Source organism: Diprion similis, chromosome 14 (assembly GCF_021155765.1).
Source record: "Diprion similis isolate iyDipSimi1 chromosome 14, iyDipSimi1.1, whole genome shotgun sequence".
In the NCBI taxonomy this organism is placed as follows: domain Eukaryota; kingdom Metazoa; phylum Arthropoda; class Insecta; order Hymenoptera; family Diprionidae; genus Diprion; species Diprion similis.
The window spans coordinates 12,415,756-12,481,332 of NC_060118.1; the positions used below are offsets into that span (position 1 = coordinate 12,415,756).

The following is a 65,577-nucleotide window of genomic DNA, read 5'->3' on the forward strand; positions in this document are numbered from 1 at the left end:
TTCTACGGGAAATGGTACGTTATTCGCACATCTGTATATGTATATATATATATATAAACATTAGGGTAATTAGTAAATTTAAATGCATTTAACTTCAACCGGTAATTTGCTCTCGCTATTTTATCGTTTATATGGAATATTTGAAAGAATAAATTTACGTGATAAAATGTGCGATTTATTTCTTTTTCGTTTACAAATAATTGTGTGGTAGAAATGATTTTCAATCATTTCAAAATCGCTAACAAATAAATAAATGAATAAATACGGCTTTTTTCGTTCCTCTTTCACTCTGATCAACTTGATCAATGTCGAGAATGCTTTGTTATAATATCATAAAAACAGTTATATTATAGACAAAAGAATTGTTACGTTTGAGTTTTAGATTCATTCGTTATATAGGGAAAAAATGGTCAAGTAGTGGGTAAGTCAGATTTCGGAGTGAAAAGGAGAAAACAGTATTCCCGTGATCGCAATGCTTGCGAATTGTTAATATTACCTAAACGGTTAGATGAGAATGTTCTCACATAATTTTTAAATAGGGCCGATCGGATATCGCCGAGTATGTATAACGCAGCTAATATAACGCGTTACTAACGCCAGAAGGGCGTGTCGTAAAAAAAAAAAAAAAAAAAAATTTTCTTCTTCCAATCAACTTAAAAATCTGTGGAAGAAATGAGATTTTTTTTTTTTTTTTTTTCCACAACCTTAAATTCAAAACTAAAAAATGCGTATAATGTATAAATCTATTTTTTTTTTCATTGTTCACCGTCAAAATATCTTTCAAGATGACGAAAAAAAAAAAAAAAAATCTGCAAAAGTTTGAACTATTAATATATTAATATTAAGAGGTTGAACTATTACAGAATTTTCTTTTTGTGATCTTGAACGATATTTCCGTGGTGACTTACGTAAAAAAAAAATGGTAATTTTTTTGTCTCCTTCTGCGTTATTATGAACAATAAACTTAAAATGAAAATTTCAATTATGGACGAAAAGTTTGGGGCGGAATTTATTATTCCGAAAAAAGTCGGGAACTTATTGGATTGATCTTGACGATGCTTGCGGGGATGATAAATTTTTAAATAATTTTTTTAATCTGACGGAAAAACTATCGTTATATATGGTATTCCATAATATTATTGTATATCTAATACGGATGATCGGATGATTCGTTCGAATAGCAAATCCCCGTGTGCTGTTATGGTATTACATGCATTATATAGGTGATAATAATCGTCGTCATTTTATCGATAATTATCGAGAGGATTTGTGTGAAAAACGCAATTTAACTTCGTTGAAAAGGGTGATGGGGAGACCAACTGGTTATAGATAAAAAGTGACGAATCGGCAAGTGCCAAAATATTTTGCCGTATTATGCAGGGAATGAACCGGTGAAATGTGAATTTAAAAGTTCAATTTTAAACGAATTCGAACCTTTGTAATATATCTATGTCTCAAAGGAGCTTTACTTTTTTTTCCCCTTATTGATTATACTACATACCATGTATCACGAGTACAATTGCGGGAAAAAAAAAAAAAAAAAACTAACTAACTAACTAACAAAACGAAAAACAGAAAAGAAAAAAAAGGCCATAAGTAAAGTATAGAAAAACACGAAGATAATTCCGGTAGGCCGAATCTTGACGATATGTTGAAACTCGAACAGCATATTATTTTCTTTATTATAGTTTAAGTATATGGTATATATATAATAGTTAAGATTCGGTCAGTTATTATATGCGCAGCACGTTTTGCCGTGACTATATTTCTCTATCAATATATTTATAATAATAATAATAATAACAACAATAATAATAATAATAACAATAACAAAATTATTAATAATAATAACAAGAATAATAATGAAGCTAATTCTAATAACTGATCATCGAAAATTTCTCCGTCAATTCTGAAATATTTATCAATATATTGGATAAAATCGTTATGTATGTATATGTATAGTACTTACGTATAATGATTACATGTAATTCGCTGCAATTCTTGTTATACACAACTTCGAAAGAAAATCGAGATAGAAAAGTGCGGGGCGGGGGGGGGGGGAGAGTAAGGCGTTTATCGATATTTTCACGTGTCTATAGTGAAATAATTAAATTACATTAATTACATAATTGCTGCAATCTTCTAACGTATCTTATAATAATAAATTAATTTTTAATAAGCAAAAGGAAAAAAAAAAAAAAAAAAATGAATGAATGAACGAACGAACGAACGAAAGCTATTTCAAATAAATTTAATCCAACACGTATAAAATAATATTCTATGTGTGTAAATTTTCACGTTTTTCATACGTTATTCTTATATTACAGGATATTTTATTTTATTTTTTCACTTGTAATCCTTCAGTTAATACTTTTCTGTGAAAATTTATTTGAAATTTCTCTTAGAATTCGAATTAAGCTATACTTTTGTCAGACGAAATTCGAGGCTGCCGACATAATTTATACCTACGTTTAAATCGGGAATATCGTTTGCCCTGAGAATTTCTAAAACTGGAAACAATTGGGGCGAATTATAATAGTAAATATTACCGGTTCTTTATGACACAAAAACAAAAAACAAAAAAAAAAAAAAAAAAAAAAAACAAGAAACAAATAATAATAATAATAATAATACTAATAATAATCGCAAAAATGAGAATTCAGAAGAAAGCTATCTCGGTGACCTCGAATTTTATACATTCATACAGAATATCGTAAACCATCCGTTACCTTATATACATATATGTATATATATATATATATAGTCACGACAATATCCGGGGGGTGGAAAATTCTATCCGGGTAATTATTGGAATTTTTGTTCGAGTCCTGCAGGGAGGGTATCTGGTGTGTTGTTGTATCTGACTGTACGTCGTCGCACTAGGCGGACTTCGCGAACGCTTAAAAGTGCACTGGGACAAGGTGACGTCTTTTTAATCCAGTGAAATTCTGTATCTAACATGTATCCGGGGTATAACGTGTATCACACACCTACAAGTATATTGTTATTGTAGTTATATGTATAGTAGGTATATGTACGCGCAAATGCCTTTCCCTTTCTCGCGCGGTTTCTATATTATACGTGGTGATATGAGATAAACTGTACTGTATAGTATATAGGTATGTAGGTATGTGCATTTAATACAAGTCGAAGATCCAGACGGAAGTAGAAAATTAATCATCCTTCATGGATCCGTAATAATATAGTGAGATATATGCACTGTTATTATATTGATACTCAGATTTAACTGCGGTCGTGTTTTTCTTTTTATTTATTTATTAATTTTCTTCTTTTTTTTTTTTTTCGTTTCTCACTTTTCCCAACTTCTCTCGATTTCTTTATTCGAAATTCATTCTCTTACCACGTTTAAACAACACGTTTTAGGTACTGTAATATATTATATATAATTCAGCACGAGAGAAAGAGATAGAGAGAGAAAGAGAGAGAGACGCCTTGAACCTGAAACTATACGTATGTATATATATATAACGTACGTGTACCCCTATACCTATATGCATATATTTATATACCTATACTGACGGCACACAAGCGTTTACCGAATGCTTTTACCGTTACCACCTGTTTCACACTCATCTCATCCCGCTTACGGCCGAACATCACGTATAGAAGGCTTTTTTAACTTTTCAATCCGTCTTGTTATAAAACAGACTTTGAGTATATATATACATATATGTATTTACTTCCACTTGTGAGAAACGCAATTTTTACTTGTATTAAAATTCTTCGAGGGGGGGTCGTGAAATCTTTGACTTTGACTCTTGGACACGTGATGAGACAGAGAGAGAGAGAGAGAGAGAGAAAATGTAATGAGCAAAAATGCGAGTACTGTTCTTTCATCTTTATAATTCACCAAAGACAATCGGCGCACGCGACATACACTGCAATATCAATCGTATCTAGAGTTCGCGTAATTTTGATGCGAGCTGAGTTTCGCCCCGAGAGCACATGGCCTCTTTCTTTCCCGCAGCCCGATACCTGTAGAATGATAAAGTTGTTCCTCCTCCTCATATACCTTTAGCTTGGTTTTCTCGATGCCATGCCACCACTGCTTCTGCAGCAAAGATACCTTCCAGCATGTCTTTCTCTTCTCGGTGAGAGATTGCGAAGCAAAAAATTCGCTTTCACGAAAGTCATGCTTGCCCATGGATTATGCGCGTACCAAACTCATGGTGCGTGTATGTGTGTGTGTGTCTATGTGTATATGTACGGTGCCCCCAAGGGTTTTTCATTTTCCCATGATTAAACGTATCTCGGTGTACCGACTTGAAAGCCCTGCATCGTTAACTCTCTAGACGCTCTCTGCTCGTCAACGACGAAAGGAAGCGTTTACAAGTAAAGTAAAACAGCGGTACATAATTTTTTAGATTGAATATAAGATTTCATATCCAATGAATTTATATTTAACCCCCCCCCCCATTAATGAGAGTAGTTATTTCTAGGACAGCCAGGATGATGCTTGACCCAGTGCGGTACGTGCGTGCAATCTGCGGAAATTACCACCAGACTTGAATGAATAGGTCGCGTGTCTAGTGTCTTCAAACTGATTCCCACCTCCTCGGATGAAGAATCCGACAAATGCAAGTATAATTCTCCTCGACCTCTTACGTAAAAGAATATATCACGGGGGAAGCCGGGCTGCGGTAATGATTATGTACGTAGTACTGGGAAAAGGCCTCGATAAGCCTATTGTTGAAAAACCACAAGTGAAGTCGAAGACGCGCGTTCCTCGTCTTTATCTGTCGTCCCTCTGCTCTGCCAACCCAGATTTCCTTCCGCGAAGTTGTTGGTCAACTAGGCTATCTGCGGTACGCTTTACCGTTAATAACGCAGCTCCAGTACGCGTTACTTTTGCTGCAATTACAAAAAGCAGACCCTTGTTCGAAGACTTTTCCCTTCGCTAGATCAACGAGGAATTTCAAAATCCGGACGAGGCTGAGTGGGTACCAATATGGCGCCGGAGAACGCGGTCAGCTGATTAGTTTTTCATCGTTTTCGGCTCTTTGTTCCCGCATCGAGACATATAAAGCCTCGTGCAGGTTGTCAGGCTTCTAAATGATCGCGTCGGATCGATTGGGACGAAAACATGATACCAAAATTGACGTTTATTATCAAATACGACTTTCTTCTGGAGCGCGATCATTTCTTGATTTCGGTTAGGCAAACTTGTTCCAAAGTATGCATGACGAGATGATGAGTACCAATATGGCGCCGGAGAACGTGATCAGCTAATTAGTTTTTCATCGTTTTCGGCTCTTTGTTCCCGCATCGAGACATATAAAACCTCGTGCAGACTTGTCAGGGTTCTAAATGATCGCGTCGGATCGATTGGGACGAAAACATGAAACCAAAATTGAAGTTTATTATCAAATACGACTTTCTTCTGGAGCGCGATCATTTCTTGATTTCGGACAAACGAAGTACGCGCGGACGAGATTCGTCAAAGGATTTACGTTTCTCCCGGTAGAATCAGCAATGAGAAGATAATAATAATAATAATGATTGAAATAAGAAGAACGCGCGTCCGAATTATAGCATAGCTGCAGGTAGATTGCGAAGAAACTCGGGGCTGGTTTTACGCCTGGGGGCCACAACCGGAGACACAGCGACGCGTCGGGAGTGAGAAGCCTATAGAAAGGCAGCAGCAGGTTCCCAGTTATCCGTGGCGCGTCGTCCAGAATGCACGCGATGAGGATACCACGAATATTCTGGCTTGTCGCCGCATGATAAAAATGTACCGGGCGTGTTATTATTATTCTTCTTCTTTTTATTGTTAGTTTGCCAGTATTTTTCGAGTATAACAATATATCCAATATTTTACCGCAACAAGTCGGAGCCTGAAACTGTAAAATAAAAACTTCCAGACTCGCGTTCGTAATGCATATGTATAAAAATTATCGATACACGGATTAATTAAAAATACAAGTTTTTTTTTTTTTTCTTTTTTTTTTTCTTTTTTGTTTTTAAATCCCATTTTTATCACCTGGACGAAACGCGGCGTGAAAAAATTTCTCCCGATCTGATTTTCACGGGATATGTCGTATGGACCAGTCCGCACCACCAACCGATCAACGGTTTTTTGGTTTTGGGTAATATTTTACCTTCGGTTTACACTCTCGACTCTCGTCTTTTTTTCGTGCAGGATCCTTCGACACGAATTTGTGTCTGATCGTATAACTTATTCGATAAATTATAATCAGTCACAGAGTTAAATTCGCGCGATTTAAGTTTGTTTACCTGCTCTATACACGCATGTATAACACAGTTTGGGTGAATTTCGCGGTCAGCTGGTTCGCTTGTATTATACTGTGCTATACTACATCACTGCGGTAAACCATCTTCTATCATCGTTGGCAATGTAGCAAGAAGAGAACAAGAGACAGAGCAGAGATTATTCGTGTCCGGGAGTGTTTTCGAATTATTTTTGACTTTTCTATCGGAGGACTATCATCAAATTTACATCGGCTGGAATCGAGGACCTACGTTGTAGATATTGTCTGGAAACGTGATGGACATGCTTTCGAAGAGTTGGATAATTATACGGAATACATAAGCTACAAGGTAAGCGGTAAAAATTTCTTATGCTTTAGGCGGAAAGTATGTAAATTTTCATTATATGTTACACGCGTACAGTTACAAATCTTTCGGTAAATATTAGTTACAGCTTTGACGATGATGCGAGTACAGTTCGAATCTATTAAAATTCATGTATCCGAATGAATATATTCTCATGGAATTGTAAGAAACAAAAGATTTATACCCCCGTTGCATCCTGGGAACAGATCAATTGTTTTATTAAGCGGCAATTTGGTGGCGCCAAATTTGAATCGCTCTTGAACGTTGACCATTCATCGCTCATCCTTGAGATAATTAATACAACCTTCCATATCGGTATTTTTCTCACCGACTATAATCTCGCGGCGATCGTTTAACCGTGAAGTTACTGCTTAAAACCGAACCTGCAGTCAGATCTCGTAGGCAAGACCAGGTCTATACGGTAAACTCGTGTAGACCTACATATTTCGAATGCCCGTGTGTACCTAGTCTGATGGATAAAAGATGCGTGGAATGAGAGGGCCGGCCTAGATTCATCGAGCTGGAAGATGTAACAAGGTCTCGCAGTTTATTCGCACCACGCGTTTGTGTACACATCATAAGTATGCCTACCTGTAAATCGTATTACATACCTACATAGTATGTAGGGTGGTCCATTTTTGAACTTTATTTTTTTTCTCAAGGTACAACCCGAAAAATTTGCGACAAATACTGAACAAAAATAATTGTCATAAAACCTGGAAGAAGTAGGAAAATATTTAAAGCTTCGCTACCAATTGTTGTAATATTTTTTATTTATTTTTATGTGTGTTTCGCCTGTCAAATTTCGTTGATCGTTAATCTTTACAACATCTTTATAAATATAAACTCATTAATATCGGTAATTATGTGTATAATCATAGGTAGATAGAATAATAGAAAACTTTCTCCGTTGTTATGTTGCAAAATTAATTGCATTCGATACGGTTCGGGGAATTCCGCACTTTTTTTTTATAAGGCAATTGTTTATTATTACGCCGTCGTAATAATACTGCAGTGGACTGTTATGTCAAAAGAACTGACAAGATTGATCGGAGTATTTGCTTATTTTTCTTTTCATCGAATCACTACTTATAGTAGTTACTATCGTGTGAAATTTTTATACAAAATTCCACGATGCAAAACCAGTTTTTAACACACGTGCGCCGCTTCAGATACTTGACAAATTATACAGGCTACGCTACCGACTGAACCTCCAGAATTAATCGGGGGCTTTTTGAAGTTCTATGGAACTCCGATAGTCTACGGTTTTCCTATACGTTTTTATTCTTTAACAGGCATTTCGTGTTTCACATGCTTTATTATCACCACCGGCGTAGATATAATTAAAGACTATAACAATAAATATTAGAAATTAATTTTCCCACTGTTTCAATAATTAACTTTATTCGTTTCTCTGGTTACGAAATTACACAAGCATCATCGATTGCGTGAGAAAACATAACAGTAAGTAGTTTATGGAGAACGCATATATGTATACATATATATACCATTATAATACCTGCAAGCATAATTATTATTCTGTTTTCTATATTTTTATGTTAGTGTGTTTATGTATTTACCTATGTGTAATGTATTTACCAACGTTATACACATGCATGTGCAACGCTGTGGCGACCCTTCAGGTGTGACGTCTAGCCATCATATGTACACCGTTCTTTATCTCTCAAAGCTATTTGCGTAACATTTTCCCTATTGTCAGCTTGGACAACGGTCGGCTACTCGTTTCGTCGTGGAAATAAAGAGAGAAAAAAAAAAACAAAAAACAAAACAAGAGACAGAAGGATAAAAAAGGGAAATAAAACCTCGTATATATACCGGATGCGGCTTTTCATAGTTAGCCACACAAGCCTCAATGTGCAGTATCGAGTTAAACGCTGCACGTAACATCAGCTACCACTTCCGAAAACTATGTTATATACATTTAAAAGAAATTTGGAGAAGTTTTTTATAATTTGTTTTTATTTTCTTTTGGTTCGTTTTTTCGTCTTCTGGCCAACTCACAACCGCACGCGTTAAGATTTTTCATTAATCCTGGAATTTTATCGTGCTTGTAACAAATTCGCCGGCCGGCTCTGACGAGAAGAAAAATGGGAGCGCCTTCGGTAGTCTAAATAAAGCAACCGAGCCATGAAATGCTCATCGATTATCCCCGTTCAATTATACCCGCCAGATTTGGGCCTCGCATTTGTATCCACCACCTCCTTATTATACCTCTGCCGTGCAACTACCTACTTCCAAGTCTGGGGTTTCAGTATTACACATGTGCAGGTACACCGTCTCTCCTCTGACTGTAAAACAGGTTCTGAATGTGTCGAAACACGCGGGTCCTGCCGATCATTCCATATCTAATGTGTAGGTGGATCTCTGCGCGTAGGTATAACAATTCTACTTTTCGACTAGAATGATGTTACGCGGTGTATATATATATATATATATTTTATTTTATTTTATTTTTTTTTACGAGCTCTTCAAAAATTTATTTTGTTTTAAGCCTCGTGTGAGACCGGAACTCACCGGCGACTCATCCGGTTTGAATCTCTCAAAGATTCTAACCGAAATTTCTCGATAACTGTACAAGTTCGAAAGCTGTTTTTGGTTTCATTTTTTAGAGAGTCAAATTTTTTTATAAAAAAGGTCAACACTACTATATACACCTAAATACGAACGTTTGAAGTTGAGTGCATATATATTGGGAAATACCCTCATGACGACGTGAGAGTCTGGTTGTCGGCGCTACTTTATCACCACATAACCTAACTTTTTTATTTTAATGGAGGCAAACATATATGTATATATCGAAGACAAGTGAATCCCAAGTTTTGAAATTTGGAAAATTATTTCTCACTGTCTTATCCACGGGGTGTGTCTGTTGAATCTTTTTCTTTTTCCTATCTCCTATAGTGCTTTTTTACTTTACATTTACTTTATATTTTTTGCAACTCGTTGCAAATTCTCTCACGTCTTACGTCGCTTCAAGTCGTCGTCGTAGCTATATATTTATATATTATACACAAGATCAAAGCGCAGAGTGCGTGTGATAAATATTGTACACGTGTATTGTTACGTGCCTGCATACGTCGGGAGACGAGATGAGTACGCGGCCTTTCGGGAGTAACTCGAGGAAGATAGCTGGTGTATATAAGCTGTTTTAACGTTGAAGTGATGTTAGGAATGCGCGCGTGGACGGCAGAAACCACCGCCGGCGACGGGGACCGTTACTTGCACTTGTACGGGCACCGATCTCCTCAGAAGAGAGCTAACTATCTACCGTCATCGTCGTCGTCATCATCATCATCATCATCATCAACCTGCGGATACCTGCGCGGAATGGACCAAACCCTGGCCGAATATTGGGAATGTTACTTTGCAATGCGTCATCTGGTGGAAAAAAATGAAACTAATACAACCAGGCTAACAACTGAGCATTGACCGTGTTTTTTCGCATGTGGATGGTAGAACAGGTATATCATTGATTAGGTTTCATTAATTTATATCACGTGAGTAATTTGATGCCTGAAAAATTGCGATTTGCCTCCATTAAAATCAAGAAGATAGGTTATGTGGTGATACAATGGCGCCGACAACCAAGCTCTGACGATTACTTTGAAAACATCTTTTAAATCGGATTTTAAAAACTCAAGATCCAGGATCCAATACGGTGGACGAAAATTTCAAACTCGATCGAATCCGGAGAAAAAACTCTGTCCAGAAGTTTTTGGGGTCGCTGATTACGAATCTGATATCAGATTTTGAAAATTCAATACTGTGAGTTCAATTAGTCACTCCACAAACCCCTGCACAACGTTTTCGGCCGGATTCAATGATATTTGAAATTTTCGATCGCCATATTAGATCCACCATTTTGAATTTTCAAAATCCGATTCCATATTCGTAATATATCAGTAACCCCGTAACCACAGAATACTATCTCATTATAAAACTTGACTCAGCACAATAATGTATAACCTAAAAGGTTAAGTGAGAACTAATAATGAATGAAACCCCAGTCGACCAAGATGCAGTATAAACCTAACGTGATTTAGTAGAATTTAGATATTATACCAAACTCTCAACGTCCTGCACCGCAAATTCTCCGCGGCTTGCAGATCTCGCCGATTTGCTAATGCGATATTCTACTTTCTATTTCCTACATTCTTCGCCGAGTCGGGGTCGCAGGTCGAGGGTCTCTTGTGGCCCTGTTGTGCAGTTGCTGATATATCAATCGGATTCCAGAGAGAGAGAGAAAGAGAGAGAGAGAAACGTAGAAAAGAATTGCGAACTCTGTACCCGCATATCATACGTGTGTCTATAATATACATATATACATTACAATTACGATATACTTTCTCCCGATCATCGGGGTGTTTAGAAATCTCTACATGTATGCATATTATTATTATTATTATTATTATTATTATTATTATTATTATTATTATTATTATTATTATTATTATTGTGGTCGTCGACGTCGTTGTTATTATTCTTGTTGTCGTCGTTGCCGGTATTATATCGGGTGTGAAGAGAAGAAAAATTTCGCTCGATGGAGGAGGAAATTAAATTGGTATGTCGTAGACAAATATGTGGATATCTTTGATCGTTGAAGAGACATGACACACTGCACGTGGATATTTTCGGTTGAAACGGGTAGGCGGGATAAAAGTTACGTGGAGTTTCTTACCGGTTGACAGTCTTGCTTTGGTCGATTATGTATTTGGTAATTTAACGACGTTATTTGCATATCCTGATAGAGAGAGAGAGAGAGAGAGAGAGAGAGATAGAGGTGAAGAAGCTACGGAGCAATCTTAATGTGATCACGCAGGAAAGAGAGAGAGAGAAAGGGAGATATGATTTCGGTTGGGATTTCATCACATCAAGTTTATCAACGACGAAATATTTCTACTATACATCGATAACTTGTTGAATAAACTTTAAACTTGTGTAATTTCAGGGTTGGGCTACTTGCCACTCGGCATACCTTTGAAGAGGAAGAGGAGCAGATGGAATAATGAACGGATCGAATTGAGACGCGACGTGGATGTCGAGTGAAAAAAAACAAACAAAAACAGTTTTGTCGTTGAAGGGAAGAAAAAAAAAATTAGAGAAAATAAATAAATAAAATTAAAGAAGAAGGATAGAGGTGGAGAAATATGGAGGTTCTGAAGAACGGACACGAGGAATTCGTCACCGTTGTTAGCGTGGGCAACGCGGATGCCACGGAATTGGACAATTTCGTGACTGTCTTGTCCATTGGAAACGGGACGGAGAAGATCGACGGGGTGAAAAAACGGTCCGAAAATGAGAACAGCATTCAAGTCGAGGATGATCGCGAGCAAAGGAACGACGCCATTGGACCCGACGCTCACCCCGAGGAGGAGGTCGACGTCTTTAGACTCCCGGGGGAACGGCTCGGGTTCGGATTGAAATTCGAGGGCGGTAACAAGACCTCGGAGAAGGTCAGGAAGCTTTTCGTTCAGAGTTGCGCTTCCGAGAGTCCCGCAAGCCGTGCGGTATGCTCCTGGGGAACTCTTGGCGAAGGAGACGAGGTGAGGATAAACTTTTTTTTTTTTATTTTTAAAAATTTTAAGGCACTTGGAAGATGGAAAACAGACAACATTCAGGGTGCTTTGAAATGGGGTCATGGAATATTGAACATCGAATTGTTAGGGGATTTTTAATTTGGTCATGGGGAGAAGTGAAGGTATCAGTTTTCCACCATGAGAACCATTTGTGGCCACTCTGAATACGCAACGTTATAGAATACTTTCAATATTGTGACAGTTCCGTAAATCAATCGTCCTGATTCTTTCATCCTTCAAACACCTTGTCTCTAAATATTCGCGGCATCCGGATCGACGCTGACAGGAATAAAACGACACTGTTCAAAACTCGGCTAATGGGTTTAGAGATAGGAACACCAGATGGGTGTTTGTATATGTACGTAGGTACTACATACATGATGTATTAGGTCGAGTGAGATGTTGCTTGGTATAAGAAAAAGTTGATGGTACATGGGCGCAGGAAAAAGATGTCGAGATTGAAACGAAACTAGGCGAAACACTATAACCGAACAACGCCTTCAATTCGATGATCGGTTTTAATGCCAGCGCGTGTTTTTACATGGATGTATATGTATAGGTATAATGATGTAGCTTTCACGATATGTAGGTATGTAGGTAGGTAGGTACTACCTACATACCTAACTACAATAATACCTTCATCTATATCCGGGGTACTTATCTCTCGCGGTATGTGGCCCCTGGAATTCCAGATCGAATAAAACCAGCCACCGATTTACCGCACCGATCAATTCTTTTCTCTTCTTTACTCTTCTTTTTTTACACTTCTCTCTTCGTTTCAGTACATTTTATTTTATACTATACTTTTTCTTTTCGAGAGAGATGAATGGATATAGACAGATGTCGCGAATATATTTTGCAGGAAGGAAGTATTTTCTATTATTATTCAAAGATTATACTTATATACAGGATATAAAAAAAAATTAAGAAAACTCAAAAACACGCAAATATATGGTTTTTTCCATATAAGTATTCTCCTTTAATCTTGATTTCTTGTCTTTTTTTTTATTTTGATTTCGAATCTTTTCTACATTTATAACCGGTTTATAGCGTCGATATATTTTTTGGTTTCTACAATGACTGTGATTGATATGATTATAGACTTGCAGCGCATTTTAGTACACGTAATTATATATCTTGACGATTTCTTCTCTACAGTAATGAAAATTCATCTGTTTGAAGTTTCGATTTATTTCAGAAGTAAAACTTTCGATTATAAATATATACATATTATATGCCAAATGTATACATACGATCATACCTCGAGGCAGAGAAAATTACGAACCAATAATACAATACAGCTGCGTGATTCGAATTTTTAATTATTCCTATTTTATTTTGTTTCTTTGTTCGTTGTTATTGTTTGTTTTTTTTTTGCTCTGATATGAAATCGATAAATCGAGGCACTTTATCTTTCTATAATATATCACACCCGTGTATCATGTAGGTATAATTCTCGGTCAGAGAATAAAAGAAAGGCAATCTTTGATTAATCCATTAAATAAAAAAAAAAAAAAAAAAAATCGTTTTGAAAATTGACGAATAGCCATTCACTGATACATTTTTGCGTTTTTCCGAACCGCAGGTGCTGAGCATCGACGGAGTACCTGTGATCGAAATGACGCGTTTGGACTGCGTCCGAAGGTTGAAGGAGTCTCAGCTGGTGATAAAACTCCTGGTGCGTTACAGGGGCGCTTTGAGGCCCGAGGTTGTTAGCGCGGAGCGTAAATCATCCCCGGAGAAGACGAGGGTCGGGAAGATTCCACCGGAACTTCCCGCCGCGCCACCTCCGGTTCCGCCCAGGAAGTTGAGGCAGCCTCGAGGACCCGCCGACGGAGACGCTAATCCGAGTCCCGTGCGGAAGCCCATCACCACCTGGGAGAGTCCGAAATCTGTCGCATCTTCGTCATCCTCGACGTCGAATTCTGCGGAGGATCAATCTCCCCTCAGGAGTCAAGGAGGATCGTCTTCCAGCAAGTCGACTTCATTCGAAAGCTGCAATTCCGCCGGCTCGTCTAAGTCGAACTCGAAGAATTCAAGCCCCAATAAAAATTCTGCAACAACGAACAACGTTAAAACTCAATCTCCAGATATGAACAAGTCTAGACTTCAGGTATTGTTTGAATGGGGATTATTTTTCCTTTCTTTCTTTTCTTTCTTTTTGTTTTTATCTATAGTTGTTTTTCCATTTTATCTTCTTAAAAACAATTTCTACAGTATAATTCTGAGTACGAAGTATGAATCGAAGTTGCTTCAGAGTATTGATCATTATCTGCGGGATTGAATGATGCATTGGAATTCTTTTCTGCACGTCCATTTATCGGTTCGATAACATTTTATCAAGTCATATTCGCGCGTTAATTCATACGGTGATTGAAAATAAGTTGAGATTTGTAAACTCGTTGGCGAAGGTTATAATTTGCAAAAAACAAACTACAAATTCACATTCGGACGCGTAGTTTAGGGTGGCTCACTTTTTAACTTTTTTATTTTCTCTTTTCTTTTCAAAGTTCTAGTCGAAAAATTTCTTACAAATATTGAACAAGAAAAAAAAAAAAAAAAAAATTGTCGCAAAATCTGGAGAAGGTAGGAAAATATTTAATGATGACTACCAATTATTGTATTATATTTTTTATTTATTTTTATATGTACAATAATTGGTAGCGAGCTCTAAACATTTTTCTACTTCCTCGAGGTTTTACGGACAATTTTTTTTTTTCAGGATCCGTCACAAATTTTTCGGGTGGCACTTTTAAAAGAAAAAATAAATTCTAAAACGCGCCACCCTTGTCTGGCTATTCATACGAGAAATAACACTACGTTCAAAGAATTCAGCTGTTTTTAAACTCCTGATTTCCTCCCTCAGGAACCTGCCGAAGCTTTGGCTTACCTGGACGCGTGTTCCAACGACGGTTGCAGCAGTACTCAAGGCAGTACGTCGGACGACACGGGAAGTTCGATGTCGACGGTTATCGATCGGTTCTCATCCTCGGATCGTTTCTCGATAAAGTCGACAACCTCGACGGCATCAACGGCCTCAACGGCCTCGGAACACCTTCAAACCACCCTCCAGTTTGTCGACAAGGGAATCATCATGCCCGCGAATCAACCGCAGAACATGACCGAGACTCCGATGGAGATATCAGCAGCTGAGAAGGTCGACCTGGTCCGTCTCCTCGCGCCCTTTGACCACCTGGAAAGGGAGTTCGGCTCGAATCCTTCAAGCAGCGAATACCTCCTGGCTCGGCTGGCCAATTCGGAAGCTGCCACCTTCGTCGAGTCCCTCGGGGATACGGGCCACGGTGTAGTCGAGAGGGTGACGGCCGTCATAGCGCCTAACACCGTCCTCATCGAGGAGACGATCACCCTCCAGCCGCCCCTCAGCTTCCAGGATGCGCCGCTCAGCTACGGGCACGAGACGCGACCAGGACTCGTTTACTGCACGGATCTCGCAGCCGATTCGACGACCCACTTCAGGCCCATCAAGGACGACGCCCTTGTCGTCGACTGCGTCAACGGCAATGTCGACCAGGTCCAACGGGACGATCAGGGTCCGCCTCTTCCCGCCCGGAACAACCACGTCAACCGGGTCAGCGTGAATCGGGACACGTCCGAGGAACCTGCTCCTGCTCTTCCCCCGAAACCCATGCCCAGAAGGGATGTTAAGGCGAAGAGAAAACGACCGCCTCCTCCGCCCCCGCCGCCGAGACGCGATCTTCATCCGCCTCCGGAGAACAAGAAGGAATTTGAAGAGAACTCGGGGGCTCCTGAGTCGGGGGATGTTGGGGAGAAGGAGGAAACGTCGAGTCCAGGACTCGGCGAGAGGGAGGCACGGGATGTGAGGATGAAGAACGAGAGGAATCTCGAGATTTCCGGTACCAATAAGATCATGGAAATTATTGAGATGAAGAAGGCCAAGGCTATGGCCGACGGGATCAAGGTGAAGAATTTCGAATCGGAACCCGGCGAGGAGAGGGATGTGGAAGTGATTCTGGCCGAGGAGGACGACAAGGGCGACGAGGAGCCCGAGACCCTTGTTGACGGGCACGAGGAGCACGAAAAGATCACTTACTGGTCCCTAGACGAGGTCGGCAAAGAGCTGAAGAACTCTGAAGTCGCTGATGAAATCCTCGGGGAGGCCGAGGTCGTCTGCAACGATGACGAGGATTCGACCGACGATAGTGACGGAGACAGTTACTACTGGCAGAGTAATTTGGCGACGATTGGTGAAGAGGAGGAAACTAATTCGTTGGAATTCACTAACGCGTAAGTGGACGATGACGAATTTATAAATTTGCCTAATTTACACGTAGTACTTGAAAAAGGAGACGCAGCGAGTAGGTACAGATTCCTACTACCGACATTTATCGACATCTTACCCAGACACAAACCCTTTTCCGCGATGTTGACCTTCGGGTCGGTACAGTAGGGGATTGATCGCGGTGACGTCATCGCGGAGAAGGGTTTGAATCTGGATAAGATGTCGGTAAGTATCGGTAGTAGGAATCTATATCCAGAACCGACCTCGTATTACTACTCCAGCGTTTTTAAACCCTGTTTTAAATCCTCAGCAACCGGAACCTCGAGTGCAACGAAGAGGATTCGACTCATCTGCGAAAAGGCGAGAATCAAAGTTCAAAAAAGGTGAATTGCGTCCTACAGGATCAGCAGCCGAAGACCGATTCCGCGGCGAAAGGTGAGTTAGATTTTTTACTTCTTTAAAAGTCTTGGGGATGATTTACCAAGTCACCCGGTGGATTTTTGAGCGTGTATCGTGAGTTGGATTCGTATATACCAATAATGTATCGTATTTATTCGAAGCAATTCGCACTCCCGTTTCGTTTCTTTATATGGCATCCGGTATGCACTTCTCATACCTTCTCTCGTCAAGGATATATGTTTCCGAGTGCTCTGTGGCATGGATATAATCGACCTCGTCTTCACTAGATCGATATTGCGATCATTATACCTATACAACACGCACGCGCGTTGCAACTGGGTCGAGATCACGCTTTTGGTAAACCGATTCTTGTTTCTTTTTTCCTTCTCGAAATTCGAGTACCTTATATCTACAATAAATTATGATAATCTGTGGTATTTAGTGGGTGTTGTTTGCAAATCGCGTATTATTCATGAATGCGCATTATTGTTATTATTATTATTATTATGCTTATAGTTGCACGCGTAATTTTAACAGCCGGATTATGATCTTACGGACAGGATATAATGAACGGTTCAACAGTCGCTGGTTCTTGAACCAATCTTATTGAATATGTTAACCTTTTTATCCTTGGACCAACAAATCGCTGTACATTAGTCTTCTTTTTTCATCTTTTGCTGTTTTCTCTTTCATTGCTTTTTTTCTTTTTCGTTAAAACATCGCGTAATGGCATCGCACGATGCCCATGCTTTTATACGTTTAACGAAATAATGTATTCAGGCACAGCAACGAATGCGAAAGAATTTGAAAGCGTAGGTGCTTTTTTCGACTTGTAAAAAAATTAAAAAAAAAAAAAGAAAAAAAAACACATTCTCTATAATGACCCGAGAATCGCAAGTCTGTTTCTTATATGTATATATCAAGTCTGTATTTGAGATTCAATCTTGAATAGGCACCGCACGACGAATCAATTCACAATTCGTTAAAGCAAAGTGTAAAAATTGAATCCCACAATCATTGATGATCGAGCGGAGCGAATTTACGAGTGCATAAGAACGTTTTTTTGTTTTTTTTTGTTTTTTTTTTGTTGTTTTTTTTCCTCTCTTCTCTTGACTTCATTGACGTTTCGAAGTGTATATTATACCGGGTATTATGACTGCAGATAGCTAGATGTCTCCTTTATTCTTACCTCTTCTCGTGGTCGTTGACTCTATTTTATTTTATTTCATTTCAACCCCGTATAGTATTATACATGGGAGAATAAAGTGTCTTGTATAACTAAGCAGCGATAGAAATGTTTTCTCCGCATACCTTTATACATCTACACATACCTACATGCTGCACTATATAGCTGCTATACGGCGCGCACATTATAACAGGTATACCTACCCACTGTACCATGTAATAACAGCATATAACTTATATACTCGTAACTATTAATATGCTTCATACTAAGAAGGTATGTATAATAGGTATAAATAGGTACAAATATATACAACAAACTCATACGAAATGGATCTTTGATAAAAAAAAAGATCCTATTGTTCTGATACCTAGTCGAGCTTTGAACCATTGCAAGCTCGCATCATGCTCCGTGCTCGCAGGTTGTGTGATTAATTGATTCGCAAACAGGACTGGTTGACCTTATATGTTTGTCGCCGAAGACGGAATTCTTCCAGCTATATGTGTAACATTTCGTTTTTTTTTTTTTTTATCCACGTTTTCTTTCTACCGGGTTTGTTTCTCACTCGTTTATCCTCGACGAATTCGTCATTACGAAATTATCGTGAGCTCTGTACAGCGAATTCTTTCGAATACTTTCACTTCTTCTTGGTATTCTCTGTTAACTGTTTTAAAAATTTTCCTTTTTTTGGTTCTATTCACCGAGATTACTGAGACGCTGTAACGGTTTTTGACAGATCGCTAAACCTTCCGCTAAATCATCCCCATTTTCATACTGAACACCCGTTATAGGCGTGGGTGGCTTGCTCTTCGGCCTCCAGTTACAATGGTAGCCACAACAAGATGGTGCTGGTCCAGCCTCCTGCACCGAGGATCTTTCTGTTGCTGACCGCGCTCAAGGTCTCCTAAGACCAGAGTCTCTCTCTCCTCTTTCCGTCCAGTTTATTACCGATCGGTTCACCACCGAACCTCTCATGCCGATTGACATAATAATGTACGCGCGCTTGTACGAGCTGCACGGTTTTTGAGGACTCGAGTATTTCTTGTGAAACAGCTCGAAAACAATACGCCTTATATTTTCGTATGCCTTTTGCGTCGGTAGAAACGTTCCAAAATAGCACTGAAAACGAAACTTTTTGGTTCGATCGGACGTAAAAAGAGTTTTGAATTTGGCGCCGCTCCTGAACGTCGGCTACTCTGCATACACAAGTGACGTGCGAGTAAACCTGCAGGCTTCTCAAAACCTTTTTACCGCGTATCTGCGCGCGTTCAATTTCCCCGGCGTAATTGCGGCAAAAACAAGCGCAACTGCGCTAACGAGCTATACATACCTATACATACACGTATCATATTATACGTTGAAACATATATCGTGTGATCGATGGTTTTCGTAACGTTTTGGCTTTCGATCGAGCTCCTTGAAATGTCAGATTGAAAAGTTGGTTCCTCCGTATGATTATTAAATCGCGAAGATGCGGTACGTAATAAATTCGAAAGTTTCGGTTCGAGAATAGCGGATTTTTCACTCGCATGCCTAAACAATATTGCTATACCGACTGAGCACTTTGTCCTTCTGCCTCAAGACACTCGAGTTTTTAACGACGAATACCACGTGATTTTGAATAATCGAACGCAGATTTGGCGCGGGGTTTTTCAAAGCGTCAATTCGAATCGCACGATTGCGGCACACACCTTGCGATCTATGAACCTCAGGGGCTATGTGGCCAGCCTATACATATATTGCTGCAGTTGGCGTTTTAAAGGCGAACCGACCAAGTCTACATAGCTATATATATACATCCTATTCCACGAACTATGCTGAATTGTTAAAGGCACACAACCTTGAAGACACCTTGAACGGAGAGCCAGGCTGCGCGTTTAACGCGTGGCGGCGTTTTACCTCCTCGTTTCTTCCACAACCGGCAACATCACCACCACCACAACCACTAGCAGCATCGCTGCCTTTGTTCCAAATGTTGGAAATATTTTTCTACGCGATGTAAAATATCACTTAAATTTACGCGCAAACGTCGTTTGGTATTTTTCTTCATTATATTCGTCTTTTTTATCCTCCTTCTCCACTACCTCTCTTTGTTTTTATTCGTATTCTTCTTTCGTCGAAACGATATTATTGCACGCGCAAATAGGATTGAAAGAACGAATCGCAAAAATATACATACATGTATGTATATATATATATAGAATAAAAGAATTGAAACAAGAAGGAAAAAAACAAAAAACAAAAACAAAACATATATACATATATACACCATATACAGAAATTAAAGTACGCGTATGAGATACGGTCGTATAGCCTGTGACGTAACTCCCTTGACGTATATGCACGTATAACGTATGATACCTATATATACATACATATCATGTACGCGGAATAATTGTGTGCTCTTAATTGTTGGCGTTCGCTTTATTTTCGAAATTTCCTCTCACTCCTCGGCCTCCTCGTGCTCCTCAACCGTCGTCGTCTCAATTCAATCTCTTGAGGAATTTATGCGAGAATAATATAATACTTTAACGTTACACACGACTAGCGTTAGGAATTGAACAAGACTCGAGCATCTTTGTTCAAGTGGGTATATACGTTATTTGCGCAAAGTATTATACGTCTATGTATACTGCGTCTTATGTTCTTAATTGCAATAAATCAAAGCCTCTAGTCTCCGCTAATAAAATGCTGTATTATAACTGTTATTAACGGTGATACGTGATATTCAATTGCGCGATTATTATACGTATTGTCCGTATAAATACACACGTGCAGGCTCGTGGACGGAATTTGATTTTTCTCTCGTTCTTTCTGTTATTGTTTTGTTTTCTTTTTCTTTCACATTTTTTACTATTATTCATTCAATCCGCTAGCCACGTGTGCAGAGTGTAATATATATACCTACACGTCCGCGAAATTTAATCAAAGTCAATGAAAAGTGTCAGCCGCCAGCGAAACGTCTCTTAGCTAGACGCAATCCGCGATTCGCAATTCGCGATTCGTTCAATTAGGTTTATTAATATATTTAACATTGCGCTATATACGTTAAATAGCGACGAAAATGAGGAGGAAGAAATAATCTCGTACACCTTGCTGTACACTGTATTATTCAGTGCAAGAATTATATCTGCTTCACGTCTTTCCGGAAAAAGCACACATGTCACATTACTCAGTATACATACGATATGTATATGTATACATTGTAGACAGAATACATATATAGGTATATGAAACAACGCAACGCGACCAATATTTGCGCAATAAAAGTATAGACAGAGCAAAAAGGAGAAAAGAAGACTAAACGGAAAGAGTTGCGAGACATTCCGATGCGAAGAAAAATATTGCAAATATAATATGATGGAAAAAACACAAATCGGCCATATTCGCGGAGCGTCGTTCGATGCGAACGTGTAGGTATGACATACCTACATTATCGCTTTTAGTCATATTTCTTTTATACAGTTTTTGTACATTTGGAGAACTTTTCAATATATTTCTTTGCGAATTTTTTATAGTACACTAACAGGTTTTCAATACCCGAGAGTAAATTATTGTTGTTAGAAACAAATTGATTGAAAAAAATGGTGACAATTGAAGGAATAAACCATTTCCGAGAAGGTTAACCCTCTACACATATACATGTTTCATTGTCACTGATTATGCATCTGAAAACGGATTTAACGAATTCAAGATGGCGGATATAATATGGCAGACAAGAATTTCAAACTCGATCGAATCTGGGAAAAAAACTCTGTCCACGAGTTTTTGGGGTTGCTGATTACAAATCTGAAACCGGATTTCGAAAATTCAGTAATGAAATTTGAAATTTTCGTGCACGATGTCAGACCCACCATCTTGAATTTTGAAAATCTAACCTCAAATTCGTAATCAGCGAGCCCAAAAATCGTTACAAAAGTTGACTCATTGTCAGCACAATAACGCATGACTCAAAGGGATGTTGCACGGGTGTAACAAATAAATCGAAACTTGTGGAACATTCGTCTCTGCGGATCGGCGGCTTATATGTATACGTCACGTGTGTGTGTGTCATTGAACGATCGGTATCGAAACTCTGTCGCATGTTGATGCGGAATAGCGGTATATAATACGCTTTTTGCAGTTAATGCTAATTCCTCGGGACAAACAGCCCGCGCCGCGCGATTCCCGCTTCCCGCCCCCCAATTTTTTCAATTTCCCTTTTTTTCTTTTACTCTTCTTTTTTCCTTGCATCACAGCGATACATCACCCAACGTGCAGCAGTGATAGTTACACGAAATCGAGACGAAGAAACGTGGTCGCCATTTTATTATAACCTATAATAAGAAGGACGAGGAAACTCTCGACTTCCGTCACTGTTGCATTTTTATTCTTAATTCACATCTTTCGCGTATACTCTCATCTATTTCTGTAAAACTTAGCCCTGCGGTATCGGTATCGGTGTCCCAGCAATACCAAGGCGAGAGTTTTGTACATACAACACGCATATTGTAGGTGGGTAACGACTCTTTGCCCAGGTGCCATGATCCCCTGCAGCAGCAGCAGCAGCAGCAGCAGCAGCAGCAGCAACAGCAGCATGGAAGCATGGCACAGCAGAAGAGCGGAGTCAGACGGGGTCACAGTCGATTTGAGTCGTGGAATGTGCCGGTTGCCAGAGTTCCACGATCGCGGACCGACACGAAATGATCGCGTTTCGTACGTTTTTCCCCTCCACCCCCTCCTCTCGTTCTTTCTCTCTCTTCGTTTCATTTCATTTTACTTGATTTTCGTTTTTTTTTATAACAATCCGTTCGATCCGTCGATTCAATCTGGAAAGAGACGCGCGACTCTTGGCAATTGATTATTATTTAACTGTCGTCTCCGTAACATCTTCGACGAATTAGATATTCCACGAGGAAGGGGGGAGAAGAAGATGAAAAATCGGGAATTCTCCGCAGAATTTTCTTTTTGTAATTTGATTTTTAATTACACGTCGTTTAGAATTTTCTACTACACCTATTATATGTACAATTTTATACTTGTAGATAAATATTGTATCTGGTGATGATGTTTTTTCACCTGAGGTACTGGATGTAGGTACGATGACGAGGATCGCGGTGTTTGCGGTTTATTTTGACGCTCGGAAATGGAGAAAAAATTGCGAACGTAAAAATAACCGCCACACTCGTACATCGTACACGCACGTATGCATCCGCACGTACGTTGTATACGTAATAATAATTGTTATCGGCGTTTTCGAACGATAATCGAACAAGCACAAAGCGTTTAAGGCATTATGTTTTCAACCATGCGTTTAAAAAGGTATATATGTATAATATAAAAGTATTATTTTCACCGTCGTTTCAAAAAAAATCCGAAACTTGCGGTACCCAAATTTGTATAATGCATAACCTATAAACAATCGAACAATTATAAGACGCCGATTCATCTTCTCTGCAGTTTTTTTTTCTTTTGTTCCTTCTTCTTTTTGAAGATTGTTATTTTTTCCCACTTTGAGAAAAGTGGCAAAAAAAAAAAAAAAAAAAAAAAATATTGTACGACATTCGGAACGTAGGCTTGGTTCATACCGGAATTATACATGTATTATAGGATCGTCGGGAGTTATAGCGGACGAATTATATCGGACTCGTCCGATTGTAAAGGTGGCCGAGGATTGGCTGCAGGGCGGGAACCGAATGCTCTCCTCGAGTCTCTGGGATGTTTGTAGCCGCATCGACAGTTCGCCTCAGACACTCGACTCAAAACGTCGTTGAAAAGTTAAAAGGCCTGTCTCTTTTCTCGCCCGCGGATCGTTCCTCGGGCTCACCCAGAGCCCTGTAAATTCTTGCCTCGTTCTCCGATCCGTTTTGCAACTGTAACATACCTATACCGTTCCAAAGTGCGTCGAGTACACGTCATTGGATTTTCATCCCAGAAAAAAAAAAAAAATCATCAACATTCGTATACCTTGCAGCTCCGAGGAGAGAAACGATCCAATTCCAGCCTTTTTGCTTTTGGAAGGTAATCGAGATCCGCTAATCTTTCATTTCTTTCCAATTTCTTCTTCTTCTTCTTCTTCTTCTTCTTTGGAGTTGAAGTTGGAGTTGGACCCACTTACACGAGCTGCGAGTCCAAGGATTTCGCGGACATTCGTGCAGTCCATGGTTCCTGGCTTTTTATCCGTGTCACGGCTTCTAAGGATCGGTATGCAACACGAGACGAAGGTCGAAATAGAGGCGTATTTTATGACCGTCGTCGTCGTCGTCGTAGCGAGAGGCTTAATTTTTACGAGTGAATGTCGTATTTGGATCAGTATTGCACAGGCGTATAATTCTTTTGACGTTAACCCGTTTCGCGGGAATTTTGCACCTTGATACATTAAAGATGAAGTAATTATTCCCTGCAGTTGAGGAGAATCGTTTTTATAAATAATCGATTAGCGACGAACGAAGAAGGCGATCTAGGAGCAGGATCAGGATTCCACGGAATTATAATCGCGCGATTGTATCTGATCCTGCACGGTTGTAGTGCAAATTCGTCAAACTTAAGCGTGGGAAAGTGCGAGGAAGATATTTACGATTATGCAGACGTGAATCAACTTCCGCTGCCGAAAGAAGCAACGCCGAAACACACCGGCGACGGAAAAAGGAAAAAAACTATTCGAACGAGCCTCCTATCTATTCACTAATTGCCTGCAGCGAGACTAATTATACGGTGAACTGATTAACTTTGTATATACGTTTTAGTGTGCGATTTCGTTGTTTGCGTAAACTATAGCTGCTTCCAACATTAACCGCAATCTAAGGCGACCACGCCGCGGAATTCAAGCGATTTCGAGACACGTCCGGTTGGTTCGCATTTTTTAAAATCCCTGCATCCTTTCCGCAAACGGTTCGCAATTATTTCGGTGCGTTCGTTGTTTCGTTTTATTCATTCTTATTTTTTTTTTTTTTTTTTATCACCGAACGCTATCGCTCCGCGAAATCACGTGGACGTTGAAAAAAGAAGGAAGAAGATGAGGAATAATTTAATATCGTTACAATCCGCACTTTCACTCGCTCGCGTGTGTTTTAATATTTCGCGAGTGGAGTTATATGTTCGTGTTCGCGGATTACGCTGATCCGCCAAGGTTGCGGAGGCAAAAAAGTCGCCGGTCTGTAGCCTTACCGAAGAGCAATAAACCCCGCAGCTGCTCTTACCGATCAATGAGCGGAAAAAGTCTGCAAGTAGTATCGCATTTCGCTTCTGCACTACACCGTGCATCGGCCAAGGAAAGCGCAGCAGCAACAGCAGCAGCTGCCGCATGCCGCATGCCGCATTGCGGAGGGGATATCGGACTCGCACCTGCAGCCTGAAAACATCCTTGACTTCAAGATCCTTCGCCGAGGGGTGATAAGTGGACTAGAGAAATGGGGATGAATCAGAGTAGAAATTTAACACCTACACTTGACCCTGGCAAGCTTCATTATTAAGGAAGGGTTTCAAGCAAGCAGTTTTAACCTTACCTCCAAATGTTTAAATAAGGTTCTAAAAAACGGTAAATCGGTAAATTTGGGTAATTTTTAGCGTCAAATTAAGGGACTACTTGACTATCATGAAGCCTCACGTAGGAGCTTGTTTAAAGTAGACGCCAAATTTTGACTCGTGAAGGAAAAGAGGCTGAAAACGTTACCGATCACCGTGCCTGACGATGAATTGACAAAGTCGCCTGGGATTTCGTCTGGCCAAACACGTTACACGATGAGGTAACAGATTATTCGTTAACGTGAGGCGGGACGGGTTGGAACCTTTTGAGAGAACCAGTTTACATTGAAGATCCAGCATCGCGATGAGCTAGTCTCTATGTTCGCTAATTAATCGCTGTTCCTCTCCGTGACCGCGATGGTCAATCTCGAATATTACAGGCCTCTCTAAGCTCCATGGCGACGACGCTATATATGCGGATGGACGCATACCTACTACTATCACGAATCATTCGCTGCTGCATCATCATCGTCAAATGAACTTGCACACTCGGCCATACCGAGTTAACATCACACACGTAATGCACAATTGGTCCATTCATCGGCTCGTTGCTCAGCCTGCTTCGACGCACACGCACGTGCGTCTTTAACCGACACGCTCTTGCCCTCCTATCCACCTACACCAAAGTGCAACACCATTTATCGCGGCCCTCCGTCTAGGCGCCAACTACCATAGACGCCTATCCTGATACGGACACAGCCTGACCCGGAGATGACCGACGAGGAAACGCTAAAGGGTACACTAGAAATCCATACACAGGTCAGTCTTACACTGTCGGATGAAGATCGACATTGTGGTCCTCGTGGTCATTGACTATAGCCAGAGGAAAAATCGTTAGTTCGCATATTTTTGGACCGTCTGAAATTTGGGAAACCATAACGAGCTTGCTGGTCATTCGAAAACTGCACAGTAGTTATGGTATTATATTGACGTTACTCCACGATCCATCGTTAAGTTTTAGTGCCATGGATCCTTTGATTTCTCCGTCAATTGTTGCGCATTGTTAACGAACACACCGATTCCTATTCCTGTGAATATTAAAGCCTCTAACCCAGTTTCGGGTGGCCGTGTTTGGCGCTTTCGTCCGGTTCTGGTTACGGCTTTAGGATGCACGCACTGCAGACTACTCGTGCCGATATTCCGCAGGAGTCGAGAAGCAAGCTGTTCGTTTGTTGCCTTCCACCGTTTCGGTGGTAACCTTTAATTTTCTGTAATTATTGTATTTATCTTTCCCATTCACTTAGCTACGTTTCCACTCTGTCCTCCTATCCTCAAGCGGTTTTAGGATCGTGTACGTCCACACAGTTGTCTCCTCTTGAAACTCGTTCCCTGAAAACATCCGCACACGATCGCCATTTTTGTGGTAGGTATGAGTGTCTTCAAAATTGTTCCGCTAAATGGGTTAGGAAAATATTTAACCTACCCTTCGAGTCTCGTCTTATTCTCCGCCGGTCCTAATTCCTTTTTCCAACGATCATTCCAAGTGTGGGAACATTTTTTTCCCAAGACTCTGTAACCATTTTTACACGTTATCAATTCACCAGTCACGCATAGTCGTTTTAATTCATTTTCTAATACCAGTGCCTGACAGTTTGGCGATCTAATGATCCAGGTGTTGAAATCCCTCGAGATCACTGCTCGTCAGCTGATGTACGACACAGTTAAGGTACCCACTGATCCCACTCATCAGCAACACGTTACTTAAAGCAATTATTCAGGCAAAAATTTCTCTTAAAATATCCTAGATTCGATACTAAGTGGATTACCGAGTATATAAGAAAAGGGGCCACTGTACCAAAAAGCGAAACTCCACTTCCACATCCACCCGCGTGCCAATTCCATTGCAATGTCAGTAGGATAAATGGATATAGGTGTGCATACATGACTGCTTACCAATATCATGCGATGGTAACGCGACGTGCTATTATTAGAAATGAATCCAGTCAATTTCGAGAGCCCATTTATACCGTATATATATACCGGCACGCACACACCAGCGCGCATAATTCTGGTACGAGATTATGGTTACACCCACCCATGCATCCACACACACACATTCGTCATGTGTATCCGAATGCGCATGTACGAGAGGTGAGGGGCAGGTATATCGACCTCGGAAGAAACGCGCGTGTGCGCCTGCATTTCAAACTCGTGCTCCTCACCCACACACCCATATCCTTTCGCCTTTGCTACCTGAACGATGTATATATAATTAAGATGGTTCAGGATGATACAGGCCGTGCATGCATCCATCCATCCATCCGCACACACCAACGTACATACCTCGAGGATCTTGTGTATACAAGGATACGTGTATAGTATTCGGCGATTTCCGGATGTAAATACATCCTCGACTGACTCTGTTTGCACCATCCTCTTTGTGGTAACCTGATCCATTTACTTCACCAGCAGTCTAAGCCGGATGATTTCTCCACCATCTAGTCTTACGAGTGAAAATTATCTTATGACTGGACTGGATTATGACTGATTGAGATCGAAATTGAAGGAAGGAAGAGGAGAATGGGACAGAGCAATGACGGTAGGCAATGATTCTCCGAGAGGAATATTCAACTCGATGAATCCAATCCACGAGAAGGAGAGAAGAGAACAAGAGCAAAGGTGCAGTAACAGAAGAACCGCATAGTAGGCGGCTGTTCTTAAGGAGAAAAAGAAGAAGAAGAAGAAGAAGAAGACGACGACGACGACGACGACGAGGAAGAAGACGAAGCTGAGGAGGAGGCAGGTCGGTAGACCCCGCGAAGCAAACCGAGCCAAAGAAGCGAAGAAGTATTAAGTTGGTCCAGCGCGACCAGCATCCTCTCGGCCCGAGGTGATGACCTGCTCAAGGCCATCCGCTCTCCGCTCCTCTCGTCCCTGCAGCCTCCCGGGTCCAAGCTGCAGCTTCCTCCTTCTCCCATCCACTCTCTCTCTCTCTCTCTCTCTCTCTCTCTCTCTCTTTCTCGCTTCACGTGCAGTACGCGTTACCTAGGCCTTCTTATTTCCGTTGCTCTGTTTTCTCCCCGCTTCTTCTTCTTCTTCTTCTTGTTATTACTATTATTGTTGTCGTTATTATTATTATTATTGTTATTATTATTCCTCATCTCCTTCTTCTTCTTCTTCTTCTTCTTCTGCTGTGAGTGTTGTGCATGTCGCCCGTTTATCCCTGCAGCACTAAGGGCACATGCAGCGACGGATGTATGTACATACATACATACGTGTGTCCTACGCCTCCCACCTAACTCGACTTTTACTTACTCACTTACTCCACGGGTCCAGCGAGAGGCTCCCTTCGGACGCTGAGCTGCATCGCCGCGCCGCGTCGACCAACTCTCGCGGTGCATCAGGCTCTCGTAAATATAGCTTTCTCGCACTTGGTCCACTCCGCCTGCTATCCGGAGTCTCCGTGCTGTGCACCCCATCGCTAAGGGACCGAAGTCGCTGCAGCCCGCCTGCAGCAAACGGTCGCGAGTTTATCCGCTGCACTTACGTATTCTTATACCAATTTTATTTTCCTTCTATGGTTTTTTTTTTTTTTTCTACCTGTAATCGAAAACGTGTAGAACTTCGTTCGTAATTAAGCGTTAATTACTTTTACATCGGTTCACTTTTTACCTATATATATATAGATCGTGTAAGATGCGTGAAAATTAGCAGTTACGTATTACAAAAAAATACAAAAACAAAAAAAATGAAATATAACAACAACAGTGCGGAATAGTAATGCTCGTATTCTGAGATACGCATAATTCTTCTATACAACTTGCGTATTATTATAATCATCTGCAGTATGGAATAGAGTGTATATAGGTATGATTAAAATACTTCAATACTGACGCGTGTCATGTGTTGCAGATTGCAGAATGTTTACCGAACGATCAACGATCTCTTTTAACATATTGTTAATTACACGATGGTCGTGCCGCAAGGGCGTTATGCGTTAATTAACGGTATAACGCGAATACTCATTATGTACATACTTCTATATATATAGGTATATATGTATAGGTATATATATACGCGTTGTATTACACATAGAATACACGTAATAAACATGCACAGTTGTTCAGATATATTATAGATTCGTGCCCATGCGGGGTTTAATATACAATCGACGATGTTATTATTATTATTATTATTATTATTATTATATATTCGCGTTGTAAATTGTAATTAGCGCGGAGTAAGCATATATGTACACATGTATTTAATTGTAGATGATACATGCCTATACGTTTAGAATTAAGTATAAATACGTGTAGAAAATTTTATACATCGTTCGTTCGCGTAAGTTTTTTTTTCTTCTTTTCTTTTCTTTTCTTTTTCTTTCCTGTTCTCTCGTTACTTTAATTCCACCGTGTATTTATCGTGACCCGGTTTATCCCGGGTTCGTCAGGCAGCACATATATTATGCCAATTTGCGAATAGTTGAGAGGTAAGATGAAGAAAAAAAATATAAAACTTCTTTCGTTAGCTATATTCTTCGCGTTTTCTTTTTTATTTATTTATTTTTTTCTTTTGCATCTTCTTCTTTTGATATTCTCTTGCTTCTCTTTTACCGTCGTGCCAATTAAAAATAACCCTTCGACCCTTGACCGGGGCTGCTATAGATATATATATATACATATAAGTTATAAGACTACAATATAATGACCCTTGCCAGAATCACTTCCGTCTCTCTCTTCGTTTTTGGCTTCTTCTTTTTTTTTTCTTTAGGTGAACATTTGTTTTTTCATACTCGTGCGAATTAGGCTGTTGAACTTATGATATTATGTTCAAAATTGTAACCTACGCTGAGAATTGTATATATATATATATATATATATATATATATATGTACATACTAAAACACACTTGTGCCGACATAGTAATGTCGTGGAATAATTTTTGGATATTATACGAATATAATTAACACACGGGTGACTAATTTTTGCTGTTTAATAATCGCAATTAGAGGAGAGGAAAGAAAAAGATATTTTAAAGAAATTAGAAAAAATATCAAGTCGACGAGTGTAGAGTGAATTTTTTTTCTTCTTTTTATTTCTATTCCCCTCTTGAAATTCAACTACTTTCCATATTATACACTTCACGCAATAATATACTCGCGGGATGCGCGCATTTGTTGCGGTACAGAACCACCTACTCTGTAATAAATATCTGGTGTTTAATAATCAAGGGTTAACTAGTGTCAAATCGAGTAACGCGCAGCTGTTTCCACTCGAGCAACTATTATTTACCTAAACATATACACGACGTGAATGTATGTGTGTGTATATATATATACATGTACGTGTACAAGCCTGCTTATTTATTTACGAACTTACGCAAGTTCGTCGTCGTTTACACTCTCATCTCGTTATCGACGTTCCGGCACGCGCGTTTACAGTATATACATATACTATATGTATATACCACCATAATACAAGTATGTATCATACATGTATAGACGCGCGTGTATTGTTTCTTTGTTAATTGAATCGTCTTCGTCGTCGTCGTCGTCGTGGTTGTGGTTGTAGCATGATTATTAGATACTGCGAAAATAATTTCTCGTCGATGTCAGTTTGACAGGTACATTATAGAAACAGGCTGCGAATTTACTCACACACATATGTATATATGCAATGTATGTGTACACAGAAAAGGCGACTAGAGTTGTGTGTGTGTGTGTGTGTGTGTGTGTACGACAAGTAACGAAAACACTTTGTTCCAGATGAAGACGAAGTTGACTGTCTGAGGCGAGACGCGATCAGTCCTAATACGGAGGAGGTGCAGGAGAAGCAGTCTTCGAAATCGGGTAAAAGTGAGTAATGCGTATTAATAACGATAGATATTTCCCTTTATACTATTATCTTGTAAGCGCACGCCTATCGTGTTATTATTGTATTGTTTTTCGACAATTTCTCAACGATAAGAAACCCCGGCACTCGCGATTACGACTCTTATGACCTTTTCTAATATCGCGTATAATCCAGTCAGAGTCCGCAACACGTTCCGGACTCCTACGCGTGCTATATTTATAAATTGTGCAGCGCATAATGCAGTGCGCTCAAGTGCCATACCGATCCCACAATGTTCAAAGTAATTCGACATCCGCACCACGTATTACAACGTCCTTATATACGGGGCGTTACACGCCGATTCCGACGGTTTAAAAAATCTTTATTTTTGATTTCCACGATTTTTTTTTTCAACATTTTTTACTATCCCTCGAAAGAGCCTTTCCAATAAACTTTGAGATTTTTTTTGGTCCTTTGTTCATAACTTTCTTAATAATGGTCCAAATTCAAGTTTCTTTTTTTTAAATTATTTATTTTTTAAATGAGCTTTACAGAAAAATATACAACAAAAATATTCATTGTAGTTTCCATTGAAATTTTTGAGTTTCAAGTTTTAAATCGTGTTTTTGAAAGTGAGTGTATCTTTCGATTTTTTTTCAAAATTTAAAATTTTTTCAACAAGTTATTAAAAAAATCGCAAAATTTACCAGAAAGGCTCTTCTGAGGGGTATTAGAAAATATCAATAAATTAAGGAAATCAAAAATCACAATTTTTCGAACCGTCCGATTTAGCCCGGAACGCCCTATATATGTCTATTACAGACATGCGCTGCATGGTGCGTATTTTCACTGACTTTTTACCTGCAATATCTGTGGGAGTGTACGTATGCGGTATACGTGAGGTATAATAGAGTGCGAATTCGCGCGGAGACACATAATGTTTCCGCATTCTCACGGCTCGCTGTATTATAGGTATATACATATACATATATTTTATTATATATATTATATATTATATATATATATATATATATGTTATATATATATATATATATATATATATATATATGGGTAGGTGTCCTACGTCAGTTTCTGTGTTTGTAACACGTCGATCCTCGCGCGATGTTATGACTCCTGCTCCTAAGAATATATAACGCCTCTACACGAGTAGATTCCTGTCTCCCATGCTTTCCTTGTGTATGCATATGTATAGTATAATGTTATACGCATTTTACGGTCTTTTGTTTTATTCCAAAGAGTGCAATTCCTGTATGACGTCATAAGGCTTGTCGAGCGAATCGAAATGGTTCGGGGATGTTTCTCAAACTGGTTTAAAACTCGGTTCGATGACCAGTAGCAATTGGTGCGATGATACGAGGTTTTGCTGATGATTTAACCCTTTCAGTCACAGTGGGATAACCTTATCACGGTTTATTTAGTAATTCTGACTTCAGATTCGTGATCAGCGACCCCAATAATCACCAGTTTTAGCCAAAATAATCGAATTTTTATAGTTTTTTCCATTTTACATCCACCGTTTTGAATTCAGAAATTATAAAATTCTGACTTCAGAAGGTTTGGCCAGAATCATAGAATTTTTACAGCTCTTACCGATTTACGTCCGCCATATTGGGTTCGCCATTTTGGATTCAGAAATTATCAAATTCTGACTTCAGATTTGTGATCACCGCCGCCAAAATTCCCCGACTAACAAGATTCAGGCTAAAATATTAAGTTTAAAAAAATGTGACTGAAAGGGTTGAAACTTATTTGGAGTTTCCTGAATCTTGATGGAACGACATTGAGTTTCTCTTACGATTCGGCGTTGTTCTTCCAAAGTGTGTCGAGTAGCCGTTTTTCGGGCTCCACTACGTATAGTGATTCGCAACGCGTCCAGCGTTCGCAATCGTGCATATGGTATACCCATCCATTGTGTAAAAGGAGTATTAACATTACCTGCAAGAGATAGCGGCATGGCATAATGGATACGTTATAGGGAGAAAGGCTTGGTCAGACTTCCGTTTGGAGTTTAGTTCGCGTTCCGGAGGAGGATCGAGTCGTTTCGTCAGCTGTTTCGACCCTGCATGTAAACTTTGTTGCTTCGGTTGCACGGAGATGCCATACATGCTCGAAATGACTGTCGACGGCTACTAACGTAACCTAAAAACAGTGTTGCCAGATAGCTCAATCAACTTCCTTCCAAGTCTGCCAACATTTGCCCCTAAATCCCCCTAAATTGGAAATAAAAATCCCCTAGATTTTCCCTAAGATTTTTTCATAATAAAATGGCGGATATGGATGGCATTATGAATATATTACACATGTTTTGCGCTGAGCGCAGATGGCCGAGACAAGGCCAAACAAATGCGGTCGAGGTATTGCCGCATTGATAAATAACAAATTCATAAATTTCTCTAGAATGATATTATTTCTGATAAAAAATCCATTTTAACTAATAAGGCAATGCGTGATTTCACTGCTTATAAAATCAAAATAAAACACCCTGAAAAAAACCCCTGAAGATTCTTTTCCCCTAAATTTTCCCCTAGACGCTTCAAAACTCCCTAAATCTAAGGGAAAACCCCTGATCTGGCAACACTGCCTAAAAATAATCGATGCATCGATTAATCGAGTCTGAATTAATCGATTATACTCGATTGATCGATTATTTTTGGTAATTCTTAGACCTTGAACGGCTTGTATGTACATAAATAAGGTGAGTGTGGTATCCATGGTATTCAAGAATTACCGATCCTGCGGCCGCGTCGGGAAGACCGCAGGTGTACAGACGATACGGTCTAGCTTGGCTGTTATTAGCTCTCACAATTTTTAAGCCACAGGGCTCAAAGTGCTCGGTGACACAGTAGGCGCAATATCTCGGACACCCAATACTCGAAGCCGTCGGAAAGCGCGCGGAAAGTGAGAAAGCATCCTGAGTAGGTATACTCATCGGCCATTCATTCCCTCTGGGTCTTACGGTCGCCGTCTGTCTCTCTCCGGGATTTTTTTCTCCCATTATTCACCTCCCCTTTCATATTTATTTCATTATCAAATTTCCAGCCAGCTTATTACCTACTGCAGACATGACGCATCCCGCTTGCTGCAGGATATAATAAAATAAAAGCTTTGATGCTGCATGGTGCATGTAATGTTCGCTCCTGAATCACCTCGGGATTCATACAAGTCTGAATCGCTGCATCGTGTAGGATAATATAATTTTTTTCTGTCATCTTGTGTTGCCGATTTGTCATATTTTCACAAACTTAGGTTATGTGGTGATAAAATGGCGCCGAAAACCAGGCTATGACGTCATGAAGACATTTTCTGATAAAATGAGAGAGAAATGGCGAATCGCGTCTTTCGCGATAGCTGCAAATTTGGAATTCCGCAGCTGTTGCTTATCGAGGATTGTATTAAGGCTTCGCGACACGTTGAAACCGGGGTGGGGGTTCGTTATACGCGAGGCCTCTTTGGGCCTGACGCAACCCATCGTGAATCAGAACACACAGCCGGTTGACACATGCACGATTTCGTAATACGAAAACCGGCAACTGCGGGCAAGACTGCGTTGTACAGGTATTACACATTCACGTATTAATCGTAATCCATGCACGAATGTGTACGCAGGTATATGTGAACAGAGCACTGCCCATTCCTCTGGAATAATCGAGTGAAGATCGCGAAGCGAAGGAGGAGGAGTCAGACTCGACTCAGCCTTAATTAATACATCCACATCGTCTATAGATCCGTTTAAATGTAGGATATAACGTTAATGGGATGCAGGGCGATATAAGAGACACAAGCATTGGTTCCTGGATGTACTGGATACACGCGTGTCTCGTGGGTGGACCATGCATACGTTGAGAGTTCGTTGTATATTCAACCTCACGGTATACCTGAAATTGAGAACGAGCATCTTGGAGTTTCTTTTTCTCAGATATAACCAAGATTCAGAAGCAATTAAATACCGCCGTGTCGTGTATACACTGACTTTACAGTATGCGGGTAGGTAGGTATATACAGTGTATTCCAACGGTATAATAATGCACGAAATATCGCCGCATAGAGGCCCCGAGGTGTAATAAAAATCCTCGATACCTAGTCTGGCGCAAGATATTTACGAAATATTGAAACCTCTATCTCTTCCCTCTTCATCCTCAGCTGCAGCGTGTACATCGTATTGGGTTACTGTAATGCCATACACCGTGTAATTTAGACTTTATTCTGACGATTGATACACACACATACACACTCACCCAAGTCTCATAGCTAAGGAGTCCAAGGGACGTTGGATCTAACATTTTTCTACCATTTTGATCCAGGAGCAAACTCCAGTCACCCCTACACGCATGACGATCCTGCGCCATGTGAGACGGCTTGGGTAGCATCCTGTGCCATGTGGCGTGGTGCTTAAGCGACTAGTTCACATACGTTTAAGTGTGTATGTATATTTTCGCGTCGACTAACCGAGGCTCGTGTTCTGAGCTCATATCCCTTCTTTCTACTGGGGCTTCCCCTGCCCTGGCACTTATGTGCATCGGAACTGGAGCCACCGACTGACGTCCTCGTCGACTGCCGGTTAGTATCGCCGCAGTCTCTCGCTAAAGCGAGTCGTTTAGCTTGGTTCTCGGTACTGGTGATAGACGAAAATGGACAAGAGTGAAAACGAGCTATTGAACGTAGGTTAAATTTAAAAGTGAACCAAGAAGAAGCCAGCTGTTTTTATCTTCACATCTTACCGTGACATCATCATCGTCTGCAGTCATCTTCTTTACGCGGTTGATATTCATTTCTATACAGGCTATTGACGATGTGTGGTGTATGTCTATAGCTACAAATACTCGCTGAATGCAAAGTGAATGCAGTGGATGAGTCAAATGCAACGAGAATTTGGATCCCGTTGACGGACGTTCGAGTTTGAATTGCCATTGACACTGTAAGGTAAAAAAAAAAAAAGAAAAAAAGAAAATGAAAATGATTTTTCGTTGTTATTCAGCTGCAGACCGTGGAGTTGCATACGCGTATTTCCTAAAGACAATCGTTCTACGAAATGTATGGTAAATGGCTGGCATTATTTATTATCACCATGTCGATCGGAGCAAACGACTCCGCGTCAGATAAGCTCTTTACTTCCACTTAATCTATTGGCATTATACGAGGCGTGCAACAAAGACGACAGCTTTTGTCTCTTTGTCCTTATTTCGAGGTGTGTATATTCCTGCGATACAACATGTATTATACACGAAGGTTTTCAACAAGGACGACGTCGAACAGTGTGAATCATTTAACACGACTACTCAATATTTTCTCAGTGTCTCAGTTCCCGCAAATATCTATTATCTTCTACATGTCTCTATACATATAAAGTCTCTCTCGTTCACCGATCTATTCGAACACTTTTCTACTTACTGATCTGACAGCTTATTATAGCTATGATCACATTACACGAGAAACGATATTATATCATAACATTTTTCGGATCGTGGTTAACGCTTTGCTTTCCTCAAGCATCAACAATAATCTCGGAATATCGCATAAATGTGGCTGGAAATCCTCGATGTAATCACAATTAATTGTCAAGAATCATGATTCTTCTGTATTACGATTAATTACCGCATGAATCATTCGTCACTTGGAAGATTACTTTTTCTCCTTACCATTTTCTGATCATACTCAGAGTGTGAATTGACCTGAAAACTATTTCGACCAACGTGCACGAGTTAAATCGTGAGTGTCAACACAGGGATTACACACATCGAGTCAACGTTCCATATATTGGATAACGATACACATGCAAATATAGAATATTATCAGCTTATAAGCGCACTAGAATGTTGAAATCCTTGAGTTCTCGCGACAGGCTGAGTGCAACAGTGAGGCCAGGGTGGTACGCACATCGAATTGACTTTTGGTCGATGAGGCGATATTTAAATTAGGGCGAAACAATCGGAGGCGTTACACTCCTATTACATATTATTTCACTATCTCGTTCGCCGTTACGGTTCCGTGCAATGAAATTTCTATTATTGATTCCCCTCCTCCTAAACTTGCTAATTGAACGATTATTTTGTACAATTATGCGTCGGCGTATATACCTGCAATACCTAATTTGAGGAGGCGAATAATTTGCATGATATTGATTATGAAATGTACCAAATTTCTCTCGCTAATATATTATTATTATTATGTCGTGATATGTATATGTGGGATTGCAATAGCATGCATAGCGTAGCATGTACGTGTGTGTGTGTAGATTACGCGACGTTAAACTGGTAAAACACACACGGATGTATGCATATACGTACATTATTATGTCCGCACGAGCCGCACGCGCGAATTTTTATCGTTCAACTTCGACGCACATACTACCTTATATATGTATATATATATGTATATATTATGTACACCTCTGCTTTAGTTTTATCAATCACTGTACGGACTGGTGAATTATATACCTCCTGGTCGATATACTCGGCATGCTGCATCACGCCTGGACGGTTTGATAGTCCCGGTTGAGAAAATTCCGATATATGTATATGCATCCACGATGCAATTGAATTTACCCGCAATTCGCAACTTCGACATCCATTCACACAGATTGTCGGTAATACCTGTGACGAATAATTGATCCCTGAGGTTAACCAAGTGTGCGTGTGTGTGTGTGTGTGTGATTGTATATATATATCATGATGTTTGCACAACGGAGAAAATAGGTATAATTAAATCGGTGGCGTAATTGTTGTATACAGATGATGATCCGCATGCGGAATTGAGTAAGAATTTGGAGAGGGAAAAAAATTCCTTCCGCGTTGTGATACCGGGTAGCTTCGGGCGTGAAATTGAATTGGAAACTAGGTGCTACGGTTAGTCGTATACATATATACGTGCGGAATACTTATTACATATCTGGAATGACCTTTACGCGTAGCTGGAAGAAAGCATGCAGCGAAACACCGTTCGTTCGAATGGTGTTTGTGCAGGCGTGGGTTAATTTCCATATATGTATACACATAAGGTCATAGTGCCAACTACTATATATTATTTTATTATCTATATATACACAGTGGTGTAAACTAGTTCTGGCCGTGATTTTCTAACATATATTCTATATGTAATGTACAACCTTTGACGCGTTTTGTGTGTTTCTTTTAGGCCCGGTAAATGGTAGAATGGAGAGCTGCGGAGGCGGGCAACGCCTACCACCCGACGGGGATGAGTTCCCTGCCACCTACCAAGAGTTCAGCTCTGCTCAGCAGCAGCACCAGCATCAGCAGCAGTACCAGTTCGTAGCCGGGTCGAGGGTGTCGTCGACCCTGGTTTCGTCAAACGGTGAGCAACTCCTCACTGGGACTGGGGACATCGAGGTATTCTCCAACAGCGAAACCTTCAAGCTGCCCACTTCCAACGACAAGAAGAAAACCGTCTCATCGTCCAGCGCCTCCTCCTCATCTAACGACATCAACTGCGAGGAGAAGACGATCCTTCTTCAGGATAGTCGCGTTTTCAGCCTCAGAAGCAGCGTGCAGAGCTCGCATTCACCCGCGGTGATCTTCACTTCCTCGTCGGAAGTCCCGGCTATTCCTCAGGATAGTAAGATAACGAGGAAAATCACCGCTCAGACTTCCATGGACGATTCTTACTCTTTCTTAAACGGTTCTAATACCGAGAAAAATATCATTTCGGAAAAAATCATCACGATCAAAGCTTCCAAGGGTGCTACGGAAGCGAAGACTGTTCAGGTACCGGAATTTATCACGGAAACCGGACCGCCTCCGTTGCCAACTTCCAGACCACCGAAGGTCGACGGTTTCCCGACGTCGTCACCTTTGGTTGGAAAAGATCTTTCACGCGGAAGTCAGCAACAGCAGCCATCTTCTTCGCGCAAGTTTTCTTTGAACGGTGACCTCTGGCGCCAGGACGACAAATCGGAGAAATCTGTCAGGGACAAGATCGCCATGTTTTCGTCCCAGAGTAGTCTGGAGGCTCCGCTTTTCCCGAACATCGCCGTTTCAACGACCACCCCGACGACGACGTCGACCATCCGTCCCAGCTCGAGACGGCTTTCGAAGTATAAATCGTCCGAAGACGTCTTCGCCGATGATGCGAGGAGCTCGCCGAGGGAGAACAACAACGCGTTCTCCGAACGGACTCGGAGTTCTTTCGACCTCTCGATACCCTCGCCGAACGAAAAGTACGACGCGGTTCCTCCCAGCCTTCCTCTCACCTCGCCACCCGGTTCACCGGGGGTCAAAACCGCCCCCGGCTTCGCAGTAGTCGCGAAGAAGATCCCGGAAGACACGCCGCCGGGACCGAATCCGAAATCGAACCATTCCTTGCGCCACTCATCCTCCTTGGAATTGAAGTCCGTTTTGTCCTCCGGCGCTCCGGAATCGCCGAGCGTTTTCCAGGGCCCGAAATCGTCCGAAGGACTCGCTGCCTCCCCGGTTACGTCCTCATCCACGACCTTGACCAGGGCTACAAGCTTCTCCGGTGGCTCGGCCAACCTCCATTCCCGATCCCAATCTCTCAGCGAATTACCTCCTAGCCCGCAAATATCCAGGACCAACTCTCTGGCCTCCACGTTCAAGAGACCAACCGATGAGATGAGGAGGACCAGCTTAAACCAGCTTATTGAACAGCGCAGAAAAGGAATTCGGAAACTGAGGGGCCTCGTTATTCCGGAGAAGGAAGCGCTCCCTGTTTCTCAACCGATCGTTCAAGACTTGCCGGAAATCAAGTCCAGGGACTCGATCATTCTGCAACAGGTAAGCCATGGGATTTCTATATGAATATTTTGCGGTTTCTATACAACACCATTTTCGAGTTGACTATTCGATTAGTCTACTTCAACCTTCAGCACCAAATCCCTGATCTCAATATCTTACCCTCGCTTTTCAGCTGCCCAGATCAAACCTGCATGACAAATGGGGATCCCAGAGTTCAATATCGAGCAGCATAAGCACAGTTAGTGTCTCTGGAAAGATGTCGTCGTTCAAAATGCCGGAGCCACAAAACCTGCCGAAGTACTCGCCCGCGTTCAAGCGGAAGAGTCTGGCGGTTTACGGAACCTCGGGGACCCTGACTGCGGGGAAAAACTCCTCGTCTACAACATCGGCTTTAGCCACGGAGGCCCCGAAGAGTCTGGAGTCGATTTGCAGCCCAACGAGGAGCGACTTCAGCTTCGAATACTCGTCGTCTGATCGGTCGCCGCGGTCCAGAGCCAATCTTCGGAAGGCCAGAACGGACTACGACGACTCCGACAACGACTCAGCGGTGAGCAGCTCCCAGAGCAGCATCTCCAGGGGCTTCAGTCCCCCTGTGTCTCCGGTCCCGTCCGAGAGATCGACCTTATCCTCCGAGCGATCCTACCTCTCCAATGAGACGACGACGACGTCGACAAACTATCTCCACGTCCGGTCCGAGCAACGGGCAGCCACCCTCGAGCGTTCCCAGTTCCTGACAAGGCCTTCCTCCTACAGCCAAGGATCACACTCGGAACGCTCGTCCTCCAGCAGCAGCAGTCCTGACCCACGGTCTCCGCAGCAGTCCGGGATGTACTCGAGAAACGGGCTGCAGCATCTTGCTCTGAAACGGTCCAGCAGCACCGACACCAATTGCAGCAGCTCGTCGACTCTTACCTCGGGTTCTCAGGCCTCGGCCGAGTCTTTGTCGCGTCGAGTCCTCAAGCCGCAGAGCGTCGAGGCGATAAATAGGAAGAACATTTTGGCTAGTGCGAGGTGCAGAAGTGGCGGTGATCTGAACGGCTCGCCGCAGCTTATACAGCGCAAGTTTTCCGACGACGAGGATGCGGCCACTTCGGTAGCCTCGAAGTCGACCCCCCAGGAAAACCGAGGCTGTGTCGTCACCGGGGATGTTAAAATTGCCTACATAGAGGTGACCGCCGAGGAGGACTCGCAGTTGACCGGAGGTTCCGAGCTTCCGGAGCCGTCGAACGAGATGAGGAAGTGGATCAGGTCGGAGGTTAAGACTGTGGTGAACTCCCGGGTGCAGGAGAAGAAGGTCGACGACAACGATCAGTCGATGACCGTGGAGAAGAAGAGGGCGGAGATCGAGGTGCAGGTCAGAACACCGCGGCGAAGGTCATCCCTAGCTATTGCCGAGGAGAAGGCTCAGGTCATCCCGGTAATCGAATCGGACCTCGAAAGCTCGAAACCGCGTTCGAGGTCGAGTATGGTGATCGAAAAGAGCGGTCCTGACTCGCAGAGCGATCTACTAACCGTTCTTTCAACTCGGGGTAGATCTCGCACGGCGATCCATATCGAGGATCGCTCCTTCGGTAGATCGCGGAGTCAAATGAGCCTGGAGGAGATCCTCGACGGAAAGGTGGAGGACGCTGCAACGACGTCGGGAACACCGAGTAGGTCCTGGAGCAAGGAGAAGGGCTTCGCCTCGAAGATACCGACCAAGGTCGTTGAACGGGTTGCGGAGGACGAATTGCCGAAGGTAGCCTCAAGGATTCCGACCCCTCGAAGCATGGGGCGAAGGAGCGCCAGCGTCACGGACATGAAGAAGGCTCTGGAGAAGTCCGAGGCTCAGCTGGGGACCGTCGGCGCTTCTTCTCAGGGATTGAACCAGCAGCCACCGATCCATGGCAGCAATTTCCACGGGCGTTTTTCGAGCCTGGACAGCAGCACCGGTGACATTGATACCGAGAGGTATTCAGCCGCGAGCGAACAGTTCGGAAGCATAAGCTCACTGGCCAGCAGCACGAGTCTTATTTCCCAGCAGGAACTCGCTCAGCTTGTCGAAGAGGCGACTCTCGAGGAGGCCCGTGGCTCACACGACGTTATCGTGGTTCTTTATCACAAGGAGAACCCAGCTGGTAGCGTCGGGATCGCCCTGGCTGGCGGCGTCGACTGCGAGACGAAGGAGATCACGGTGCATCGCGTTCTCGCTCACTCGATCGCTGATAAGGATGGACGGCTGCAACGGGGCGACAGGATACTCAGCATCAACGGACGCAGCACCAAGGGTCTCACTCACCGCGAAAGTCTCGCTGTTCTGAAACAACCACGGTCAGAAGTTGTCCTCGTCGTTTCCAGGGCCAGAGAAGACTTCGGGGGTAGATTGAAGTCCAGGACAGAGAGCGTCGAGACCATCGTCGAAGGTAGGGTTGTTATTGTATAATTGTACAAACTTCAAGGATGTACTGGCTATATGCCAAAAAATAAACATTCCTGAAAATTTTTTCAACATTTTATTAACAACTTTTGGACATTATTATTCATCAAATTTAATGTTTTTCCAATTTTTTATCCAATCATAAATCGTTCAATATTGTCACCGAGACTAACTTTTGCTTGGGAATATATAGCCAGCAGATACATCCTTAAATCGCCTCCTCGAACACACGTTTGCCTTATTAACGCGTCTTTCGTTCGATTTCAGGGTCAGAACTGAACGGTTCTTCGGACGAGCAGACTGCTTGGGGTCCACCGGCGACTGTTGCCATCTTCAAGGATGGGGCTGGTCTAGGTTTCAGTTTAGAAGGTGGCAGAGACAGTCCTCTGGGTGACAAGCCGTTGATAGTGAAGAAGATATTCGCCGGTAGGCGTCACTTATCCCCTTGCGTTAAGGTTGTTTCATTTAATTTTCCCCCCGTTATTTTTCTAAACCGTTTTTATCCGCACGACAGGTGGAGCTGCTGAAAAAACCGGCGCCCTTAGGGCAGGCGATCAAATGCTCGAGGTGAACGGACACGACGTTACAAGAATGTCGAGGATAGAAGCATGGTCACTAATGAAGAAGCTACACGACGGCGAAGTCAGCCTCCTAGTCAGGCATCCTGCCACCAAATCTTCATCGTAGATATTAAAGGTCGGGGAGATGAGAAGAAGAAGAAAAAAAAAAAAAAAATAGGGAATAACAGATATCCTAGGGTAGAAATATTTACGAATCTCGACGAAAGGGGTTTGTGTTTGCATCTTTTCTTTTCTTTTCTTATTCCTCCTCTTTCTAATTCGCTCTCCAAGCGATGTAAATATAAATGTGATTTGTCGATGGATGTACAGTTCATTCTGAGTCTTTACCAACCGTAGAGTTTTGAACATTGATCTAACGGGTATTTTTTTTTCTCTCATTTTGCGTAAACAAATTATAATTCAAATCTCTATTTCTACGGTGTGGCAGGATTTTCCTCCAGTCGTGATGTTATTTTTCTAACTCGTGTAATCGTCATTCTACTATTCAATATTACAACGAATTTAATAATACACCTATAATAATAATAATAATAACAACAACAGTAATAATAATATTAATAATTGTTTACGAAATTAGACCGGGGGAGATATTTTATATATTTTTACGATAGAAAATTCCATAATAAATACAGAGTTCGATGTGTTGCTGCGAAATTTAGCTTAGTAGTTGAATGATAATAGGAATAACCAGACCATCAATAACTACGATAACAATATTAATGATAATTGTAGACCATAGTAATAAAACAACAATATCATACCGTATACCTGTTATCGGTTAAACTTTCCAAACGCGGAATAGCGATTAATTCATTATATTACATATTATAATTAGCTTTTGTTTTGTTATACTTAAACATATTGTTAACAGAATTTATAGCGATATAGTGCTGGCAGTGCAATAATAATTATCGTCGTATAAAAAGGGTATGCAAACGAGAAAGAGAAAGAGAGAGAGAGCAACATGAAGGAAAAGAAAAATTTTTCTCGGAGTGTTTATAATAATAATAAATACGGCAACTGAAAATAATACAGGTTTAATTGAAATAAATACACGAGGCGATCGAAGATTTTAAATATAATGCGTACGGTTACCGGTTGTTTTTTTTTTTTTTTTTTTTAATGTAAATTGTAAATCAAAGCCGTTATACATATTAGCGACATATTTTTTTACTCATCATTTTCTACTATCCTAATATATATTCGAGGAACACGGAAAGTGTGTCCATATTTTATTACATGAATTTTCGCTTTATGGTAAAACCGTCTTGCGAATTAAAATTTTTTTGTGGAATCGAGTGAGGTACGAAGCACAACGGACGGAGAATTGATGTGAGGGTTTTAAAAAAACTCGTGCGCCTTTGTCTCTGGGTCATGAATGATGCATGATATGTAATTTGCATAATATTAATACTGTTATTCCTGTATGCGACACTTGCGATTGTCACAAGTGCTGACGTATGGATATATATACAATTATTGGGTAGTTATTGTTTATTCTGAGTGTATGAATAACTCGTTTCATCCGTTTGTCAGTAACAATAACTATTGTAAATACATTAGTGACTGAGATATATAAGTATTTGGTTGAAATAACGAGTAATATAAAAGAGCGTCGAAAAAAAGAAAATTTGGTAAAATAACAAAATATTATTATTAATATAAGAAAAAATATTATTATATTATTGATATTGGAATATTTAAATTCAAAATCAATGGTTCTTTTCGGATTTGTATTTGTGGAAAAAAAAAATCGTGCTGTGATATTCTGTGTGGCGATGTGTTTCGGCATTTGGCTAATAATTGTTTATTCAAATATAAGAATCAATTACCTACTATTATCAGCTAATCCAATTTAAGTTACTGTTCTGCTATGTGTTACGTTACATGTATGTATTATTCTGAAATTTCATGGTTTAGTGCAGGTTATCATTTGTAGCTATCCGTAACAACAATAAACAATATTGCAATATGGAAAAAAAGGAAACAGAATAAGAAACCGACGACATGTTTGTGCATGAAATAACTAAATTTTATATCTTACAGTCAACATCGTACACAGATTTTATATTATATGTAATTGTTCACAAGTTTTTTTCTTTCTCAATCACTAGATATATTTTACAAGTTGACGATAAAAATATTATTTAATACCAGAAGACGGGCTTTCGCGTGCGATCTTCTTTGATACCCATTTTATCCATCACGTCCATTTCGAAGGTCTTGAGTTCGGGCTGTCGGTAGAAAAGAAAAATCAAAGATTTAATACAGCCATAGTTGAACATTTATCTCAATAGATTTGGGAAAGATACGGTTACATTAAGAAACAGATTAGACTGGATAATTCAAGAAATAGTTCGTACCAAAAAAGTAACTTCTTTAACAGTGCTCGCTGGTGTATCTTTCGACTTTGCTTTGTACATATTCGGTCTCTTGTAATCCACAGTTTCTTCGCTCTTGTGTGGAATTGGGATAATGCGTCCAGTTCGACATGATACCCGAACTCTTTGGCCATCTGGCCTATACCGCCATTCCACATCGCAAACCTCTCTGCAATTAAAATTCATACAAGTTTGTTACCGACACCCTCGACTATTATAAGCATACTAAAGTACTTTCTTATGCAGAATCTACTTACAGATCACTAGGGTCGACCAGACCTACGTCTGTTGTAACTAAAAGAGGGGCTTCGCTCTGTACGATTGTTCCTGGGAAGTCCTTCTCCTTTCCGAGTCGTTTCAAATGTGTATTAAGCCCTTCGACGATAACCCAGTTTCGCTCCTGTATCACTTGTGTGACTATTCCTTGCTTTCCTTTATCCTTCCCAACTAATAATTGGACCTGGACAAATATTTATGGTCATTAAAATGGCTTGGTCAAAATTAAGGGCACCAATTTAAATTAAAATATGGTAACTTACCCGGTCACCTCTGAAGAAATTCCACTCTTTCAAAGGTTCAACGAATACCTTCTTTCTGTATTTGTGTGGCGAATTCTCAAGTTCAGCTAGGCCAGACCACGGGCGATTTGTCGTAAAGCGAAAGTTCTTACGCTTTATCGTACGATTCAAATACTGTACTTCACGCGGCGTTCGATAGTAAACCTACGCGAAGATTGACAACATTATTTTCTTTCTAGTATGAATAGCTATTAGCAGCGATACAAGCAATCTTCAATGGTAAAACAGTGTAGCGCACTCCTCTACCTACACTACGCAGTACGATGATATTTGGTAGTACTCGAAAAGGTGTAATTAGTTTGTATACTTTACAGCATAATATTGCAGAGATATGATGTTTGAATTGGTTCGTTAGAAATTAGTCTAAAAGATTAGGGAAGAGGTTAGGTGTACCTTTTCGATTGTGTCCTTGATGTATTTCTCCGGTAAGTTTGAGTATTTTATAGTCAAGTCTCCGACTTTGGTGAACAGGAATGCGCTCAGCCGCATGATTTTTAATTTAAACTAAGCAGCGTAACTTATCCAATAATTATACACTTGAATTTCAGAAATAGCGGTCCAACACCTTCGTCGTGGTCGTTTACGCCATTGCCTAGGTCATCGGTGGAAGCTTGGACGAATGCTTTGCAGTGAGCTGGCGCCATCCGACGAATTGAATGGAAGACAACGCAGTGAAAAGCTGCCGACTCCTACCGACGTTATACTTAAAACGTGGAGATTCGTTTCTGACACTTGATATTAGTTGGACGATTAATTGATGTATACAATAATAACTGCATTGAATTTCGATCTGTATGTTACGTTTGTTTAGAATAAAGAAGATACTTTTAGAAAAAACAGTTGGCATAAATTAACGGTAGGAAATAACGAATGTGTAAGCTGGTGCGATGGACGTGGAGGTAGGATGCGTATACGATGTGAGTGACGAATGAAACTTTAATAAATGATTGGTTGATGAGGGGGTGAATGAGGCTGATTCCCGAAATGTTTAAACAGTGATAATGTGTAAATAGGGAAAGATATGTAGCCGCGAAGGTAGTTGAATGAGTGTGGGCGTACATGGAGAAAGAGTAGTGATGACGAACTTGAGGAATGATTATTGACTGTTGAATTGTATTGTTGCTGCTAATAAAGATGATGAGATTGTTTGCATTTTGTAGTGGATTAAGGGACTTATTTCAGGGGCTAAGACTACCTTGATGAAGTAGTACTAGTTTTTTTGACAGAAACGCTCAAAGTTGCTCGATAAAATAAACGAAATGTTGGCAATTCGTTCTATTTGCTCTTCTGGGAGCAAAAGAGTCGATCTACAATTTATTGGAAACACTTTGTGGATCCATTCTACTCCACACGCTTTGCTCTCGAGATGGAGACTTTCGACTCAGAGTTGTTTCAGATGATTCTTTCCAGACTTATTGAACCGCGAGCCGCGAGGAATGCAGACAAGCATTAATGACGACGTCGCACCAGCTGCAGGCCAGAAACGTGAAAGGGACATCAAAGAGATCGGACGATCATCGGCTGGAAAATCAAGGAAATCGGTCGGCGTTGGAGGTGTTCGTCTGTAATTTTGAATTTGATATTTGCGGCGTCTTCGGAGAGCGCGCAATCAATTACTTCTACGGAGCGCACATGAGAACTTCTGTCAGCATTTTTCTGAATGTTCGAAAGTTTTACGACTAATGCAAAGAAGTGAACCTTGCTGTTCGTGTAAGCTAAAAATCTCTTCTCTCGCAATCGATTAGTATAACCCTTTCTAGACTAAATGGTCTCCCAGAAACTCAGAAAACACATCAAGAAGAGCGTAGAAAGAACAGCAGAGGAATGACAGCGCAGAGACTAGCAGTGAAAACATGGAGAAAATACGTCTTTCGTTTTTTGGCTGTATCTTTCGATCCGTTGGTCGCAGCCCATTGGGACTGCGCCTAATCGATTTCTCTCGCAAAATTACGTCGGAATAGGCCCCTACGAAATTGATTGCAGCACTTTTCAAACTCGTCGAAATTTTCGCCAAAAATCCAAAGGGGTTAGCCTTACTTTTTTTTTGGTCAAAATTTTTTTTGTCTTGGAATCGATTTGCTTGACCTTTCCTAGACTGAATGGACCCCCGGGAACTCAGAAAACACATCTAAAAGAGCGTAGGAACAACAGCAGAGAAATGGCGACGAAAATCGTCAGTTTTTTGGCCGTAACTTTTGATCCGTTGGTCGCAGCCCATTGGGACTGCGCCTAATCGATTTCTCTCGCAAAATTACGTCGGAATGGGCCCCTACGAAATTGATTGCAGCACTTTTCAAACTCGTCGAAATTTTCGCCAAAAATCCAAAGGGGTTAGCCTTACTTTTTTTTTGGTCAAAAATTTTTTTGTCTCGGAATCGATTTGCTTGACCTTTTCTAGACTAAATGGACCCCCAGGAACTCAGAAAACACATCAAAAAGAGCGTAGGAACAACAGCAGAGGAATGGCGACGAAAATCGTCAGTTTTTTGGCCGTAACTTTTGATCCGTTGGTCGCAGCCCATTGGGACTGCGCTTAATCGATTTCTCTCGCAAAATTACGTCGGAATAGGCCCCTACGAAATTGATTGCAGCACTTTTCGAACTCGTCGAAATTTTCGCCAAAAATCCATAGGGGTTAGCCTTACTTTTTTTTTGGTCAAAAATTTTTTTGTCTCGGAATCGATATGCTTGACCTTTTCTAGACTAAATGGACCCCCAGGAACTCAGAAAACACATCAAAAAGAGCGTAGGAACAACAGCAGAGAAATGGCGACGAAAATCGTCAGTTTTTTGGCCGTAACTTTTGATCCGTTGGTCGCAGCCCATTGGGACTGCGCTTAATCGATTTCTCTCGCAAAATTACGTCGGAATAGGCCCCTACGAAATTGATTGCAGCACTTTCAAACTCGTCGAAATTTTCGCCAAAAATCCAAAGGGGTTAGCCTTACTTTTTTTTTGGTCAAAAATCTTTTTGTCTCGGAATCGATTTGCTTGACCTTTTCTAGACTAAATGGACCCCCAGGAACTCAGAAAGCACATCAAAAAGAGCGTAGGAACAACAGCCGAGAAATGGAGACGAAAATCGTCAGTTTTTTGGCCGTAACTTTTGATCCGTTGGTCGCAGCCCATTGGGACTGCGCTTAATCGATTTCTCTCGCAAAATTACGTCGGATTAGGCCCCTACGAAATTGATTGCAGCACTTTTCAAACTCGTCGAAATTTTCGCCAAAAATCCAAAGGGGTTAGCCTTACTTTTTTTTTGGTCAAAAATTTTTTTGTCTCGGAATCGATTTGCTTGACCTTTTCTAGACTAAATGGACCCCCAGGAACTCAGAAAACACATCAAAAAGAGCGTAGGAACAACAGCAGAGAAATGGCGACGAAAATCGTCAGTTTTTTGGCCGTAACTTTTGATCCGTTGGTCGCAGCCCATTGGGACTGCGCTTAATCGATTTCTCTCGCAAAATTACGTCGGAATAGGCCCCTACGAAATTGATTGCAGCACGTTTCAAACTCGTCGAAATTTTCGCCAAAAATCCAAAGGGGTTAGCCTTACTTTTTTTTTGGTCAAAAATTTTTTTGTCTCGGAATCGATTTGCTTGACCTTTTCTAGACTAAATGGACCCCCAGGAACTCAGAAAGCACATCAAAAAGAGCGTAGGAACAACAGCAGAGAAATGGAGACGAAAATCGTCAGTTTTTTGGCCGTAACTTTTGATCCGTTGGTCGCAGCCCATTGGGACTGCGCCTAATCGAATTCTCTCGCAAAATTACGTCGGATTAGGCCCCTACGAAATTGATTGCAGCACTTTTCAAACTCGTCGAAATTTTCGCCAAAAATCCAAAGGGGTGAGCCTTACTTTTTTTTTGGTCAAAAATTTTTTTGTCTCGGAATCGATTTGCTTGACCTTTTCTAGACTAAATGGACCCCCAGGAACTCAGAAAACACATCAAAAAGAGCGTAGGAACAACAGCAGAGAAATGGCGACGAAAATCGTCAGTTTTTTGGCCGTAACTTTTGATCCGTTGGTCGCAGCCCATTGGGACTGCGCTTAATCGATTTCTCTCGCAAAATTACGTCGGAATAGGCCTCTACGAAATTGATTGCAGCACTTTTCAAACTCGTCAAAATTTTCGCCAAAAATCCAAAGGGGTTAGCCTTACTTTTTTTTTGGTAAAAAATTTTTTTGTCTCGGAATCGATATGCTTGACCTTTTCTAGACTAAATGGACCCCCAGGAACTCAGAAAGCACATCAAAAAGAGCGTAGGAACAACAGCAGAGAAATGGAGACGAAAATCGTCAGTTTTTTGGCCGTAACTTTTGATCCGTTGGTCGCAGCCCATTGGGACTGCGCTTAATCGATTTCTCTCGCAAAATTACGTCGGATTAGGCCCCTACGAAATTGATTGCAGCACTTTTCAAACTCGTCGAAATTTTCGCCAAAAATCCAAAGGGGTTAGCCTTACTTTTTTTTTGGTAAAAAATTTTTTTGTCTCGGAATCGATATGCTTGACCTTTTCTAGACTAAATGGACCCCCAGGAACTCAGAAAACACATCAGAAAGAGCGTAGGAACAACAGCAGAGAAATGGCGACGAAAATCGTCAGTTTTTTGGCCGTAACTTTTGATCCGTTGGTCGCAGCCCATTGGGACTGCGCTTGATCGATTTCTCTCGCAAAATTACGTCGGAATAGGCCCCTACGAAATTGATTGCAGCACTTTTCAAACTCGTCGAAATTTTCGCCAAAAATCCAAAGGGGTTAGCCTTACTTTTTTTTTGGTCAAAAAATTTTTTGTCTTGGAATCGATTTGCTTGACCTTTTCTAGACTAAATGGACCCCCAGGAACTCAGAAAGCACATCAAAAAGAGCGTAGGAACAACAGCAGAGAAATGGAGACGAAAATCGTCAGTTTTTTGGCCGTAACTTTTGATCCGTTGGTCGCAGCCCATTGGGACTGCGCCTAATCGAATTCTCTCGCAAAATTACGTCGGATTAGGCCCCTACGAAATTGATTGCAGCACTTTTCAAACTCGTCGAAATTTTCGCCAAAAATCCAAAGGGGTGAGCCTTACTTTTTTTTTGGTCAAAAATTTTTTTGTCTCAGAATCGATTTGCTTGACCTTTTCTAGACTAAATGGACCCCCAGGAACTCAGAAAACACATCAAAAAGAGCGTAGGAACAACAGCAGAGAAATGGCGACGAAAATCGTCAGTTTTTTGGCCGTAACTTTTGATCCGTTGGTCGCAGCCCATTGGGACTGCGCTTAATCGATTTCTCTCGCAAAATTACGTCGGAATAGGCCCCTACGAAATTGATTGCAGCACTTTTCAAACTCGTCAAAATTTTCGCCAAAAATCCAAAGGGGTTAGCCTTACTTTTTTTTTGGTAAAAAATTTTTTTGTCTCGGAATCGATATGCTTGACCTTTTCTAGACTAAATGGACCCCCAGGAACTCAGAAAACACATCAAAAAGAGCGTAGGAACAACAGCAGAGAAATGGCGACGAAAATCGTCAGTTTTTTGGCCGTAACTTTTGATCCGTTGGTCGCAGCCCATTGGGACTGCGCTTAATCGATTTCTCTCGCAAAATTACGTCGGATTAGGCCCCTACGAAATTGATTGCAGCACTTTTCAAACTCGTCGAAATTTTCGCCAAAAATCCAAAGGGGTTAGCCTTACTTTTTTTTTGGTAAAAAATTTTTTTGTCTCGGAATCGATATGCTTGACCTTTTCTAGACTAAATGGACCCCCAGGAACTCAGAAAACACATCAAAAAGAGCGTAGGAACAACAGCAGAGAAATGGCGACGAAAATCGTCAGTTTTTTGGCCGTAACTTTTGATCCGTTGGTCGCAGCCCATTGGGACTGCGCTTGATCGATTTCTCTCGCAAAATTACGTCGGAATAGGCCCCTACGAAATTGATTGCAGCACTTTTCAAACTCGTCGAAATATTCGCCAAAAATCCAAAGGGGTTAGCCTTACTTTTTTTTTGGTCAAAAATTTTTTTGTCTTGGAATCGATTTGCTTGACCTTTTCTAGACTAAATGGACCCCCAGGAACTCAGAAAACACATCAAAAAGAGCGTAGGAACAACAGCAGAGAAATGGCGACGAAAATCGTCAGTTTTTTGGCCGTAACTTTTGATCCGTTGGTCGCAGCCCATTGGGACTGCGCTTAATCGATTTCTCTCGCAAAATTACGTCGGATTAGGCCCCTACGAAATTGATTGCAGCACTTTTCAAACTCGTCGAAATTTTCGCCAAAAATCCAAAGGGGTTAGCCTTACTTTTTTTTTGGTAAAAAATTTTTTTGTCTCGGAATCGATATGCTTGACCTTTTCTAGACTAAATGGACCCCCAGGAACTCAGAAAACACATCAAAAAGAGCGTAGGAACAACAGCAGAGAAATGGCGACGAAAATCGTCAGTTTTTTGGCCGTAACTTTTGATCCGTTGGTCGCAGCCCATTGGGACTGCGCTTAATCGATTTCTCTCGCAAAATTACGTCGGATTAGGCCCCTACGAAATTGATTGCAGCACTTTTCAAACTCGTCGAAATTTTCGCCAAAAATCCAAAGGGGTTAGCCTTACTTTTTTTTTGGTAAAAAATTTTTTTGTCTCGGAATCGATATGCTTGACCTTTTCTAGACTAAATGGACCCCCAGGAACTCAGAAAACACATCAAAAAGAGCGTAGGAACAACAGCAGAGAAATGGCGACGAAAATCGTCAGTTTTTTGGCCGTAACTTTTGATCCGTTGGTCGCAGCCCATTGAGACTGCGCTTAATCGATTTCTCTCGCAAAATTACGTCGGAATAGGCCCCTACGAAATTGATTGCAGCACTTTTCAAACTCGTCAAAATTTTCGCCAAAAATCCAAAGGGGTTAGCCTTACTTTTTTTTTGGTCAAAAATTTTTTTGTCTTGGAATCGATTTGCTTGACCTTTTCTAGACTAAATGGACCCCCAGGAACTCAGAAAACACATCAGAAAGAGCGTAGGAACAACAGCAGAGAAATGGCGACGAAAATCGTCAGTTTTTTGGCCGTAACTTTTGATCCGTTGGTCGCAGCCCATTGGGACTGCGCTTAATCGTTTTCTCTTGCAAAATTACGTCGGAATAGTCCCCCACGAAATTGATTGCAGCACTTTCCAAACTCGCCGAAATTTTCGCCAAAAATCCAAAGGGGTTAGCCTTACTTTTTTTTTGGTCAAAAATTTTTTTGTTTCGGAATCGATTTGCTTGACCTTTTCTAGACTAAATGGACCCCCAGGAACTCAGAAAACACATCAAAAAGAGCGTAGGAACAACAGCAGAGAAATTGCGACGAAAATCGTCAGTTTTTTGGCCGTAACTTTTGATCCGTTGGTCGCAGCCCATTGGGACTGCGCTTAATCGATTTCTCTCGCAAAATTACGTCGGAATAGGCCCCTACGAAATTGATTGCAGCACTTTTCAAACTCGTCAAAATTTTCGCCAAAAATCCAAAGGGGTTAGCCTTACTTTTTTTTTGGTAAAAAATTTTTTTGTCTCGGAATCGATATGCTTGACCTTTTCTAGACTAAATGGACCCCCAGGAACTCAGAAAACACATCAAAAAGAGCGTAGGAACAACAGCAGAGAAATGGCGACGAAAATCGTCAGTTTTTTGGCCGTAACTTTTGATCCGTTGGTCGCAGCCCATTGGGACTGCGCTTAATCGATTTCTCTCGCAAAATTACGTCGGAATAGGCCCCTACGAAGTTGATTGCAGCACCTTTCAAACTCGTCGAAATTTTCGCCAAAAATCCAAAGGGGTTAGCCTTACTTTTTTTTTGGTCAAAAATTTTTTCGTCTCGGAATCGATATGCTTGACCTTTTCTAGACCAAATGGACCCCCAGGAACTCAGAAAACACATCAAAAAGAGCGTTGGAACAACAGCAGAGAAATGGCGACGAAAATCGTCAGTTTTTTGGCCGTAACTTTTGATCCGTTGGTCGCAGCCCATTGGGACTGCGCTTAATCGTTTTCTCTTGCAAAATTACGTCGGAATAGGCCCCTACGAAATTGATTGCAGCACTTTCCAAACTCGCCGAAATTTTCGCCAAAAATCCAAAGGGGTTAGCCTTACTTTTTTTTTGGTCAAAAATTTTTTTGTTTCGGAATCGATTTGCTTGACCTTTTCTAGACTAAATGGACCCCCAGGAACTCAGAAAACACATCAAAAAGAGCGTAGGAACAACAGCAGAGAAATTGCGACGAAGATCGTCAGTTTTTTGGCCGTAACTTTTGATCCGTTGGTCGCAGCCCATTGGGACTGCGCTTAATCGATTTCTCTCGCAAAATTACGTCGGAATAGGCCCCTACGAAATTGATTGCAGCACTTTTCAAACTCGTCGAAATTTTCGCCAAAAATCCAAAGGGGTTAGCCTTACTTTTTTTTTGGTCAAAAATTTTTTTGTCTCCGAATCGATTTGCTTGACCTTTTCTAGACTAAATGGACCCCCAGGAACTCAGAAAACACATCAGAAAGAGCGTAGGAACAACAGCAGAGAAATGGCGACGAAAATCGTCAGTTTTTTGGCCGTAACTTTTGATCCGTTGGTCGCAGCCCATTGGGACTGCGCTTAATCGTTTTCTCTTGCAAAATTACGTCGGAATAGGCCCCTACGAAATTGATTGCAGCACTTTCCAAACTCGCCGAAATTTTCGCTAAAAATCCAAAGGGGTTAGCCTTACTTTTTTTTTGGTCAAAAATTTTTTTGTTTCGGAATCGATTTGCTTGACCTTTTCTAGACTAAATGGACCCCCAGGAACTCAGAAAACACATCAAAAAGAGCGTAGGAACAACAGCAGAGAAATTGCGACGAAAATCGTCAGTTTTTTGGCCGTAACTTTTGATCCGTTGGTCGCAGCCCATTGGGACTGCGCTTAATCGATTTCTCTCGCAAAATTACGTCGGAGTAGGCCCCTACGAAATTCATTGCAGCACTTTTCAAACTCGTCAAAATTTTCGCCAAAAATCCAAAGGGGTTAGCCTTACTTTTTTTTTGGTAAAAAATTTTTTTGTCTTGGAATCGATTTGCTTGACCTTTTCTAGACTAAATGGACCCCCAGGAACTCAGAAAACACATCAGAAAGAGCGTAGAAACAACAGCAGAGAAATGGCGACGAAAATCGTCAGTTTTTTGGCCGTAACTTTTGATCCGTTGGTCGCAGCCCATTGGGACTGCGCTTAATCGTTTTCTCTTGCAAAATTACGTCGGAATAGGCCCCTACGAAATTGATTGCAGCACTTTCCAAACTCGCCGAAATTTTCGCCAAAAATCCAAAGGGGTTAGCCTTACTTTTTTTTTGGTCAAAAATTTTTTTGTTTCGGAATCGATTTGCTTGACCTTTTCTAGACTAAATGGACCCCCAGGAACTCAGAAAACACATCAAAAAGAGCGTAGGAACAACAGCAGAGAAATTGCGACGAAGATCGTCAGTTTTTTGGCCGTAACTTTTGATCCGTTGGTCGCAGCCCATTGGGACTGCGCTTAATCGATTTCTCTCGCAAAATTACGTCGGAATAGGCCCCTACGAAATTGATTGCAGCACTTTTCAAACTCGTCGAAATTTTCGCTAAAAATCCAAAGGGGTTAGCCTTACTTTTTTTTTGGTCAAAAATTTTTTTGTCTTGGAATCGATTTGCTTGACCTTTTCTAGACTAAATGGACCCCCAGGAACTCAGAAAACACATCAGAAAGAGCGTAGGAACAACAGCAGAGAAATGGCGACGAAAATCGTCAGTTTTTTGGCCGTAACTTTTGATCCGTTGGTCGCAGCCCATTGGGACTGCGCTTAATCGTTTTCTCTTGCACAATTACGTCGGAATAGGCCCCTACGAAATTGATTGCAGCACTTTCCAAACTCGCCGAAATTTTCGCTAAAAATCCAAAGGGGTTAGCCTTACTTTTTTTTTGGTCAAAAATTTTTTTGTTTCGGAATCGATTTGCTTGACCTTTTCTAGACTAAATGGACCCCCAGGAACTCAGAAAACACATCAAAAAGAGCGTAGGAACAACAGCAGAGAAATTGCGACGAAAATCGTCAGTTTTTTGGCCGTAACTTTTGATCCGTTGGTCGCAGCCCATTGGGACTGCGCTTAATCGATTTCTCTCGCAAAATTACGTCGGAATAGGCCCCTACGAAATTCATTGCAGCACTTTTCAAACTCGTCAAAATTTTCGCCAAAAATCCAAAGGGGTTAGCCTTACTTTTTTTTTGGTAAAAAATTTTTTTGTCTCGGAATCGATATGCTTGACCTTTTCTAGACTAAATGGACCCCCAGGAACTCAGAAAACACATCAAAAAGAGCGTAGGAACAACAGCAGAGAAATGGCGACGAAAATCGTCAGTTTTTTGGCCGTAACTTTTGATCCGTTGGTCGCAGCCCATTGGGACTGCGCTTAATCGATTTCTCTCGCAAAATTACGTCGGAATAGGCCCCTACGAAATTGATTGCAGCACTTTCCAAACTCGCCGAAATTTTCGCCAAAAATCCAAAGGGGTTAGCCTTACTTTTTTTTTGGTCTGAAATTTTTTTGTCTCGGAATCGATTTGCTTGACTTTTTCTAGACTAAATGGACCCCCAGGAACTCAGAAAACACATCAAAAAGAGCGTAGGAACAACAGCAGAGAAATGGCGACGAAAATCGTCAGTTTTTTGGCCGTAACTTTTGATCCGTTGGTCGCAGCCCATTGGAAATGCGCTTAATCGATTTCTCTCGCAAAATTACGTCGGAATAGGCCCCTACGAAATTGATTGCAGCACTTTTCAAACTCGTCGAAATTTTCGCCAAAAATCCAAAGGGGTTAGCCTTACTTTTTTTTTGGTCAAAAATTTTTTTGTCTTGGAATCGATTTGCTTGACCTTTTCTAGACTAAATGGACCCCCAGGAACTCAGAAAACACATCAAAAAGAGCGTAGGAACAACAGCAGAGAAATGGCGACGAAAATCGTCAGTTTTTTGGCCGTAACTTTTGATCCGTTGGTCGCAGCCCATTGGGACTGCGCTTAATCGATTTCTCTCGCAAAATTACGTCGGATTAGGCCCCTACGAAATTGATTGCAGCACTTTTCAAACTCGTCGAAATTTTCGCCAAAAATCCAAAGGGGTTAGCCTTACTTTTTTTTTGGTAAAAAATTTTTTTGTCTCGGAATCGATATGCTTGACCTTTTCTAGACTAAATGGACCCCCAGGAACTCAGAAAACACATCAAAAAGAGCGTAGGAACAACAGCAGAGAAATGGCGACGAAAATCGTCAGTTTTTTGGCCGTAACTTTTGATCCGTTGGTCGCAGCCCATTGGGACTGCGCTTAATCGATTTCTCTCGCAAAATTACGTCGGAATAGGCCCCTACGAAATTGATTGCAGCACTTTTCAAACTCGTCGAAATTTTCGCCAAAAATCCAAAGGGGTTAGCCTTACTTTTTTTTTGGTCAAAAATTTTTTCGTCTCGGAATCGATATGCTTGACCTTTTCTAGACCAAATGGACCCCCAGGAACTCAGAAAACACATCAAAAAGAGCGTTGGAACAACAGCAGAGAAATGGCGACGAAAATCGTCAGTTTTGTGGCCGTAACTTTTGATCCGTTGGTCGCAGCCCATTGGGACTGCGCTTAATCGATTTCCCTCGCAAAATTACGTCGGATTAGGCCCTCACGAAATTGATTGCAGCACTTTCCAAACTCGTCGAAATTTTCGCCAAAAATCCAAAGGGGTTAGCCTTACTTTTTTTTTGGTCAAAAATTTTTTTGTCTTGGAATCGATTTGCTTGACCTTTTCTAGACTAAATGGACCCCCAGGAACTCAGAAAACACATCAGAAATAGCGTAGGAACAACAGCAGAGAAATGGCGACGAAAATCGTCAGTTTTTTGGCCGTAACTTTTGATCCGTTGGTCGCAGCCCATTGGGACTGCGCTTAATCGTTTTCTCTTGCAAAATTACGTCGGAATAGGCCCCTACGAAATTGATTGCAGCACTTTCCAAACTCGCCGAAATTTTCGCCAAAAATCCAAAGGGGTTAGCCTTACTTTTTTTTTGGTCTGAAATTTTTTTGTCTCGGAATCGATTTGCTTGACCTTTTCTAGACTAAATGGACCCCCAGGAACTCAGAAAACACATCAAAAAGAGCGTAGGAACAACAGCAGAGAAATGGCGACGAAAATCGTCAGTTTTTTGGCCGTAACTTTTGATCCGTTGGTCGCAGCCCATTGGAAATGCGCTTAATCGATTTCTCTCGCAAAATTACGTCGGAATAGGCCCCTACGAAATTGATTGCAGCACTTTTCAAACTCGTCGAAATTTTCGCCAAAAATCCAAAGGGGTTAGCCTTTCCCGAGAGGGACACCCAACGGGCTATTCAGCGTGTGGGTGCAGTGCCCTTTGAGGGCAGCCACGATTATCGCATCAAAGGGTAAGATCAGGATTGGCTGGGTCACGGCCAGGGCGGTGCTGCTGGATGCGCGCCCCAGGCAATGCTTTAAGTGCTGGGGATTTGGCCATATAGGGAGTACGTGCAAAGAGCCGACAGAACGCCGGAAAGCGTGCTACAGGTGCGGTACCGAAGGTCACCAGGCACGTGACTGTACGGCCAAACCTAAATGTGCGGTGTGCCAAGAGAGTGGGAAAGATAGCGCCCACAGGATGGGTTCCGGACGCTGCGCGTCCGCAGGCGAACGGGGTCGGAGGCCCGCAACCAATCCCAGCGAAAATGGCCAAGTGTGTCCAGAGTAACCTGAACCATAGTAGGGGGGCCCAGGATCTACTGAGGCAGTTCGTGCTCGAGGAAGGGATCGACATATGCCTCGTATCCGAGCCATACGTTGTCCCGGATATATCCACCTGGCTCAGCAGCGACGACGGCTTGGCGGCCATACACTGGAGGGCAGGGGGTAGCGCCGGCGAAGGCTCACTCCTTGGGAAGGGCAGAGGGTATGTGGCCGCTAGGATTGGGGACATTGCCGTCATATCGGTATATATATCCCCGAACATACGACTGCCGGAGTTCATTGCCCACCTGGAGGACTTGGCTCGGGTGATCCAGCTGGCGGGGAACAGCGGAAGGGGGGTACTTGTAGGGGGGGACTTCAACGCCCGCTCACATACCTGGGACCCTTCTTGGTCCAACCGTAGGGGAGAGCTGCTCGAGGAGTGGGCGGCATCGTGCGACATGCGTCTCTGCAATGCTGGCAAGACGGCGACATGTGTGAGGCCACAGGGGTCGTCCGTCGTGGACCTGACATGGTCGTCAGTAAACCTGGGGCCGGTAATCTATGGGTGGCAGGTGTCGAAGGACCAAGAAACGCTGTCCGACCACCGGTACATCTTGTACAGCGTTGGTGTTCCCAAACGCGAAAAGCGCAGGGGTGGAACGAGCCATGTGCGGTGGAGTTGGTCGAAGTTCAACCCCGACAATTTTGCAGACGCCCTGTCCCTCACTCTCTCGTGGGGACCAACCGGCGAGGACCACACGACACCGACGGGCCTTGCAGGATGGATCGAACGCAGTATGACGCAGGCTTGTGATGCGGCTGCGCCCAGGGCCCGCACGGGAGGCCGCTCCAGGAAAGCGACGCACTGGTGGAGCGAGGAGCTGGCGGACATACGCAGATCCTGCGTAGCAGCGAGGAGGCGCCTCGTCAGGGGGAGAAGAACGACAGACGACCGCCAAGGTATAGAGGCCGAGTATCGAGCCGCCAAAAGAAGGCTCCGGGATGCAATTAAAGCGAGCAAGGCCAAGGCGTGGAGAGACCTCGTGGGTTCCGTGGAAGCGGACCCATGGGGTTTGCCTTATAAGCTGGTGCTTGGCAAACTGCGAACCTCCCAAAAAGGGTTGACGGAGACGCTGGAGGAGGACACCCTCAAAAGTCTCCTTAATTCCCTCTTTCCGAGGGGAGACGGACGTGCACCGACAGCCCAGAGCGGCTCGCGATGGGATGAGGGATGGGCGGTCACGACGGAGGAGGTCAGAGCCGCATTAAAGAAAGGGTGCGCGCGAAGCGTCGCCCCAGGACCGGATGGCGTGAAAGGAACTGCGTGGGCCAAAGTTCCAGAGGGAATGATGAGGCTTCTAGCGAGGAACTTCACCCTCTGCCTCCGAGAAGGAACGGTCCCACGGCCATGGAAAAAGGCCCGGCTTGTGCTCATCCCTAAGGGGGGAGTACCCAGCGGGCCTCTCCCCAAGGTAAGGCCGATATGTCTACTCAGTGAGCTGGGGAAGACCTTCGAAAGAATCGTGGTGGCTCGTTTGGGGAAGTGGATTGAGGAGGATCCCCAAGAGCGCTTGTCAGAGGACCAGTACGGCTTCCGGGAAGGGCGATCCACAAACAACGCCCTGATAAGGGTGCGGCGGTTTGTGGAAAACGCCACAGAGAAAGGGGGCTATGCGGTCGCGGTGTCCTTGGACATCGCGAACGCTTTCAATAGCCTGCCATGGCCATCTATTAGGGGGGCACTCGAGGACAAAGGGGTCCCAGAGTATCTGCGGCGGGTCCTAGACTCCTATCTGTGGGACAGGCAAGTGGAGTATGTGGACAGAAACGGGGATCTTAGGAGTCTGGCAATGACGGCCGGGGTTCCACAGGGCTCAGTCCTAGGGCCCCTTCTATGGAACCTTACATTCGACAAGGTCCTGCGGGTGGAGGCGACTTCAGGCTGCGCTGTTGTCTGCTATGCAGATGACACGCTAGTCCTAGGATCCGCAGGGGATCCGTCCACGGCGGTAGCACTGGCAAATACGCTGGTAGCCAGGGTGGTCCGGCGAATAGCGGGTCTCGGCCTCACGATCTCGGCCAGCAAGACCGAGGCCGTCCTGTTTGGGCGCGTGAAGAAGGGGGGAGCAGTGAACATCCCGGATGTGAGGGTTGGTGCGGAGAGGGTGCCGCTGTCGGGGTCCATGAAGTACCTGGGGGTACGGATAGACTCCGGCCTTACGTTCCGGGCACACTTCGCCTCTATGAAGGCTAGGCTTGGGGGTGTCACGAGGGCGCTAGGCAGGTTGATGCCAAACCTGAGGGGACCATCTGAGGCCAGGCGCAGGCTATATGCTGGAACCCTATTCGCGGTGATCCTGTATGGCGCTCCGGTGTGGGGGGACGTGGCGGGGTCCTCAAAGCACATACAACGGGCTATTACGAAATACCAGAGGGAGATCTGCGCAAGAGTCGTTGCGGCATATCGCACGGCCTCCTTCGTGTCCGTCTCCTTACTAGCCAGGACCCCGCCGCTATACCTAGTGGCCGACGCGTACGCGCGTACATTTGGTAGGGTGCGGGAACTGCTATCAACCGGAACGTGGTCTCCGGGCACGCACAAGGCGGTTAGAGATGAAGAACTGCGCGTCGTCCACGAAAGATGGAAGACGTACCTCGGAAGCGCAGGGCTCCCCAGCGAGGGGTTGAGGTTGGCAATTTTAGCCAACTGGTCGGGATGGTTCGAGCGGGCGCACGGAAGCGCGACATTCCGTGTGACCCAAGTCCTAACAGGCCACGGCTACTTCGCTGATTTCCTCCACAGGATAGGGAAGGCGGAGCGGTCGACTTGCTGGTACTGCGGGCGGGAGGAGGATACGACGCGACACACAGTTGAGGTCTGCCCAGCGTGGGAAATCGAGAGGGAGGCCCTACGGCGTGCCGTTGGGGAAGACCTAACCCCAGCTGGCCTGATAAGGGCTATGGTGAAGTCAGGGGAGGAATGGGCGGCGGTAGCCAGATTCGCGGAACGGGTTATGACGGCCAAAGAGAAGCGGGAACGGGAACGCCAGCGGGCACCGCGTGACTAGGGCTAAAAGCGAGTAGGCACACGCATGAGGCAGGTCAAGACCTGAACGGGTAGGGGTCCAGACGGGCTGGCGGGACGGGGCACCGGCCGGCCTCCACCCCGTCCCTCGGTAACGGGGCCCTGAGGCGGGTGAGGGGAGGGGGGAAGCGCGGGGTGACATAGATGGTGTCAGGATAGAGAGTGTCACGCTGTCAGTCGATAGGAGTAGGATAGGGTCGCCCCGGCCATGCTTCCTCTTCTTCTTCCTCTTCCTCTCCTTCTTCTTCGGCCTCCGACGCCCTGGGACGGTGGATGGAACGGCCGCGCCGGACCCATTACTACCTCGTACTCGCGTGGGAGGGGCGCTCGGTCAAAGCAACACGAGCACTAAGTGGGGGTCACCATACGCTGAGCGGCTCCGCTGAGCGGAGCCCAGGCTACAGCGCTGAACAGGGACCATCCACCATCGGGCAGGGACGCATTCACCGATGTTTTATCGGTGGATTGGGGAAGGCGAAAATATATTAGGATATGATATACGTATGTGAGCGTGTGTGTGTGTGTGTATGTGTGTGAATGTATGAATGTATGTATGTGTATGGACGTGTACTATATGTATATATATATATACATAGTGGGGTGGGACGGGAGGCGCAACTCCCGATTAGGCGTTAGAGGTAGGTCCGCACGAATGCGGTAGGTGCCGGGGGGCTCCCCGAGGTTATGCCTCGTGCGGTTCCGGGGAGTCCCCTACCCGTACCAGGGTGGCCGCTGGTTTTTTAGTGGGTGCGAGTCCCACACTACCCTGGAGTTTCTTGCGCGAAACTCCAGGGTGTGCATAAAGCATTTTTACCAGCGATAACAAAAAAAAAAAAAAAAAAAAAAAAGGGGTTAGCCTTACTTTTTTTTTGGTCAAAAATTTTTTTGTCTTGGAATCGATTTGCTTGACCTTTTCTAGACTAAATGGACCCCCAGGAACTCAGAAAACACATCAAAAAGAGCGTAGGAACAACAGCAGAGAAATGGCGACGAAAATCGTCAGTTTTTTGGCCGTAACTTTTGATCCGTTGGTCGCAGCCCATTGGGACTGCGCTTAATCGATGTCTCTCGCAAAATTACGTCGGATTAGGCCCCTACGAAATTGATTGCAGCACTTTTCAAACTCGTCGAAATTTTCGCCAAAAATCCAAAGGGGTTAGCCTTACTTTTTTTTTGGTAAAAAATTTTTTTGTCTCGGAATCGATATGCTTGACCTTTTCTAGACTAAATGGACCCCCAGGAACTCAGAAAACACATCAAAAAGAGCGTAGGAACAACAGCAGAGAAATGGCGACGAAAATCGTCAGTTTTTTGGCCGTAACTTTTGATCCGTTGGTCGCAGCCCATTGGGACTGCGCTTAATCGATTTCTCTCGCAAAATTACGTCGGAATAGGCCCCTACGAAATTGATTGCAGCACTTTTCAAACTCGTCGAAATTTTCGCCAAAAATCCAAAGGGGTTAGCCTTACTTTTTTTTTGGTCAAAAATTTTTTTGTCTCCGAATCGATTTGCTTGACCTTTTCTAGACTAAATGGACCCCCAGGAACTCAGAAAACACATCAAAAAGAGCGTAGGAACAACAGCAGAGAAATGGCGACGAAAATCGTCAGTTTTTTGGCCGTAACTTTTGATCCGTTGGTCGCAGCCCATTGGGACTGCGCTTAATCGATTTCTCTCGCAAAATTACGTCGGATTAGGCCCCTACGAAATTGATTGCAGCACTTTTCAAACTCGTCGAAATTTTCGCCAAAAATCCAAAGGGGTTAGCCTTACTTTTTTTTTGGTAAAAAATTTTTTTGTCTCGGAATCGATATGCTTGACCTTTTCTAGACTAAATGGACCCCCAGGAACTCAGAAAACACATCAAAAAAAGCGTAGGAAGTACAGCAGAGAAATGGCGACGAAAATCGTCAGTTTTTTGGCCGTAACTTTTGATCCGTTGGTCGCAGCCCATTGGGACTGCGCTTAATCGATTTCTCTCGCAAAATTACGTCGGAATAGGCCCCTACGAAATTGATTGCAGCACTTTTCAAACTCGTCGAAATTTTCGCCAAAAATCCAAAGGGGTTAGCCTTACTTTTTTTTTGGTCAAAAATTTTTTTGTCTTGGAATCGATTTGCTTGACCTTTTCTAGACTAAATGGACCCCCAGGAACTCAGAAAACACATCAGAAAGAGCGTAGGAACAACAGCAGAGAAATGGCGACGAAAATCGTCAGTTTTTTGGCCGTAACTTTTGATCCGTTGGTCGCAGCCCATTGGGACTGCGCTTAATCGTTTTCTCTTGCAAAATTACGTCGGAATAGGCCCCTACGAAATTGATTGCAGCACTTTCCAAACTCGCCGAAATTTTCGCCAAAAATCCAAAGGGGTTAGCCTTACTTTTTTTTTGGTCAAAAATTTTTTTGTTTCGGAATCGATTTGCTTGACCTTTTCTAGACTAAATGGACCCCCAGGAACTCAGAAAACACATCAAAAAGAGCGTAGGAACAACAGCAGAGAAATTGCGACGAAGATCGTCAGTTTTTTGGCCGTAACTTTTGATCCGTTGGTCGCAGCCCATTGGGACTGCGCTTAATCGATTTCTCTCGCAAAATTACGTCGGAATAGGCCCCTACGAAATTGATTGCAGCACTTTTCAAACTCGTCGAAATTTTCGCCAAAAATCCAAAGGGGTTAGCCTTACTTTTTTTTTGGTCAAAAATTTTTTTGTCTTGGAATCGATTTGCTTGACCTTTTCTAGACTAAATGGACCCCCAGGAACTCAGAAAACACATCAGAAAGAGCGTAGGAACAACAGCAGAGAAATGGCGACGAAAATCGTCAGTTTTTTGGCCGTAACTTTTGATCCGTTGGTCGCAGCCCATTGGGACTGCGCTTAATCGTTTTCTCTTGCAAAATTACGTCGGAATAGGCCCCTACGAAATTGATTGCAGCACTTTCCAAACTCGCCGAAATTTTCGCTAAAAATCCAAAGGGGTTAGCCTTACTTTTTTTTTGGTCAAAAATTTTTTTGTTTCGGAATCGATTTGCTTGACCTTTTCTAGACTAAATGGACCCCCAGGAACTCAGAAAACACATCAAAAAGAGCGTAGGAACAACAGCAGAGAAATTGCGACGAAAATCGTCAGTTTTTTGGCCGTAACTTTTGATCCGTTGGTCGCAGCCCATTGGGACTGCGCTTAATCGATTTCTCTCGCAAAATTACGTCGGAATAGGCCCCTACGAAATTCATTGCAGCACTTTTCAAACTCGTCAAAATTTTCGCCAAAAATCCAAAGGGGTTAGCCTTACTTTTTTTTTGGTAAAAATTTTTTTTGTCTCGGAATCGATATGCTTGACCTTTTCTAGACTAAATGGACCCCCAGGAACTCAGAAAACACATCAAAAAGAGCGTAGGAACAACAGCAGAGAAATGGCGACGAAAATCGTCAGTTTTTTGGCCGTAACTTTTGATCCGTTGGTCGCAGCCCATTGGGACTGCGCTTAATCGATTTCTCTCGCAAAATTACGTCGGAATAGGCCCCTACGAAATTGATTGCAGCACTTTCCAAACTCGCCGAAATTTTCGCCAAAAATCCAAAGGGGTTAGCCTTACTTTTTTTTTGGTCTGAAATTTTTTTGTCTCGGAATCGATTTGCTTGACCTTTTCTAGACTAAATGGACCCCCAGGAACTCAGAAAACACATCAAAAAGAGCGTAGGAACAACAGCAGAGAAATGGCGACGAAAATCGTCAGTTTTTTGGCCG

General features: G+C 42.4%; 2 protein-coding genes across 2 annotated transcripts; one reads left to right on the plus strand and one right to left on the minus strand.

Annotated features, from left to right (window-relative positions):
• Positions 1-11,710: 11,710 nt before the first annotated feature.
• LOC124414508 lies at positions 11,711-43,580 on the plus strand. Its single transcript, XM_046895463.1, has 9 exons — positions 11,711-12,158; positions 13,777-14,304; positions 15,058-16,457; positions 16,763-16,887; positions 31,245-31,334; positions 38,464-40,076; positions 40,210-42,439; positions 42,721-42,879; positions 42,968-43,580. The coding sequence occupies exons 1-9, from the start codon at positions 11,763-11,765 to the stop codon at positions 43,138-43,140; spliced, it is 6,714 nt and encodes a 2,237-aa protein (XP_046751419.1). The 5' UTR covers positions 11,711-11,762; the 3' UTR covers positions 43,141-43,580.
• A 1,464-nt stretch (positions 43,581-45,044) lies between these two features.
• Positions 45,045-46,567, minus strand: LOC124414740 (probable 39S ribosomal protein L24, mitochondrial). Its single transcript, XM_046895782.1, has 5 exons — positions 46,387-46,567; positions 45,955-46,137; positions 45,673-45,875; positions 45,398-45,584; positions 45,045-45,268 (listed from the first exon to the last, which is right to left on the minus strand). The coding sequence occupies exons 1-5, from the start codon at positions 46,480-46,482 to the stop codon at positions 45,182-45,184; spliced, it is 756 nt and encodes a 251-aa protein (XP_046751738.1). The 5' UTR covers positions 46,483-46,567; the 3' UTR covers positions 45,045-45,181.
• Between the last annotated feature and the right edge of the window lie 19,010 nt (positions 46,568-65,577).

Excerpts from the sequence above, each read along its gene's own strand:
- LOC124414740 (XM_046895782.1), bottom strand. The coding sequence starts at position 46,482 with ATGCGGCTGAGCGCATTCCTGTTCACCAAAGTCGGAGACTTGACTATA. Across the intron at positions 45,876-45,954 it reads ATTTCTTCAGAGGTGACCGG|GTCCAATTATTAGTTGGGAA; the intron begins GTAAGTTACCAT and ends ATATTTGTCCAG. Across the intron at positions 45,269-45,397 it reads TTAAAGAAGTTACTTTTTTG|CCCGAACTCAAGACCTTCGA; the intron begins GTACGAACTATT and ends TTCTACCGACAG.
- LOC124414508 (XM_046895463.1), top strand. The coding sequence starts at position 11,763 with ATGGAGGTTCTGAAGAACGGACACGAGGAATTCGTCACCGTTGTTAGC. Across the intron at positions 40,077-40,209 it reads ACTCGATCATTCTGCAACAG|CTGCCCAGATCAAACCTGCA; the intron begins GTAAGCCATGGG and ends CTCGCTTTTCAG. Across the intron at positions 42,880-42,967 it reads AGTGAAGAAGATATTCGCCG|GTGGAGCTGCTGAAAAAACC; the intron begins GTAGGCGTCACT and ends TCCGCACGACAG.